This window comes from Arachis ipaensis, chromosome B4 (assembly GCF_059453495.1).
Source record: "Arachis ipaensis isolate K30076 ecotype BB chromosome B4, ASM5945349v1, whole genome shotgun sequence".
In the NCBI taxonomy this organism is placed as follows: domain Eukaryota; kingdom Viridiplantae; phylum Streptophyta; class Magnoliopsida; order Fabales; family Fabaceae; genus Arachis; species Arachis ipaensis.
In genome coordinates this window covers 19,461,943-19,534,031 of record NC_142439.1, presented here as the reverse complement: position 1 = coordinate 19,534,031, position 72,089 = coordinate 19,461,943, and the positions used below count along the sequence as shown (strand labels likewise).

The 72,089-nt window shown below is 38.2% G+C and overlaps 2 protein-coding genes, 1 non-coding gene and 1 pseudogene across 4 annotated transcripts in view; 3 read left to right on the top strand and 1 right to left on the bottom strand.

Moving 5' to 3' along the window:
- The first annotated feature begins 8,856 nt into the window (after window positions 1-8,856).
- On the top strand, window positions 8,857-8,964 carry LOC148566841 (small nucleolar RNA R71). The gene has a single exon (XR_015882066.1). It is a non-coding gene; the product is annotated as a small nucleolar RNA R71 (small nucleolar RNA).
- Window positions 8,965-25,913: 16,949 nt separating this feature from the next.
- LOC148566840 (uncharacterized) lies at window positions 25,914-26,597 on the top strand (annotated as a pseudogene).
- A 15,048-nt stretch (window positions 26,598-41,645) lies between these two features.
- Window positions 41,646-43,355, top strand: LOC148566839 (zinc finger BED domain-containing protein RICESLEEPER 2-like). The gene is made up of 2 exons (XM_088484453.1): window positions 41,646-42,333; window positions 42,508-43,355. Exons 1-2 carry the CDS (start codon window positions 41,646-41,648, stop codon window positions 43,353-43,355), a joined length of 1,536 nt encoding a protein of 511 aa, XP_088340579.1.
- A 28,489-nt stretch (window positions 43,356-71,844) lies between these two features.
- The window catches only part of LOC107639066 (uncharacterized), a 6,635-nt gene continuing 6,390 nt past the window's right edge, over window positions 71,845-72,089 (bottom strand). For both annotated transcript variants that reach the window (XM_088483302.1, XM_088483301.1), the window contains one exon: window positions 71,845-72,089. This exon is cut by the window's right edge. In XM_088483302.1, the coding sequence (XP_088339428.1) occupies window positions 71,845-72,089 (245 nt within the window).

Below are 72,089 nucleotides of genomic sequence, written 5' to 3'. Positions count from 1 at the left end.
GTCCTCCATTAGAAATTTGGAGGCACAAGTGGGCCAGCTGAGTAAAAGAGTCATTGAAACTCCTCCTAGTACTCTCCCAAGCAATATAGAAGAAAATCCAAAAAGAGAGTGCAAGGCCATAACCTTACTTGGTGTGGCCGAACCCAGAGAGGAGGAGGAGGACGTGAATCCTAGTAAGGAAGACCTCCTGGGACGTTCAATGACCAATAAGGAGTTTCCCTTTGAGAAACCAAAGGAATCTGAGGCTCATCTAGAGACCATAGAGATTCCATTGAACCTCCTTTTACCATTTATGAGCTCTGATGACTATTCATCTTCTGAAGAAGATGAAGACATTGATGAAGAGCAAGTTGCTCAATATTTAGGAGCAATCATGAAGCTGAATGCCAAATTATTTGGTAATGAGACTTGGGAGGATGAACCTTCATTGCTCATCAAGGAACTAAATACCTTGGTTAAGCAAACTCTACCTCAAAAGAAACAGGATCCTGGTAAATTCCTAATTCCCTGTAACATAGGCATCATGACCTTTGAGAAGGATCTGTGTGACCTGGGGTCAGGAATAAACTTAATGTCACTCTCTGTAATGGAGAAACTAGGAATCTTTGAGGTATAGGCTGCCAAGTTATCATTAGAGATGGAAGACAAATCCATGAAACAGGCTTATGGACTAGTAGAGGACGTGTTAGTAAAGGTTGAAGGCCTTTACATCCCTGCTGATTTCATAATCCTAGACACTGGGAAGGATGAGGATGAATCCATCATCCTTGGAAGACCCTTCCTAACCACAACAAAAGCTGTGATTGATGTGGACAGAAGAGAGTTGGTCCTTCAACTGAATGAGGACAACCTTGTGTTTAAAACTCAAGGATCTCCTTCTGTAACCATGGAGAGGAAGCATGAAAAGCTTCTCTCACTGCAGAGTCAACCAAAGCCCCCACAGTCAAACTCTAAGTTTGGTGTTGGGAGGCCACAACCAAACTCTAAGTTTGGTGTTGAACCCCCACATCCAAACTCTAAGATTGGTGTTGGGAGGTCCCAACAATGCTCTGAACATCTGTGAGGCTCCATGAGAGCTCACTGTCAAGCTATTGACATTAAAGAAGCACTTGTTGGGAGGCAACCCAATGTTATTTAATTACATCTATTTATTTTCCATTGTTATTTTATTTTTTTTAGGTTGATGATCATGTGGAGTCACAAAAACTACTGAAAAATCAAAAACAGAATGAAAAACAACATTAAAAATAGCACATCCTAGAGGAAGAGCATTCTGGTGTTTAAACGCTAGAAACAAGCACCAAGCTGGCGTTTAACGCCAGAAACAAGCATCAATCTGGCGTTAAACGCCAGAAACAGGCTACATTTGGGCATTTAACGCCAAAAACAGGCAGCAATCTGGCGTTAAACGCCAGGATTGCACACTAAGGGCGTTTTACACGCCTAATTGGAGCAGGGATGTTAAGTCCTTAACCCCTCTGGATCTGTGGACCCCACAGGATCCGCACTTATCCCACCTCTTCTTCTCTCCTCTTCACACCTTTTCATAAACCTCTTCCCCAAATACCCTTCACCAATTACCTCCATACCTCTTCCCCAAATGCCCTTAACAACTAACATCCATCCACTCTTCCCCATAAACCCCACCTACCTCCAAAATTCAAATTCTTTTCCCTCCCAAACCCAACCCTAATGGCCGAAACCTACCACCTACCCCATCCCTATATAAACCCCTCAACACTACTCCATTTTCACACATTATTACAAAGCTTTCTCTCCCTTGGCCGAATACACCTTCTCCCTCCATCTCCTCCATTCTCTTCTTCTTCTACTACTTTCTTTCTTCTTTTGCTCGAGGACGAGAAAACCTTTTAAGTTTGGTGTGGTAAAAGCATTGCTTTTTGTTTTTCCATAACCATCAATGGCACCTAAGGCCAGAGAAATCTCAAGAAAGAGGAAAGGGAAGGCAATTGCTTCCACCTCTGAGTCATGAGAGATGGAGAGATTCATCTCTAAGGTCCATCAAGACCAGTTCTATGAAGTTGTGGCCAAGAAAAAGGTGATCCTTGAGGTCCCTTTTAAGCTCAAAAAGAGCGAATATCCGGAGATCCGACAAGAGATTAGAAGAAGAGGATGGGAAGTTGGTATGCGAAATTGTTACTCAGGTTGTGAATTATTGTTCGAAATTGATTCCCTGGTGATGGCACCAAAAACGGATGCACAGAACCATGGTCTAAACATATCTTCACAACTTCGCATAACTAACCAGCAAGTGCACTGGGTCGTCCAAGTAATAAACCTTACGTGAGTAGGGATCGATCCCATGGAGATTGTTGGTATGAAGCAAGCTATGGTCACCTTGTAAATCTCAGTCAGGCGGATATAAAATAGTTATGGAGTTTTCGAAATTAATACTAAAATAAGGATAGAAATACTTATGTAAATCATTGGTGAAAATTTTAGATAAGCGTATGGAGATGCATTCATTCCTCTGAACCTCTGCTTTCCTGTTGTCTTCATCCAATCTGTCTTACTCCTTTCTATGGCTGGCTTTATGTAAGGATGTCACCGGTGCCAATGGCTACTTTCAATCCTCTCGGGAAAATGGTCCAAATGCTCTGTCACAGCACGACTAATCGTCTAGAGGCATCACCCTTGTCGTTGGTTGCATCCTATTCCTCTCTGTGAAAATGGTCCGATGCGCTGTCATTGCATGGCTAATCATCTTGGAGGTTCTCGATTATATTGGAATAGAATTTACTATCCTTTTGCGTCTGTCACTACGCCCAGCACTCGCGAGTTTGGAGTTCGTCACAGTCATTCAATCCCAGAGTCCTACTCGGAATACCACGAACAAGGTTTAGACTTTTCGGACTCTCATGAATGCTGCCATCAATCTAGCTTATACCACGAAAATTCTGATTAAGAGATCTAAGAGATACTCATTCAATCTAATGTAGAACGGAAGTGGTTGTCAGGCACGCGTTCATAGGGAATGATGATGATTGTCACGTTCATCACATTCAGGTTGAAGTGCGAATGAATATCTTAGAAGCAAAATAAGATGAATTGAATAGAAAACAGTAGTACTTTGCATTAATCCTTGAGGAACAGCAGAGCTCCACACCTTAATCTATGGAGTACAGAAACTCTACCGTTGAAAATACATAATTGATAATGGAGTTCATTGGTCTCGGCCCCAGAGGGGAACCGGAGTAACCAAGACTTGATCACAGGATCAAAATACAATCTAGGATGCTTAATACAATAGTAAAAAGTTCTATTTATACTAAACCAGTCACTAGGGTTTACAGAAGTAAGTAATTGATGCATAAATCCACTTCCGGGGCCCACTTGGTGTGTGCTTGGGCTGAGCTTGAATGTTACACGTGGAGAGGTCTTTCTTGGAGTTGAACGCCAGCTTTTGTGCCATTTTGGGCGTTGAACTCCACTTTGCAACTTATTTCTGGCGCTGGACGCCAGAATTGGGCAGAGAGCTGGCGTTGAACGCCAGTTTGCGTCGTCTAAACTTGGGCAAAGTATGGACTATTATATATTTCTGGAAAGCCCTGGATGTCTACTTTCCAACACAATTGGAAGCGCGCCATTTTGAGTTCTGTAGCTCCAGAAAATTTATTTTGAGTGCAGGGAGGTCAGAATCCAACAGCATCAGCAGTCCTTCTTCAACCTCTGAATCTGATTTTTGCTCAAGTCCCTCAATTTCAGCCAGAAAATACCTGAAATCACAGAAAAACACACAAACTCATAGTAAAGTCCAGAAATGTGAATTTAACATAAAAACTAATGAAAACATCCCTAAAAGTAACTAGATTCTACTAAAAACATACTAAAAACAATGCCAAAAAGCGTATAAATTATCCGCTCATCACAACACCAAACTTAAATTGTTGCTTGTCCCCAAGCAACTGAAAATCAAATAGGATAAAAAGAAGAGAATATACTATAAATTCCAAACTATCAATGAAACATAGCTCCAATCAAATGAGCGGGACTTATAGCTTTTTGCCTCTTGAATAGTTCTGGCATCTCACTTTATCCATTGAGGTTCAGAATGATTGGCATCTATAGGAACTCAGAGTTCAGATAGTGTTATTGATTCTCCTAGTTCAGTATGATGATTCTTGAACACAGCTATTTTATGAGTCTTGGCCGGGGCCCTAAGCACTTTGTTTTCCAGTATTACCACCGGATACATAAATGCCACAGACACATAATTGGGTGAACCTTTTCAGATTGTGACTCAGCTTTGCTAAAGTCCCCAATTAGAGGTGTCCAGGGTTCTTAAGCACACTCTTTTTTTTTGCTTTGGACCTTGACTTTAACCGCTCAGTCTCAAGTTTTCACTTGACACCTATACGCCACAAGCACATGGTCAGGGACAGCTTGGTTTAGCCGCTTAGACCAGGATTTTATTCCTGTAGGCCCTCCTATCCACTGATGCTCAAAGACTTGGGATCCTCTTTATTTACCCTTGCCTTTTGGTTTTAAGGGTTATTGGCTTTTTGCTCTTGCCTCTTGGTTTTAAGAGCTTTTGGCTTTTTCTGCTCGCTTTTTCTTTCTATTTTTTTTTTCGCCATTTTTTTTTCTGCAAGCTTTGTTCTTTGCTGCTTTTTCTTGCTTCAAGAATCATTTTTATGATTTTTCAGATTATCAAATAACATGTCTCCTTGTCATCATTCTTTCAAGAGCCAACATATTTAACATTCTTAAACAACAACTTCAAAAGACATATGCACTGTTCAAGCATTCATTCAGAAAACAAGAAGCATTGTCACTACATCAATATAATTAAACTAAGTTCAAGGATAAATTCAAAACTCATGTACTTCTTGTTCTTTTGAATTAAAACATTTTTCATCTAAGAGAGGTGATGGATTCATAGGACATTCATAACTTTAAGACAAAGTTACTAACTACTAATGATCATGTAATGAAGACACAAACATAGATAAGCACTTAACATAGAGAAAACGAAAAACAGAAGAAATAAGAACAAGGAATGAATCCACCTTAGTGATGGTGGCGTTTCCTTCTTGAGGAACCAATGATGTCCTTGAGCTCTTCTATGTCTCTTCCTTGTCTTTGTTGCTCTTCCCTCATTGCTTTTTGATCTTCTCTTATTTCATGAAGGATGATGGAGTGCTCTTGATGTTCCACCCTTAGTTGTCCCATGTTGGAACTTAATTCTCCTAGGGAGGTGTTGATTTGCTCCCAATAGTTTTGTGGAGGAAAATGCATATGAGGCATCTCCAGGATCTCATGGTGATGAGCTTCCTGCGCCTCTTGAGCTCTATGAATGGGCTCTCTTGCTTGCTCCATCTTTTTCTTAGTGATGGGCTTCTCTTTCTCAATGTGAATGTCTCCTTCTATGGAAGCTCCAGCTGAGTAACATAGATGGCAGATAAGATGAGGAAAAGCTAACATTGCCCCAGGAGAGGGCTTTTCGACTATTTTGTAGAGTTCAAGGGAGATGACTTCATGAGCCTCTACTTCTTCTCCAATCATGATGCTTTGGATCATGATGGCCCGATCCACAGTAACTTCAGATCGGTTGCTAGTGGGGATGATGGAGCGTTGGATGAACTCCAACCATCCTCTATCCACAGGCTTGAGGTCCAGTCTTCTTAGTTGAATCGGCTTGCCTTTGGAGTCAATCTTCCATTGAGCTCCTTCCACACATATGTCCATGAGGACTTGGTCCAACCTTTGATTAAAGTTGACCCTTCTAGTGTAGGGGCGCTCATCTACTTGCATCATAGGCAAGTCAAACGCCAACCTCACATTTTTCGGACTAAAATCCAAGTATTTCCCCCGAACCATTGTAACATGGTTCTTTGGATCCGGGTTCTTACTTTGATCATGGTTATTGGTGATCCATGCATTGGCATAGAACTCTTGAACCATTAGGATGCCGACTTGTTGGATGGGGTTTGTTAGAACTTCCCAACCTCTTCTTTGGATTTCATGTCGGATCTCTGGATACTCATTTTTCTTGAGTTTGAAAGGGACCTCGGGGATCACCTTCTTCTTGGCCACAACATCATAGAAGTGGTCTTGATGAGCTTTGGAGATGAATCTTTCCATCTCCCATGACTCGGAGGTGGAAGCTTTTGTCTTCCCTTTCCCTTTTCTAGAGGATTCTCTGGTCTTAGGTGCCATCAATGGTAATGGAAAAACAAAAAGCTTATGCTTTTACCACACCAAACTTAGAATATTGCTCGCCCTCGAGCAAGAAAATAAAGAATTAGATGAAGAAGAAGAAGAAAAGATGGAGAAGAGGGGGGAGGTGTGTTTCGGCCAAGAAGAGAAGAGAGGGTTGTGTTGTATGAAAATGAGGAAGAATGGAAGGCTTTATATAGGAAAGGAGGGTTAAGGTTCAGCCATATGGGTGGGTTTGGGTGGGAAATTGATTTGAATTTTGAAGGTAGGTGGAGTTTATTGGGTAGGTTTATGGGGAAGAGTGGGTGAATGTGAGTGGTGAAGGGTTAATAGGGAAGAGAGATGGAGGTGATAGGTGAAGGGTTTTGGGGAAGAGTGTTTATTGGGAATAGAGGATGATTGAGAAGAGAGAAGAGAGTGAGTGGAGGTAGGTGGGGATCCTGTGGGGTCCACAGATCCTGAGATGATCCTGTGGGCTCCACAGATCCTGAGGTGTTCAAGGATTTACAACCTTGCACCAAATTAGGCATGTAAAATGCCCTTGCACACAACTCTGGGCGTTCAGCGCCAGGTTGGTGCCCATTTTGGGCGTTCAACGCCCATTTGTTGCCCATTTCTGGTGTTGAACGCCAGAACCATGCTTGTTCTGGGCGTTCAGCGCCAGCTCTTCTCCAGGGTGCAATTCTGGCATTCAGCGCCCAGATGCTTGGGCGTTCAGCGCCCAGATACTGCTTATTTTGGGCGTTCAGCACCAGAACCATGCTCTGTTCTGGAGTTGAACGCCAGACAGGTGCTTCCTCCAGGGTGTGATTTTTCTTCCGCTGTTTTTGATTCTGTTTCTAAATTTTTCGTTTATTTTGTGACTCCACATGATCATGAACCTAAGAAAACATGAAAAACAAAAATAAAATTAGATAAATAAACATTGGGTTGCCTCCCAACAAGCGCTTCTTTAATGTCAATAGCTTGACAGTGGGCTCTCATGGAGCCTCACAGATGTGCAGAGCTTTGTTGAGACCTCCCAACACCAAACTTAGAGTTTGGATGTGGGGGTTTGACACCAAACTTAGAGTTTGGTTGTGGTCTCCCAACACCAAACTTAGATTTTGACTGTGGGGGCTTTAGTTGACTCTGCTTTGAGAGAAGCTTTTTCTGCTTCCTCTCCATGGATGCAGAGAGAGATCCTTGAGTTGTAAACACAAGGTTGTCCTTATTTAATTGAAGGATCGATTCTCCTCTATCTACATCAATCACAGCTCTTGCTGTGGCTAGGAAAGGTCTTCCTAGGATGATGGATTCATCCTCTTCCTTTCCAGTATCCAAGACTATGAAATCAGCAGGGATGTAAAGGCCTTCAACCTTTAGTAACACGTCCTCTACTTGTCCATAAGCCTATTTTCTTGAATTGTCTGCCATCTCTAATGAGATTTTAGCAGCTTGCACCCCATAGATTCCCAGTTTCTCTATTACAGAGAGGGGCATAAGGTTTATTCCTGAACCAAGGTCACACTGAGCCTTAAAGATCATGGTGCCTATGGTACAAGGTATTATGAACTTTCCAGGATCCTGTCTCTTCTGAGGCAATGTCAGTTGATCCAGATCACTTAGTTCATTGGTGAACAAGGGAGGTTCATCTTCCCAAGTTTCAATACCAAATAATTTGGCATTTAGCTTCATGATTTCACCAAGTAACTTGGCAGCTTGCTCTTCAGTAACATCCTTATTCTCTTCAGAAGAGGAATACTCATCAGAGCTCATGAATGGCATAAGGAGGTTCAATGGAATCTCTATGGTCTCTAGATGAGTCTCAGATTCCTTAGGTTCCTCAGAGGAAAGCTCCTTATTGATCACTGGACGTCCCAGGAGGTCTTCCTCCTTGGGATTCACGTCCTTCTCCTCTCTTGTGGGTTCGGCCATGGTAATTAATTTAATGGCCTTGCACTCTCCTTTTGGATTCTCTTCTGTATTGCTTGGGAGAGTACTAGGAGGGATTTCAGTGATCCTTTTACTCAGCTGGCCCACTTGTGCTTCCAAATTTCTAATGGAAGACCTTGTTTCATTCATGAAACTTACAGTGGCCTTAGATAGATCAGAGACTAAATTTGCTAAGCTAGATGGATTCTGCTCAGAATTCTCTGTCTGTTGTTGAGTGGATGATGGAAAAGGCTTGCTATTGCTAAACCTGTTTCTTCCACCATTATTAAAGCCTTGTTGAGGCTTTTGATCCTTCTATGAGAGATTTGGGTGATTTCTCCATGATGGATTGTAGGTGTTTCCATATGGTTCACCCATGTATTTTAACTCTGCTATTGCAGAGTTCTCAGGATCATAAGCTTCTTCCTCAGAAGATGCCTCTTGAGTACTGTTGGATGCAGCTTGCATTCCATTCAGACTCTGAGAAATCATATTGACTTGCTGAGTCAATATTTTATTCTGAGCCAATATGGCATTCAGAGTATCAATTTCAAGAACTCCCTTCTTCATAGGCGTCCCATTACTCACAGGATTCCTCTCAGAAGTGTACATAAACTGGTTATTAGCAACCATGTCAATGAGTTCTTGAGCTTCTGCAGGCATTTTCTTTAGGTGAATGGATCCACCTACAGAAGTATCCAATGACATCTTTGATAGCTCAAATAAACCATCATAGAATATATCCAGGATGGTCCATTCTGAAAGCATGTCAGAAGGACACTTTTTGGTCAGCTGCTTGTATCTTTCCCAAGCTTCATAGAGGGATTCACCTTCTTTCTGTCTGAAGGTTTGAACATCAGCTCTAAGCTTGCTCAGCTTTTGAGGAGGAAAGAACTTGGCTAAGAAAGCCGTGACCAGCTTATCCCAAGAGTTCAGGCTGTCTTTGGGTTGAGAGTCCAACCATATTCTAGCTCTGTCTCTTACAGCAAAAGGGAAAAGCATGAGCCTGTAGACTTCAGGATCTACTCCATTAGTCTTAACAGTATCACAGATCTGCAAGAATTCAGTTAAGAACTGAAAAGGATCTTCAGATGGAAGTCCATGAAACTTGTAGTTCTGCTGCATCAGAGAGACTAGCTGAGGTTTCAGCTCAAAATTGTTTGCTCAAATGGTAGGAATGGAGATGCTTCTTCCATGTAAATTGGAATTAGGTGCGGTAAAGTCACCAAGCATTCTCCTTACATTATTATTATTATTTTCGGCTACCGTCTCCTCTTCCTGTTCGAAAATTTCTGAAAGGTTCTCTCTGGATTGTTGTAATTTAGCTTCTCTTAGTTTCCTCTTCAGAGTCCTTTCAGGTTCTAGATCTGCTTCAACAAGAATATTCTTGTCCTTGCTCTTGCTCATATGACAAAGAAGAGGGCACAGAAATAATAATAATAATAATAATAATAATAGGGGTCCTTTATACCACAGTATAGAAATCCCTGTGTGAGTGGAAGAAGGGAAGGGGATAAAGAATGTAATGTAAGGAAAGAAACACAAGGGTGAGAATATGTTAGTAGATGAATAAATAAATAGAATGAGATGAGAGAGGAAAAATTTTGAAAATAATTTTTGAAAAAGAGTTAGTGATTTTCGAAAATAGTTTTTGAAAAAGGTTAGTAATTTTCGAAAATAGAAAATCAAAAATTAAAATAATTAGTTAATTAAAAAGAAATTTTGAAAAAGAGGGAGGATATTTTTGAAAATTAGAGAGAGAGTTAGTTAGGTAATTTTGAAAAAAATAAGAAACAAACAAAAAGTTAGTTAGTTAGTTGAAACAAATTTTGAAAAGATAAGAAGTTAGGAGGTTAGAAAAGATATTTTGCAATCACTTTTTTGAAAAAGGTAAGATAAGAAGATATTTTTGAAAAGATATGATAGAAATTAGTTTTTGAAAAAGATTTGATTTTTAAAATCTCAATTAATGACTTGATTCACAAGAAATCACAAGATATGATTCTAGAACTTAAAGTTTGAATCTTTCTTAACAAGTAAGTAACAAACTTGAAATTTTTGAATCAAAATATTAATTGATGATGTTATTTTCAAAAATTAGGTGATAAAGATAAGAAAAAGATTTTTGAAAAATATTTTTAAAATTTTCGAAAATAACTAAGAAAAATGAAAAAGATTTGATTTTTGAAAAAGATAAGATTTTTAAATTGAAAATTTGATTTGACTCATAAAAACAACTAGATTTTAAAAATTTTTGAAAAAGTCAAATCTAATTTTCGAAATTTATGAGTGAAAAAGGGAAAGATATTTTTTTTATTTTTGAATTTTTAATGATGAGAGGGAAAAAACATGAAAAAGACTCAATGCATGAAAATTTTGGATCAAAACAATGAATGCATGCAAGAATGCTATGAATGTCAAGATGAACACCAAGAACACTATGAAGAACATGATGAACATCAAGAACATATTTTTGAAAATTTTTTTATGCAAAGAAAACATGCAAGACACCAAACTTAGAAATCTTTCATGTTTAGACACTAAGATTTCAAGAATGCATATGAAAAACAAGAAAAGACACAAAACACTAAAATATCAAGATCAAACAAGAAGACTTACCAAGAACAACATGAAGATCATGAAGAACACTATGAATGCATGAATTTTTCAAAAATTTTATGCAATTTTTAAAACATGCAATTGACACCAAACTTTCAACTTGACTCAAGACTCAAACAAGAAACATGAAATATTTTTTATTTTTATGATTTTATGATTTTTTTTTTTGGATTTTTTTTTTCGAAAATTATTTGAAAAAGAAAAATAAGGATTCCAAAATTTTTAATATGAATTCCAGGAATCTTATGCTCTTTAGTCTAAAGCTCCAATCAAAGGGTCAGGCATGGCTTAATAGCCAGCCAAGCTTTAGTATGTAATTCAGACATGACAAGCCTAACATGCCCTACAGAGGAATTAGACATGGCTTTACAGCCAGCCAGGCTTCAACATGCTTCATGAAACACTAGAATTCATTCTTAAAAATTCTGAAGAAAAATATATCTTTGAAAACATTTTTATTTTAAAATTTTTTTTCGAAAACAAAGGAGAAATTTTTGAAAGATTTTTTTTTTTGAAAAATTTTTTGAAAATAAAACAAAAAAAAAATTACCTAATCTGAGCAACAAGATGAACCGTCAGTTGTCCAAACTCGAACAATCCCCAGCAACGGCGCCAAAAACTTGGTATGCGAAATTGTTACTCAGGTTGTGAATTATTGTTCGAAATTGATTCCCTGGTGATGGCACCAAAAACGGATGCACAGAACCATGGTCTAAACATATCTTCACAACTTCGCATAACTAACCAGCAAGTGCACTGGGTCGTCCAAGTAATAAACCTTACGTGAGTAAAGGTCGATCCCACGGAGATTGTTGGTATGAAGCAAGCTATGGTCACCTTGTAAATCTCAGTCAGGCGGATATAAAATAGTTATGGAGTTTTCGAAATTAATACTAAAATAAGGATAGAAATACTTATGTAAATCATTGGTGAGAATTTCAGATAAGCGTATGGAGATGCATTCATTCCTCTGAACCTCTGCTTTCCTGCTGTCTTCATCCAATCCGTCTTACTCCTTTCTATGGCTGGCTTTATGTAAGGATGTCACCGGTGCCAATGGCTACTTTCAATCCTCTCGGGAAAATGGACCAAATGCTCTGTCACAGCACGGCTAATCGTCTGGAGGCATCACCCTTGTCGTTGGTTGCATCCTATTCCTCTCTGTGAAAATGGTCCGATGCGTTGTCACTGCATGGCTAATCATCTTGGAGGTTCTCGATCATACTGGAATAGAATTTACTATCCTTTTGCGTCTGTCACTACGCCCAGCACTCGCGAGTTTGGAGTTTGTCACAGTCATTCAATCCCAGAGTCCTACTCGGAATACCACGGACAAGGTTTAGACTTTTCGGACTCTCATGAATGCCGCCATCAATCTAGCTTATACCACGAAGATTCTGATTTAGAGATCTAAGAGATACTCATTCAATCTAATGTATAACAGAAGTGGTTGTCAGGCACGCGTTCATAGGGAATGATGATGATTGTCACGTTCATCACATTCAGGTTGAAGTGTGAATGAATATCTTAGAAGCGAAATAAGATGAATTGAATAGAAAACAGTAGTACTTTGCATTAATCCTTGAGGAACAGCAGAGCTCCACACCTTAATCTATGGAGTGCAGAAACTCTACCGTTGAAAATACATAAGTGATAATGGAGTTTATTGGTCTCGGCCCCAGAGGGGAACCGGAGTAACCAAGACTTGGTCACAGGATCAAAATACAATCCAGGATGCTTAATACAATAGTAAAAAGTTCTATTTATACTAAACTAGTCACTAGGGTTTACAGAAGTAAGTAATTGATGCATAAATCCACTTTCGGGGCCCACTTGGTGTGTGCTTGGGCTGAGCTTGAATGTTACACGTGGAGAGGTTATTCTTGGAGTTGAACGCCAGCTTTTGTGCCATTTTGGGCGTTGAACTCCACTTTGCAACTTGTTTCTGGCGCTGGACGCCAGAATTGGGCAGAGAGCTGGCGTTGAACGCCAGTTTGCGTCATCTAAACTTGGGCAAAGTATGGACTATTATATATTTCTGGAAAGCCCTGGATGTCTACTTTCCAACGCAATTGGAAGAGCGCCATTTTGAGTTCTGTAGCCCCAGAAAATTCATTTTGAGTGCAGGGAGGTCAGAATCCAACAGCATCAGCAGTCCTTCTTCAACCTCTGAATCTGATTTTTGCTCAAGTCCCTCAATTTCAGCCAGAAAATACCTGAAATCACAGAAAAACACACAAACTCATAGTAAAGTCCAGAAATGTGAATTTAACATAAAAACTAATGAAAACATCCCTAAAAGTAACTAGATTCTACTAAAAACATACTAAAAACAATGCCAAAAAGCGTATAAATTATCCGCTCATCAGAAGTTATCTCTAATCCTATTTAACAAGTCGGGATCTTAATGGTTCAAGAGTTCTATGCAAACACATGGATCACTAGGAACCATGATCAAAGTATGAACCCGAATCCAAAGAATTGGCTCACCATGGTTCGGGGGAAACACTTAGATTTCAGTCCGGAAAATGTAAGGTTGGTGTTCGACTTGCCAATGATGCAAGAAAACGCACACCCCTAAACTAGAAGGGTCAACTTTGATCAAAGGTTGGACCAAGTCCTCATGGACATATGTGTGGAAGGAGCTCAATGGAAAGTTGACTCAAGAGGCAAGCCGGTTCAATTAAGAAGACCGGACCTTAAGCCTGTAGCTAGAGGATGGTTGGAGTTCATCCAACGCTCAATTATTCCTACTAGCAACCGGTCTGAAGTTACTGTAGACCGGGCGATCATGATCCATAGTATCATGATTGGGGAGGAAGTAGAAGTTCATGAGATTATACCTCAAGAACTCTACAAGGTGGCTGACAAGTCTTCCACTTTGGCAAGGTTAGCCTTTCCTCACCTCATTTGCCACCTCTGCAATTTGGCTAGAATTGACATAGAGGAAGATATCCTCATTGATGAGGACAAGCCCATCACTAAGAAGAGGATGGGGCAAACAAGAGATCATGGACCTCAACAAGAGCATGAGAAAATTCCTCACCATGAAATCCCTGAGATACCTCAAGGGATACACTTTCCTCTACAAAACTATTGGAAGCAAATCAATACCTACCTAAGAGAATTAAGTTCCAACATGGGACAACTAAGGATGGAGCACCAAGAGCACTCCATCATCCTCCAAGAGATTAGAGAAGATCAAAGAGCTATGAGGGAGGAGCAACAAAGACAAGGAAGAGACATAGAGGAGCTCAAGAGCACCATTGGTTCTTCAAGAAGAGGAAGATGCCACCCTCACTAAGGTGGACCCGTTCCTTAATCTCCTTGTTCTTATTTTCCTATTTTTCGTTTACTATGCTTTGTGTTTTATTTATGTTTGTGTCTTTACTATATAATCATCAGTGTTTAAGTGTCTATGTCTTAAGGCTATGGATGTCCTATGAATCCATCACCTCCCTTAAATGAAAAATGCTTTTAATCACAAAAGAACAAGAAGTACATAATTTTGAATTCATCCTTGAAATTAGTTTAATTATTTTGATGTGGTGATAATACTTTTTGTTTTCTGAGTGAATGCTTGAACAGTGCATATATCTTTTGAATTTGTTGTTTATGAATGTTAAATATGTTGGCTCTTGAAAGAATGATGAAAAGGAGAAATGTTATTGATAATCTGAAAAATCATAAAATTGATTCTTGAAGCAAGAAAAAGCAGTGAATACAAAAGCTTATGAAAAAAAAAGAAAAGAAATGGTGAAAAAAAAAGAGAAAGAAAAAGAAAAAGCAAGCAGAAAAAGCCAAAAGCTCTTTAAACCAAAAGGCAAGAGAAAAAAGCCAATAACCCTTAAAACCAAAAGGCAAGGGTAATAGAAAGGATCCAAGGCTTTGAGCATCAGTGGATAGGAGGGCCCAAAGGAATAAAATCCTGGCCTAAGCGGCTAAACCAAGCTATTCCTAACCATGTGCTTGTGGCGTGAAGGTGTCAAGTGAAAACTTGAGACTGAGCGGTTAAAGTCAAGGTCCAAAGCAAAAAAAAGCAGTGTGCTTAAGAACCCTGGACACCTCTAATTAGGGACTTTAGCAAAGCTGAGTCACAATCTGAAAAGGTTCACCCAGTTATGTGTCTGTGGCATGTGTGTATCCGGTGGTAATACTGGAAGACAGAGTGCTTAGGGCCACGGCCAAGACTCATAAAGTAGCTGTGTTCAAGAATCAACATACTGAACTAGGAGAATCAATAACACTATCTAAATTCTAAGTTCCTATAGATGTCAATCATTCTGAACTTCAATGGATAAAGTGAGATGCCAAAACTATTCAAGAGACAAAAAGCTACTAGTCCCGCTCATCTGATTGGAGCTAAGTTTCATTGATATTTTGGAATTTATACGCTTTTTGGCATTGTTTTTACATAGTTTTTAGTATAATTTAATTAGTTTTTAGTATATTTTTATTAGTTTTTAAATAAAAATCATATTTCTAGACTTTACTATGAGTTTGTGTGTTTTTTTGTGATTTCAGGTAATTTCTGGCTGAAATTGAGCGACTTGAGCAAAAATCAGATTCAGAGGCTGAAGAAGGACTGCAGATACTGTTGGATTCTGACCTCCCTGCACTCGAAATGGATTTTCTGGAGCTACAGAAATTCAAATGGCGTGCTCTCAATTGCGTTGGAAAGTAGACATCCAAGGCTTTCCAGAAATATATAATAGTCTATACTTTGCTCGAGTTTAGACGATGAAAACTGGCGTTCAACGCTAGCTTTCTGCCCTATTCTGGCGTTAAACGCCAGAAACAAGTTGCAAAGCAGAGTTAAATGCCAGAAACAAGTTACAAACTGGCGTTCAACTCCAAGGAAGACCTCTACACGTGAAAGTTTCAATGCTCAGCCTAAGAACACACCAAGTGGGCCCGAAAGTGGATTTCTGCATCATTTACTCATTTCTGTAAACCCTAGTAACTAGTTTAGTATAAATAGGACCTTTTACTATTGTATTTACATCTTTAAATATTTGGAATCTTTTGGAATCTTCGGATCATCTCTGGACGTTTGGTTCTTAGATCATGGAGGCTGGCCATTCGGCCATGCCTAGACTATTTTCACTTATGTATTTTCAACGGTAGAGTTTTTACACACCATAGATTAAGGTGTGGAGCTCTGCTGTTCCTCATGAATTAATGCAAAGTACTATTATTTTTCTATTCAACTCAAGCCTATTTCTTCTCTAAGATATTCATTCGCACACAAGAACATGATGAATGTGATGATTATGTGACGCTCATCACCATTCTCACTTATGAACGTATGTCTGACAACCACTTCTGTTCTACACGAAAACAAACTAGAATGCATATCTCTTAGCCTCCTGATTTACGATCAGAGTCTTCGTGGTATAGGCTAGAATTATTGGCGGCCATTCTTGAGATCCGGAAAGTCTAAACTTTGTCTGTGGTATTCCGAGTAAGATCTGGGAAGGGATGGCTGTGACGAGCTTCAAACTCACGAGTGCTGGGCGTAGTGACAGACGCAAAAGGATTACTGAATCCTATTCCAGCAGGATCGAGAACTGACAGATGATTAGCCGTGCGGTGACAGTGCATTTTGGACCATTTTCACTGAGATGACAGGATGTAACTATTGACAACGGTGATGCCCAACATACAGCTTGCCATGGAAAGGAGTATGAAGGATTGGATGAAAGCAATAGGAAAGCAGAGATTCAGAAGGAACTAAGTATCTCTATCTTTATTTTACGTTTTATTCATCTTTTAATTATTAAAACTATGTAACCATTTGAATATGCCTGACTGAGATTTGCAAGATGACCATAGCTTGCTTCATACCGACAATCTCCGTGGGATCGACCCTTACTCGCGTAAGGTTTATTACTTGGACGACCCAGTGCACTTGCTGGTTAGTTGTGCGAAGTTGTGAAGAAGAACTAAGATTATGAACGTGCGTATAAAGTTTTTGGCGCCGTTACCAAGGAATGGACGACCTAGTGCACTTGCTGGTTAGAGAAATGCATGCTACTAAGGAATTAAACAAAGAAAAGGCTCAAGATCAGGCTAGAAGTACATTGTTACACGCCCCATTGGGGGCACAGGAAACCTGGGGTACTACACCCTTAGAAGCTTCAAGAGGAGACCAAGGATGAGCAGTTGACTCAATTTTTGGAAGTCCTTAAAAAGTTGCAGATCAATATTCCTTTTGCTGAGGTGTTGGAGAAGATGCCTCCCTATATGGCCTATATGAAAAGCCTACTCTCTAAAAAGAAGTTCTTGAGGGGAGATGAACCGTGGTCTTGACCAAGAAGTGTAGTGCACTGGTGCAAAAGAAGCTACCCAAGAAGATGCCAGACCCCGGAAGCTTCCTGATTCACTGTACCATTGGGATTATTACATTTGAGAAGGCATTGTGTTATCTGGGTTCAAGCATAAATCTTATGCCTCTTTCTGTGATGAAGAAGCTGGGGATCCAAGAGGCACAACCTACAAGGATAGCTTTGGAGATGGCAGACAAGTCCCAGAAGCAGGCATATGGATTGGTAGAGAATGTTCAAGTAAAGGTTGAAGATCTTTACCTCCCTGCAGACTTTGTGATACTAGATACGGAAAAGAATACAGATGATTCCATCATCCTAGGAAGGCCATTCCTAGCCACAGGCAAAGCCCTGATTGATGTTGAGAGAGGAGAGTTAGTTCTGAGGCTATGGGAAGACTATTTGGTCTTCAAGATTTTCAAACCCCCACCACTCCCTGACAAAGGAGGTATTGGCATGCAGAGTTCAATGCCTAAGCCTTCTCACTTGGTGGAAAGCCATACAGTTCCCCCTGACATCAAACTTAAATTTGGTGTTGGGCATTCACCACCCACCAAAGATGAAGGAGGCCCCAAGAAGAAAGTACCCAAGGGCTAGAGGAATAAGAAGATTCCTACTGAGGACATACCCAGTCATACCTCACATTGTGAACAGGATCTTGTCTCTGAAGCATGTTGAGATAATTCATGAGAGCACATGAAAGAAGTTTACAATGAGGGATGAAGATCTAAGCCCCTATGATCCTCCTCCTTAGACGAACTGCCCATCAAGCTAGTGACGGAAAAGAAGCGCTTGTAGGGAGGCAACCCAACTATAAGTATCCTTTAGTTTTATTCTGTTTTGAATTAAGTTTTCTTTTAGTTTGAGTTTTCTTTTGGCTATTTTTATTTGTCATTGATTTTCATAGTTTTCCTAGATTTTATAATGTCTGTTATTATATACAGTACTTAGAACAGGGTCAGGAGAGCTGCAACAGAAAAATAGAACACCTTGGAGAGGACGTGCTGGGGGCGCTAAACACAAAAGAGGGCATTTAGCGCCAGAGAGGAAGCAAGCTTTGGGTGTTTCACATAGTTCTGGCACCCCCTTGGGGCGCTAAATGCCAGGGAAAGCGTTTAGCGCCGGAGGTGCTTCAATATATATATATATATATATATATATATATATATATATACTCAAACATATACCTGCAGCCACTTCCATGTTTATTTTGCCTAATATTTTAGCTATACAATTAGGGACATAGATAGAACATAACTAACAAAACATGGAAACTATATTATATATAGTTAGACATGAAATATTTGTCTATATAAAAATGAAATTTATTAAAGATTTCACATATTTTTTAGTGCCTGCTGCATTTTTATTTGTCTTATTAGTAGTACAAATATATTATATATCTGCTTTATTGTTAGCGACGATTTTATAAAGTTTAATGTGATTTTGGGAAGCGAGAAAATCAAGGCAAGTGCATTTTAAACTTAAATGTTAGCCGCATTATGCCAACTTTGTTCAAGGCATTAACAATTTAACATATTGTTGTATGCTGTTAATTTCTGATCCTTTTGTTCCATGCAACAGTCTCCACCGCTCCAGTACTTTTTAGGAGATTGGCTATTCATTAAACCTTTCTAATAGCCTGGTATTTTCTTTTCTTTTCCCCTTATAATCTTGTATTGTGATTGTTATCATTAGTCTTGAACCAGTTATAATATGAAGTTGGTTCCTTCATGCAAATGTGTTTAGTTCTCTTTTTGTTTCTTTTTAAACATGTCTTTCATTTCAGGTGTTGACAGTTCTCTCGGCATCTCCTTTAGCTTATTCTACCAACCCAAATTCAAAGTTAGCTACTCCTCCATCACTTAGTGAAATTTCAATGTTATTAGTTTCGGTTGTTCAGGTATCTCAACACTTCTTCCTTATTTTTTTCATCATGTTGTTGCATATATGCATGTGTTTTGTATTGTTTACTGTCCTCATTTTGTATTATTTAAAAATATTTTTTTGGTGGCTAATATTATTTTTTGGGTGGCTAAAATATATATATATATATACCTTTACTATTTTTTATTTTTCATGGCATTTTTTGCTATTGTTTTTTGGTTCTTGATTTGTTTTATTCTTGCATTTCTCTGTTCTTGCTATGGTTTGTTCTGCACTGCTATTTATTTGTTTTTCATGGCTTCTTGCTTTTGTTTTTTGTTCTTGATTTTCTGTTCTTAATTTGTTATTCTTCACTGTTGCTAATTTTTTGTTGATTTTTAATTTGTTGTTCTTCACTGTTGGTTGCTGCTATTGTTATTTTTATTTTAAATTTGTTAATTGTTATTGATTTTAATTTATTGGTTATATTATTTTTGTTCTTGATTTTAATTTTTTTATCTTCATTGCTGTTCTGATGGCTGCTATTTTTTGCGTTTAATTTGTTGTTGACTAAGTAATATATTAATGTTTTGTTTTTGGTTTTTGATTACAGTATAAGTGATAATATTGGTAAAACTGAAGGTGAAACTGGTGGACATGTTCTTTGTACAATTGATATGCCAAGTCTTAGGTGTTTGTTTTTTTCATTTTTTTTAAATTTTCAATGTGCAACGAGGAATGAGATGTGTAATATATAATGAATTTTATAAAAGTAGGATCACATTTTTGCTACCAGATTCAAACATCTCTAAAGAAGTGAGTGAATATTTACTTTTATATGATATTGTAACTTTGTTAGTTTATTAATTTAGTCATGTTTTTTAGAGTTATAGAATAGATAGAATAGCATTTGATTAAACTCAAAGGCTTAGTTATTATTAGGGTATGTTTCAATACCTAATTTCTTTAAACATGGTTTAAACTTTTTTAAACATGTATAATTTTAATGAACTAATTTTATTTGTATGCGTTATAATCTTTAGTTCAATTACTAAAATAAAAAAATACTGTTTACCTTAGTATAACGACATATTCGCTTTTGATGATGGTGACAAATTAAAGATTCTATTGCGACTGAAACATTTATGAGATAACTATCGATTTGTTGCTAGTTTAAAAGGAATTTGCAATGATATTTGTGATAGTATTGCAACTAATTTACTACATATTATTTCCTAGCAAATTAGCGATTACTTCAAAACTCTACTTTCTCATTTAGAATAGCTTTAGTTTAGCGACAAAATTCTTACAAATTTGATTAAGGATTTTCAAAGATTAGCTATAGATTTGTTACAAAATGTGACAAATTTGTGATTATATTAGCGGATAACTTGCGACAAATTAGGTTCGAAAAAATACCTTGCTAATTAGCGTCAACTAAGCATTTTATTTTATCTATGAAATTAGCTTGGATTTAGGGATGATTCTGCTACAGTAGAGTTTGTCGCTAATTAGCGACTACCTTTTGGTCTATTTTTTCTATTGAATTAGCTTTTACTTTAGTGATAGATTTGCGATTATCTATTCGGTAGCTAAAAAACTTTCCGATGAATTAGCGACTATTATGTTTGCCTCACTAATCTGCGACTTGTAATTAGCGAGGAAAGCATTAGTTTCTAGGCGGTAGCTAATCTGTCACAAATTATATTTTGCGTCAGATTAGCGATGATTTTACGACTATTTTTGTGGTAGCTAATTGACCATATTCTTGTAGTGATGTATCGTTAAGCCCAACAATAAAGAGCGAGACAATTCAGTCCTCGCTGAGTCTACATACACGGTTAGTCATCTCTTCAAACTCGGTTTGGTACTCCTCTACCGTGCCGGATTGCTTCAACTTTTCAATAGACATTCAAGGGTCATAATATAAGTTCTTACCAAATCGGAGATATAGAGCGTCAAAAAATATCTTGATGAGTCCTTTGATGATATATTTTGACTCATTTTGGATGGATTCTAGCACATGAACTCTCACTTATACACCAAAATAGAATACTTTTGTGATTTCTTCCTAATTTGATTCTAAATTTGAAAACATGCAATTTTGTGCTTAAATTGAGCAATTTAATTCCACTTTATTGCCATTCAATGTCGTGATATATTTTGTGAGTGATTTCAGGTCATTTAGGCAAGATTGGCTAGGCAAAAGTGGAAGAAAGCATGTAGAAAGGAGAACACATGAAGAAAATAAGGAAAAGCACACACAGCGAAGAGTGCGTGCGCACAAGCACCTGTGCGTACGCACAGGTCCCTGCACGTGGTTTCATTAATGAAACACGTGCTTCGTGATTTTTGAGGCCTCTTGGCCCATTTTGGAAGGCTTGAAGGCTGAATTTTGATGATATATCAAGGAGAATTCAACACATATCAAGGGAGCTCACTTAGATAGTTTTTAGAACATAATTAGGAGTAGGAGTAGAAGTAGTATAGCATTGCTCTCTTAGGGTTTTAATTAGGGTTTATCAATTTTCATTATAGCATTTTATAGCAATCTTTGATTTTGGATTTTGCTTCTTTAATTGTAAGTACCCTCAATTTCCTCTTTAATTAAAGCACTTTTACTTTCATTTCCTTTTGGTTCAAGTTACTTTGTTTATATTCGCAATTTTGAGTTTCTTGAAGTTTTGATTGATGAATTTACTATTTCATGCTTTCTTTATGTTTGATTGCTTGTTTATGTTTGGTTTTGTTGGTAGTTGGTTATAGTTTTCTATTTTTCCTTGCAAGTTCTCATGTTTTGGTTTTATACCCACCAAGTGTTTGTGAAAATTCCACTTGGTGATCTTGAGTAGATTTTCACACCTTGGCTTGTGGGTTGAGTTCCTAGGATACTAGAGTCATAATGTCCGACATTTAGTGGTAATTCTTGAGGAGTTAGTTGACTCTTGTTTCCATTAAAGCTAGCCTTTTATCAACTAGTTTGGGTAAGTTGGTTAGGACTTATGGATTAAGGTCAATTATACTTGTTTGACTTATTCCTTGATGTTTGGGGTTAATTAAGCGAGACTAACTCATGATAATTACCATAGTTGTGGTTATGCCCATGATAGGATTCCTTAGATTCTCATTCCCAAGTCAAGGTTCTTTTATGCAATTATAGTATTTTCACTAGTTTTGATCTTGTCTCCTTTTACTTGCATTAATTACCAATTTTGATTATTTCTTAGTTCTTTTATTTCTCAAATTCTTTTAATCTTTTGTTCTTTGATTTGAAAACCACTTCCCTTTTTCCCACAACTGAAAGCGTAACACTTTCAATTGCAATCCTAGGGAGAACGACCCGAGGTTGAATTACTCTTGATCTCGGTTTTATTGTTTGGTATTGTTGAATATCGAAACTTTGATGTAGGTCGATTGTCGGGTTGGGACTATACTCGCAACGTCAACCTTATTTTGAGATAACAATTTCCTAACCCGCCTTGGGCTGCGCATCAAGTTTTTGGCGCCGTTGCCGAGGATGCAATTGAGTGCTAGTTTGAGGTTGTTGTAAATATGTCCATAGTGTAAATAACACTTTTTGGTTGTTTGTTTGTTTTCATTACTAAGTTTTGTTTATACTTTCTTCATGACTTTTCCACACAATTACCACAAGTTACCCCCATGGAACCTAAATACTTACATTTCTAGTCACCAATTTTATACACCATCACCTCACTACATACCAAACCAAGATCCTTATCCTCATGAGTTCGATTATCAACCTTCATCACCTAAATTTTCATCTTCATGTATGGATCAAGCCACACAAGAAGCATTTTTCGTGCTCATTCAAGAACAACAAGAGTTCCGGAAGAAACAAGAGTAAGTCATATCTACCTTGGCAGAAACTCTTGACCGATTAGCTTCCTTGCGCTCAACCCACACTCAAGAGGCTTTTATGGTTGAATGTGAAGAACCAAGCTCAAGTGCATAGTGTGGAGTGAACGAAGAATTGCAAAATCAAGAAGAAGATACCAAGTTACAACATGAAGTACAAGAAGAGGCACTTGAAGAATTGGTGAAAATTGATCAAGAGGATTCCATCACTCAAGATTTTTTGTCCAACTTGGTTAATCCCTTCAATAACTTTCATGAGCCCCCCTTGCTTAAATTTGAAGGAGACGTTGATGTGGACTTCACACGACCTCCAATCTTTGACTTGAGTTATGATGAAGAAGATTTAAAGGAAGTTGAGGAAGACTCTAGCTACCAAGAAGTGAAGATAATTGTGCAAGAACGAATTGAGTGGGTGAAGATTTCTCCAACGAGATTTCTAGGCCCACATCAATATGCCCTCTTAGAGACGGATTATCAACTTCACACCCTTCTTGGAGTAGTGGATGGCGGAGAGAAGAATGTTGATTGGCAAAAATATAGGAAATTCATCAAGGAAGCCAATTCAACATTTGGAGCTTAATTATGGTGCAAAAGTCAATTTTGTTGATTCTGGGGAGCATACAAGTGTGTCGATGGTGATTCAAGACAAAGTTCATCTAAGTGCAACAATGAAGATAAAAAAGAAGATGAAGAGACTAGAATATGGGATCCGGACATCAATTTCAAAAGTCAACACTCATGGACCCTAGTTGCTAGTTTGAAGTTTCTTAAGAGTTTGATGCAATTCATTTGGGACCCCGGAGGTCAAATCATGAGCAAACTGGGTTGGAGATTCAAGGAAGATTGGAAACACAAGCCACCTTAACAAGGATCTCCTCAAAAGTCCAACTTGAGGACTTTAAACCAAAGTGCTAGTTGGGAGACACCCCACCATGGTAATATCCTTCTAACTTTCTCTCCTTTAGCTTTTTTTTCATGAATAATTGGTTGTTTTGCTTTGTTGGTTAGTTTTATTTTGATGATTGTTAAGTAATCTTAGTGGAATAATGTGTTTTTGGAGTTTTATGGTGTTTTGGGACTTGAAAACCTGTTTTGGATGTCAAGTTTGATGCCTTAGAGGCATAATTTTTGTTTCAGGAACAGAGACCTATGCATACGCACAGCCTTGTGCGCGCGCACAGTTCCCCTGTTTTTCAGTCCCTGTGCGTACGCACAGCAATGTGCGCACGCACACTCCTAAACACTCTCTCTGTTCACAGCACGTGCACAGCTTGTGCGTGTGAACACTTCCTTCTTTTATCCCTGTGCGGCCGCACACATTGCGTGTGTACGCACACTTCAACCTGTTCTGAAAAAAAAAGGGAGAAAGCCACCTGTGCATGCGTATAGCTCTCAGCGCACGCACAGCCTTTGCCAACCCTTTTGGTCGCAGCGCACGCACCACTTGTGCTTGTGAACGCAACCCTTTTTTTCCTCTGTGCGCGCGCACAACCCCTTGTGCGTCCATAGAGGTGGCGATGTCCCTTCTATTTGCAGCGCCCGCACGCTGTTGTGCGCGCACACACCCCTCATTTCTCTCTTCTGTGCGTCCGCACACGACCTTGTGCGTACGCACAGGTCACTTTTCGAACATTAATTCAAAAAGGAGACTGTCACGCTTCACAAAACCCCTTTCACCCTTTTCTCTTCTCTTCTTTCTCTGAACCACCATTACACCCAACAGCCACCGTCACCCAACCACCACCTCCGTCCACCCTAAACATCACCATCGGCGACCACACCACCGTCGCCCCTCTCTCTTCCTTCTTCCCTTTCCTTCTCCCACATTCCTCCATTTCCTGTCTCTGCGCTGCACCCTGCTGTACCAGCCAACCCCAGTCGCGCCTCCAGTCCGGCGACCAACCACTAGCGGTGGCGAGCTTCTGTGCCACCGCGACATCAATCCGCCACCACCCTCGCCTCCCCATTTCTTCTTCTTCCCGTCAACGAAGGTTCCATTTTCCTTCCCTGTAACTAGGATTTTCACATGTTTCCCCCTATTTCTGCTTTGTTTCCTTTATTTTCACTGCTTTTAATTTCTATTTTAGTAATTAGGAGGCATTAGATTAGATGATTTCTGTTTTTTGGATTGAATGTTGATGTCGGCTAATTATTCATGAATTTTCTGAGTTGCTAGAATGCTGCTATGATTGTACTGTGAATGCTGTTTTTTACTGATGCACATAACATGCTTAATGTAATGCCTGAATGGATTTTTTATTCAATTTCTGTGTCTGATCAGCATAGTTTTGAATTTTCTTCCCATTATGCATTGTTATTTATACTTGTGTAGTTTTATGTCAGTTTTGGATGAGGACTGAGCTTGAGTTTGTTTATGCACCTTGTGTTATTTATGCTTAAACATCAATCTGAACTTGAAATACGCAGTTGTGATTATTCTGTTTGGTGTTAACATTAGCTTTGCATTTTCCTTTAGCCTGGTAATTTGCTGAGTTATGTACTTACTGCTCATCTCTTTTTGCTTAAACACCAAACTAGCTTTAAACTTACAAATTTTGAAATCTGTTTGGTGAAATTGGCAGCAATACATATAGTGTTTGTTGAGTGAATTGACTAAATGCTTACTCATGTGTTCTTTAACATCAATGATCATGTACAATAACTTGTTCCTTACAAATCTTTTTGAGAAATGCACTCTGATTTTGATCAAGTGTTGCTTTTGGAACAAGGGTATGGATACATGATCATTTTGCCATTTTTTTTCTCGTGAATAGGCAAGTGCTTCAATTGTCAAATTGATTATTTCCTTTTGTGCCAATTTTTGCTAATCTTTTCAATTCAAATGCAACATTGCAATAATCAATTCCTCTCAATTCAATTCACTTCCACTGTACACCTAAGTCATATATGTCCTTCAATTGTTGTTCATTCTCTTTTATGCTACTTAGGTTGCTTGATTGTAGGAAAATACGGTTCTTTTTTAGCATATTGGCTAATTTATACATGTTTTTTCTCAATTGAGTGTTTGTTTATCTTATTGGCTCTAATTTGCATTATTTGATTATTTCCTCTGTGTTTCTGTGATTTTCATCTGTTTCTCCTGAGTTGTATTCTATTTTTGTCTTTTTCAGGATGCGTCGAAAAGGAAAGGAGAAAGCCAACCCTTTGGCTCCTTCTCCTCCTATGCCTCAGAGTACCCAACCGGATACGATCATCAATGCGGTAGCCCAAGAACAATACAAGAAAGTGGAAGGGAAAGTCTTTCACTACGAGAGGAAGCTGAACTTACCAGAGAAATATGCGGATCAAATTCTTGACAAACTAAATTTTTACCAGTGGAAGTTCGTAGGATTCGACCCGGTGGAAATCAATGAACACCAGGTCAAAGAATTCTATAGAAATCTGCTTAAGAGGGATGCACCAACTATTTTTCTGAGAGGTGTCACACTGGACACCTCTGATCATGCCTTAGAGGCCCTCTTACAGATTCCTTATTCCTCCGGCCCGATGCTTACCCTCAGATAGTGAAGGAATTGACAATGGGCAAGCTGTCATTGGACGTGGTTCTGAAGAAGATTGGCATTCCTGAGGCCAAATGGGAGTACAGTAGAAGAGAGAATGCAGTTCCACAGAGCATCGCGTGCACCGACATAAATTCTGAGGCGAGAATCTGGCAGCAAATCATTGTCGACTACATTCTGCCAAGCATGCATGCCACCCACATTCGCGTCCGTGTGGCCGTTCTCCTATGGGCTATTCTAGAGGGGAAGAGGATCTTTGTTCTTTCCCTTATCAGAGACTCGATGTGGAAGGTGACCCAACAGCAGAAGTACAACATTTCCTTCCCTTCGATGATCACCAGACTAGTTGCTTTGTCTGGAGTGGAGAGACGCCGACAGACCGGACGTCTGTCCTTTAGAGTACCCAGCCATTCCTACCTTACGGCGAGTATGACAGACCGCTGTAGAAGAAGAGGAAGACCTCTGAGCCAACATCAGCATCAGCATCAGCAGAGCCTTCAGCACCTCCTGCACCTCCTGTGCCTACACCCCAACTTCAGACACTATATGAGCTGGGTCGGGAGATCCTTGAGACCCTCCACCATTTCGAGTGCCGCAACGCTCGCCGCTTCCAGTAGATTGTGGCAAAGTTTGAGGGTAGAGACCCCGGGCCACCTCCTTCGAATACACCAGAGCCCGAGCCTGACACTGAGGAGGTGATGGTGCACGAAATTGTGATCTCAGGCAACGGCGCCAAAAACTCTGTACGCACGTCTTAATAAATTGTTTTTCATTCACAACTTCGATACAACTAACCAGCAAGTGCACTGGGTCGTCCAAGTAATAAACCTTACGTGAGTAAGGGTCGATCCCACGGAGATTGTTGGTATGAAGCAAGCTATGGTCACCTTGTAAATCTCAGTCAGGCGGATATAAAATAGTTATGGAGTTTTCGAACATAAATAATAAATAGATAGAAAACAAGGATAGAAACACTTATGTATATCATTGGTGAAAATTTTAGATAAGTGTATAGAGATGCTTTCGTTCCTCTGAACCTCTGCTTTCCTGCTGTCTTCATCCAATCAGTCTTACTCCTTTCCATGGCTGGCTTTATGTAAGGACATCACCGTTGTCAATGGCTACTTTTAATCCTCTCTGGAAAATAGTCCGATGCGCTGTCACTGCATGGCTAATCGTCTGGAGGCATCACCCTTGTCAATGGCTGCATCCCATCCTCTTGTGAAAATGGTCCAAATGCTCTGTCACAGCACGGCTAATCATCTGAGGTTCTCGATCATACTGGAATAGGATTCACCCTCCTTTTGCGTCTGTCACTACGCCCAGCACTCGCGAGTTTGAAGTTCGTCACAGTCATTCAATCCCAGAGTCCTACTCGGAATACCACAGACAAGGTTTAGACTTTCCGGACTCTCATGAATGCCGCCATCAATCTAGCTTATACCACGAAGATTCTGATTAAGAGATCCGAGAGATACTCATTCAATCTAAGGTGGAACGGAAGTGGTTGTCAGGCACGCATTCGTGGGGGAATGATGATGATTGTCACGTTCATCACATTCAGGTTGAAGTTCAAATGAATATCTTAGAAGCGGAATAATTTGAATTGAATAGAAAAACAGTAGTACTTTGCATTAATCATTGAGGAACAGCAGAGCTCCACACCTTAATCTATGGAGTGCAGAAACTCTACCGTATGAAAATACATAAGTAAATAGAGGGTAAGCATGGCCGAGTGGCCAGCCTCCCATGGAGGTCTAGAGATCTAAAAATGATCAAAAGATGATCCAAAGATCATAAGATGTCTAATAAAATATTAAAAAGTCCTATTTATACTAAACTAGCTACTAGGGTTTACAGAAGTAAGTAATTGATGCATAAATCCACTTCCGGGGCCCACTTGGTGTGTGCTTGGGCTGAGCTTGAATGTTACACGTGTAGAGGCTCTTTCTGGAGTTGAACGCCAGGTTGTAACATATTTCTGGCGTTCAACTCTGGTTTGTGACGTGTTTCTGGTGTTTAACTCCAGACAGCAGCGTAGAACTGGAGTTCAATGCCCTTTTACGTCATTTAAACTCGATCAAAGTATGAATTATTATACATTGCTGGAAAGCCCTGGATGTCTACTTTCCAACGCAATTGGAAGCGCGCCATTTTGAGTTCTGTAGCTCCAGAAAATCCACTTTGAGTGCAGGGAGGTCAGAATCCAACAGCATCAACAATCCTTCTTCAACCTCTGAATCTGATTTTTGCTCAAGTCCCTCAATTTCAGCCAGAAAATACTTGAAATCACAGAAAAACACACAAACTCATAGTAAAGTCCAGAAATGTAAATTTAACATAAAAACTAATGAAAACATCCCTAAAAGTAACTAGATTCTACTAAAAACATATTAAAAATAATGCCAAAAAGCGTATAAATTATCCGCTCATCAGGCGGCACTGGAAGAGCCAGTAGCTGAAGCTAGCCAGAGAGTTGAGGAGCCGACAGTTGAGACCACCACAGAGACTTCCCGCGCCATCATTGTGTACCAGCGTCATCACCACTCACCACCGCCAGCCGGTGGAGCTTAGCAGAGTTGATCACTCCCGGTCTGTTTCTGGCACGGAGGACCATGCATCATCTAAGTTTGGGAGAGGATCTACGATTTTTGGGTGTAAACATTCTCTCTTGAACACTTTTTATTTAGTTTATTTCAGTTCTATTATGCTTTTGTAGATATTTATAGTACTTTATCTTTTGCTACATTTTGGTATATATATATATATATATATATATTAGTTGTTTCTAGTTATATTTAATATTGCACTTTCCTTTTGGTATATAGATATATTGCATTTTATTTTGCTTGGTATATAGTATAGATATGGATTGTGATTGGATGATGTGAATACCATATGCTTAGTTTATTTTTATCCTAATTGTTCATGTTAATTTTTGCTTGTTGAAAATTAGAAAAGAACTAGAAAATTTTGAAAAATGTGCATCCATCACAACATACATACATATAGGAAATAATTTTGGTGAAAAACAACAAGAATTTTCCAAGAATTTGGTTATAGCCTTATAGGGCATTCTATTGAATTGATTTGAAAAATTGTTTTCAAACTTGCTTGAATGAATTTTTATGGAACATAGAAGAGGAAAGAACAAATACCTTGTGAGTTTTGAGCTATATTAAGTGGTTACACATTTTAACCACTAACTTTGTTCATTGTGTTATATCTCTTCTATGATTGTAATCTTGGTTTTGCTTAATTCTTTATTTCCAAGGATTGATGTTTTGAATTGCATTGAGCATGATTGAGGCCATCTTTGTTAAAAGCTCACTTTACCCATATAGCCTACCTTTTTCATTTACCATTATTAAACCCATTTGAGCTTTATTTACCCCATCGTTCTTGATATTAGCACATTACAACCTTAAGTGGAAAACCATGATTTACCTTGGATTGTATCCTTGATTAGCTTAGGTTGAGAAGTTTGTTTCATTTAAGTGTGGGGGAATTTTGAAAAACATTGGTAATTAATGAAAGTGTTTGTTTTGGGTATTTCATTGAAGATTTTGGAAAATGGGAGCACTCATGTATGAACTACTAAACCATATGCATTTATTTTACTCTAAAATAATAATAATAATAATAATAATAATAATAATAATAATAATAATAATAATAATAATAATAATAATAATAATAATAATAATAATAATAATAATAATCATCATCTTAAAAAGGGGATGAAAGTTACCCCAAAGAGAAAAGAGATGAATAAAAAAATGCATATGTGATGTAAATGATAAAGCATACATGAGTGTTGGTGAAAAAGAAATGATGGGAAGTTAGGAGTCATATTTTTGTTATTGGATTGATAAAGGTTGAGTTGGATACTTAAACTAATCAAGGATTCAATCATTCTAGTCCACTTAGCCATATCTATCCTACCTTAACCCTAATCCCATTACAACCATATGAAGTCCTCATGATAATTGCATTCATGCATCACTTGTTTGTTGATTGTTAGATGAAGAGCAAATCCTTGAAAGCATGAGTAGGAAGAGATTTGAGTGATTAAACCCTAGACACCGAGTGATTAGAGTGTATACACACATAGTGAGGGTTCAATTACTCAATTCTATGTTTCCACACTTTTTATTATGAATTCTTGCAAGTTGCTTCATTTTGATGCCTTGAATCAATTCTCTAGATTTTGCTTGCATTGGATTATTGCCTTGCTTAGCCCTATTTGTGCATACTTTTACTTGGGAACTTGATTGTTTGTTTTCACCAACTTCATAGGAAACTATATATATATATATATATATATATATATATATATAGTTGCATGCATATAGATAGTTGCATTTAATAAGTTGATTACCCCTTTTGATTATTTTCCTTGTTAGTTTAGCATGAGGACATGCTATTGTTTAAGTGTGGGAGAATTGATGAGTCCATATTTGATGATATATTTTGACTCATTTTAGATGGATTCTAGCACATGAACTCACACTTATACACCAAAATAGCATACTTTTGTGATTTCTCCCTAATTTGATTCTAAATGTGAAAACATACAATTTTGTGCTTAAATTGAACAATTTAATTCTACTTTATTGCCATTCGATGCCGTGATATGTTTTGTGGGTGATTTCAGGTCATTTAGACAAGATTGGCTAGGCAAAAGTAGAAGAAAGCATGTAGAAGGGAGAACACATGAAGAAAACAAGGAAAAGCACACACAGCGAAGTGTGCTTGCGCACAAGCACCTGTGCATACGCACAGGTCCCTGCACGTGGTTTCATTAATGAAACACGTGCTTCGCGATTTCTGAGGCCTCTTGCCCATTTTGGAAGGCTTGAAGGCTGAATTTTGATGCTATATCAAGGGGAATTCAACACATATCAAGGGAGCTCACTTAGATAGTTTTTAGAACATAATTAGGAGTAGGAGTCGGAGTAGTATAGCATTGCTCTCTTAGGGTTTTAATTAGGGTTTATCAATTTCCATTGTAGCATTTTATAGCAAGCTTTGATTTTGGATTTTGCTTCTTTAATTGTATGTACTCTCAATTTTCTCTTTAATTAAAGCACTTTTACTTTCATTTTCTTTTGGTTTAAATTATTTTATTTATATTCGCAATTTTGGGTTTCTTAAAGTTTTGATTGATGAATTTACTATTTCATGCTCTCTTTATGTTCGATTGCTTGTTTATGTTTGGTTTTATTGGTAGTTGGTTATAGTTTCCTATTTTTTCTTGCAAGTTCTCATGTTTTGGTTTTATGCCCACCAAGTGTTTGTGAAAATGCCACTTGATGATCTTGAGTAGATTTTCACACCTTGGCTTGTGGGTTGAGTTCCTAGGATACTAGAGTCATAATGTCCGATATTTAGTGGTAATTCTTGAGGAGTTAGTTGACTCTTGTTTCCATTAACGCTAGCCTTTTATCAACTAGTTTGGGTAAGTTGGTTAGGACTTATGGATTAAGGTCAATTATACTTGTTTGACTTACTCCTCGATGTTTGGTGTTAACTAAGCGAGACTAACTCATGATAATTACCATAGTTGTGGTTATGGCCATGATAGGATTCCTTAGATTCTCATTCCCAAGTCAAGGTTCTTTTATGCATTTATAGTATTTTCACTAGTTTTGATCTTGTCTCCTTTTACTTGCATTAATTACCAATTTTGATTATTCTTTAGTTCTTTTATTTCTCAAGTTTTTTTAATCTTTTGTTCTTTGAATTGGAAACCACTTCCCTTTTTTCCACAACCAAAAGTGTAACACTTTCAATTGCATTCCTAGGGAGAATGACCCGAGGTTGAATTACTCTTGATCTCAATTTTATTGTTTGGTATTGTTGAATATCTAAACTTTGATGTCGGCCGATTGTCGGGTTGGGACTATACCCGCAACGTCAACCTTATTTTGAGATAACAATTTCCTAACCCGCCTTGGGCCGCGCATCAAGTCTCCCAAGTATAATTGATGTGGTTATTGATGTCGCATCTGTACCATGTGTAAGCGGCTCCGACAAGGTGAAACAAGAGCACTCGATCGGATTCGTTGCTCTCGCAGTACATCGAAGGTCTTGAAGTACTGTCGCGTCCTGAAAACCCAGTCCTCCACCCTTTTGCCTTTGAACAAGGGTAGATCAACCATCTTCATCTTCACACCTATGGGCCATTGAGAATCGGGTCTGCCACCGAACGACCCTGCGCCAGAGCCAATGTCATCCACGTTATTAGTGCCATGGCTCGAGTTTCCCATCTTGGCTTTCATCTTCATATTCTCTCGTAACATCTTATGGATCATCTTCAACGATGTATCCATGACGGACAGTTGTAACTGATTGTCAGCAATACGCTTGTTTGCTTCAACCAGTCCCCTTTGGAGCGTAGTCTCCTCATGCTTGTTGGATAGTGTGAGCTCCTACAAGCTGGTCATTCGAGTTCCGTCTGTCATCTCTGTCAGCACCTCTCAATGAAAGTACCAATTGATAGCACACTTGCAGAAAATAGCTAAATGCACAACAGCACAACAACAATTATGCTGAGAGAGTATATCATGAATGAAGAATGTATAGTGTGTATTATTTGTGTAGAAAGTGTGAAGGTAATATATGAATATAAAAGTCCCTATTGGAGTGAGAAAACACTCCTCTCTATCACAATTCTTTCATATGCATTATTCTTCTATTCCACTATCCTTCTATTTAACACTTCCATGCCTAACTAACTACGTAACAAGCTTCTTTCTCATGTGCTCATACAATTTCCTACAACACATCCTATCCCATATGGTACTCTCGAGACCACCCTGGTAGCTTCCTCAATCTCTTGGGCTCTTCTCGCACGTTACTAAACCCTCTTAGTTCTTGAACTTGGGCTCTTAGCTGAGTGTTCGTAATACCCTACGTGCATTATTGTATGTTCTCTAAATCAAAAGTTGATTTTTATCAACTTGGAGACAATAGATATACCATGATCATGATCCATGACTACATTTACACGCAAGTAACTTTATTTTTATTTACTAATTTACACTCTATAATAAACTCTACATATGGAAAAAATACAAGTATCTGTATTTCATGTAGTTGAGTTTAGTAAACAATTAATTTCAATTGATGATTACAAACATTATTTTTACTGGGTTAACTACTCAATTAGTTTTGATCAGTTTTGATTAAGTGATGCAGGCCAAAAATATAAACATAGCAGCAGCCCAAAAATGGAACAAGAAAAAGAATCTACTATTATTGGCAACATTTACAAACAAAAGCCAAAATAAGAAATGCCAAAGAAATTACATGGGCTGAGAGGTAAGTGAACAAAACCCAAGCCCGAATTACTCACCCAAGTTGATCCCTTCAAGTCAGTACACTCCAAAGCTAACGTTCACTTTTTTCTTCGGTCAGACTAAGAGAGAGAGAGAGAGAAAGAGCTTCATTCCCCATTCATTCACTACAGAAGAAAGAAAGAGAAAGCTTAATCCAAAAGGCAAAGGTCTAATCACCAAAATCAAACCATTTCAAGCTAAGTCAGAAGTTAAAGGTGATTTATTTCTATTTGCATGCAATTTACTTTCTTCATCTCTTCTCCAACTCTCTACTACTCCAATTTGGGATAAATGGAGAAAGTAATTTCTGATAATCACTGCTGTGAATCAAAGGCCAAAATTGTTTCTTGGGGACAAAGTTGTAGCTCACGGGTTCAGATCTAGATTTATCATTGAACAACTTTTTCTCTGCTTACCTGAGGCTTTCGGTCAAGCAAAAGGGATCAGATTCAAAATTCCTAATTTAGGGATTAATTAAAAAAAGTGAAATAGTAAGTTGGTGAAACACACAGCTCGAGGAGTTGACTTGGAAGAGAGCAACTCAGCAACATGCAAGGAAATACAAAAGAAAATTTTTCATCCTGCTGAAGGTACAGAGAGAGAACCAGAGTTTTGAGTTTTTGTTCTGAGAAGCTAATCTGGGAAGAGTTCAACATGTTGGACAGTGTTTTCTAGAGAAAGAAGCATTCCTCCAATGTGAAGAACTTAATCAGTGTTAGCACAATCCGGTTCATCTTATGACAACAGAGGATGTTGAAGCAATCAATCTCCTTCATATTTTACAGATTATAATTTTATTTTTCAATGTATATCTTTCTGTAATTTCTTGAGAGGTAAAAGGATGAAAGAGAGAGCTTAAGAAAAAGTCATAGAATGACAAACGACTGAATGATACACTTGAGTGAAAAGCCTAGAGTGATTTCAGATTTCTTTAGGTTCTTTCAAATGTCTTGTGTCTTGTACCAATGAGGTATCCCTTCCTAAGTTGAGTTAGCACTTAGAGTGAAAAGTTAGGTATTAGCATAACCAAGTCAAGTTAGGTTAGAACTTGAGAGGGAAAGGATTGTGTCAATCCTTTGGAATTAGTGTATGTAATACTTTAACTATAGTGAAAATTCCACCACTGTTATGGTGGAGACTGGATGTAGTTTGCATTGTACCAGGCAACTGAACCAAGATATATGCTTGTGTCACTCTTCTTAACTTCTTCTAAGTTCTGTTTTCTGATATTTATGAGACAAAATGAAATTGTTTCATAAAGTTTCCACTGCACTGTTCAAACAAATTCAAAATAAAAGTTTGCAAGTAAAGGCTTAATTCATTAGAGTAAAAGAAGGCCATAGATTCAACTCCCGTTCTCTAAGCCCTCTACAACTTTCAATTGGTATCAAGAGCCAAGGTCTCAAGAATCAAGCTTCATCGCTTAGAGCAAAGGTCCAATGGCAAACAACTTGAGCACAACCACAGTTGCCTATACTCTAACTGAAGGCCAGTCAAATAACAAGCCTCCCTTCTTCAACGGGAAGAACTATGCCTACTAGAAAGAGAGGATGCAGATCTTCATCCAATCCATTGACTACAACATATGGAAGATTATTGTAAGCGGCCCCAAAATTCCAACAAAAATAAGCGCTGATGGAGTGGTGACTCCAAAAAAAGAAATTGAATGGAATGACGACGACAAGAAGAAAGTGGAAATGAATGCTAAAGCCGTCAACCTTCTTCACTGTGCTATTAGTTTTGAAGAGGATCGAAAGGTGTCTAGATGCAAGACAGCCAAAAAAATCTGGGAGAAACTCGAGGTTACACACGAAGGCACTAAACAGGTCAAAAAAAATAAGGATTGATATGCTGTGAAAAGAGTACGAGATGTTTAACATGAAGGATAGAGAAAGTATTGATGAAGTGTTTGAGAGATTCTCAATCATAATCAACAACCTTGATGCTATGGGTACAACCTACTCAGAACAAACCCTAGTGAGAAAAACCCTTATAAGCCTCACAAAGGAATGGAAAACAAAGGCCACTGTCCTAGCTGAAAGCAACAATCTAAGTCCCATAACATATGATGAGTTGAGAGAAAAACTCCTTGCCTATGAAACCACACACAAACTCGGACTCAAAGAAAAAAGGAATATTCCTTAAGTCAAAAATAGAATCAAAAGAGAGTGAGTCTAGTGATAGCTTTTCAGATGATGAACTTGTATTTTTTGCTAGGAGACTTAGAAGGCTAATGAAGAAAAAAGGCAAGTACAAGGGCTCAATCTCGATGGAGTACAAGAAGGACTTGAGAAAAGTGATATGTCACCATTGCAAGGAGGCTGGACATCTCAAATACAGCTGTCCAAAACTCAAAAAGGAGGACAAAGGGAAGAAAGAAAAGAAAAGAGTGCTCATGACATCTTGGGAAGATCTTGAGAATGATTCGGATGAAGAAGAAGACACTGAATGCGAAGCACAAATCTGCTTCATGGCTGGTGATGATCAACTTGATGAGGTAAATTACTATGACTTGTCAATAGATGATTTACATGTTATAATTGATGATCTCACACTAAATTCTGCAAAACTACTGGAAAAATACAAAAAAAAAAGCAAATCTGAAAAAGAGAGGTTGAAAGCTGAAAATGATTTTTTTGAAAGAAAAGGTGAAAGAAATCGAATATGCTTTAGATATTATTGAAGAAAACAGATTTCTGAAATCTGAACCTGAAAAAGTAAAAGGAAAGCACATTGTGGATTTTTTTCAAGAGCTTATTGCTGAAAATAAAATATTAAATGAAATGATTAAAAGATTGAATGGTGATTTAGCAAAATTTGCTCAAAGTTCCAGCAACTTAGACAAATTACTTGCAAATCAAAGACCATTGTTTGAAAAATCTGGATTAGGATATTTGACAAAAGATCATGTAATTTTTTATAACTCCTCAACAAAATTCATGGCTTCTTCTTCAAAAACAAAATCTATTATCGACAAATCTGGTCTAGGACTTATTCCCACCTATGAAGAGGAATTTGAAAACTCTTATTTCGAGGAAACTGAATAATCTTCAAGAACTTATCCAATATCAAACAAGTCGGGTCTGAGCTATATTTCAACCAATGAGGTTACATTCAAAAAATCATCTTTTCAAAACAGAACCTTATCTTCAAAAGGCCCATATGCTTTCAAAAATTCTGGTTCGAATGCATTTGCAAAAAGAAAAAGCAACAACAAAAATTATTTTGTCAAGAGAAATGCTTATCCATAAAAAATAAAAAAAAAAACTCAACCTTTTAATCATTTAATTTCCAGCATCGAAACATAAATCAATTTCAACAACATGCTTCAAAAAATAATTGCATAAATTGTAAGAAATCTGGTCACTCTTACTTACAACGCTTCATTGAAAAAAAAAGTAGGAAACCAAATTTACAATGTTGTTTGTGACTTTAATGCTCTTGGACAACTAAGGTGGATTAACTTCAAAGGATCCAAATTAATTTGGATACCTAAGGTTGCTTGAAATTTTATGCAGATTTGCCTAGCATCCAAGAATAAGAAAGATATGTGGTACTTGGATAGTGGGTGCTCAAGGCACATGACTGGAAGGTCAATTTTCTTCATCAAACTGAACAAGTATGATGGAGGTTTTGTGACCTTTGGAGATGATAGAAAAGGTAAACTTGTTGCTGTTGGAAAAGTAGGTAACAATCATTCTACCTTTATTAATGATGTCTTTTTGGTTAATAGTTTGAGGCATAATCTTTTGAGCATAAGTCAATTGTGTGATTTGGGTTATTTGGTGATTTTTAAAAGATTGGAATGCTGTGTTGTAAGTGAAAAAACTAATGATGTATTGTTTATTGCTAAATGTTGTGATAATATGTGTATGGACTTACTCTTGATGAACTAAGAGATCAAAATGTAGCTTATTTTCATTCTAAAGAATCTGAAAAGTGGCTATAGCACATGAGATTGAGCCATGCTAGCATGTTTCAAATAAACAAGCTTGTCAAGAAAGGATTAGTGAGAGGTCTTCCTTTGATAACATTTGACAAAAATATCACTTGTGATGCTTGTCAAATGGAAAAACAAACAAAGAGTTCATTTAAATCAAAGGAAGACATCTCTACTAAACGACCACTTGAATTGCTACATATTGATTTATTTGGTCCAACAAGAACTCAAAGCTTAGGTGGTAAACATTATGGTTTAGTAATTGTGGATGATTACTCTAGATTTGGTTGGATTTTATTTCTTACACACAAAAATGAAGCCTTTTTGGCTTTTGAAATTTTTAGCAAGAAAGTTTAAAATGAAAAGGATTTAAAGATCACCTCTATAAGAAGTAATCATGGAACCAAATTTGAAAACTAATTATTTGAATCCTTTTGTGAGGAACTTAGAATATCACACAACTTCTCTTGTCCAAGAATACCACAACAAAATGGTGTTGTGGAAAGAAGAAACAGAATTATTCAAGAAATGACAAGAGCTATGCTTTGTGAGAGTAATGTTCCAAAATTCCTTTGGGCTGAGGCGGTTAACACTACTTGCCACATTTTGAATAGAACTATTATAAGAAAATTTTTGAAGAAAACTCCTTATAAACTTTGGAAAGGACACCCACCAAATTTAAATTACTTGCACATATTTGGATGCAAATGTTTTGTTCTGAATAACAAAGATAATTTGGAAAAATTTGATCCAAAGGCATATGAGTGTTTATTTGTAGGATATTCCACAAATACTAAATCATATAGAGTTTATCATCAAGATGCTAGAATAATTGAGGAGTCCATACATGTTACATTTTGTGACACTAACTTGGTTCAAAGTATTTTGGAAGATTATGATGGAGGAAATCAAGTTCAAAAGGAGGATGAAAAAGGCCAAAATCATGAAAATAAAAATTCTGAACAAAATGAATCTGAAACTGCTAGGGGTGTGCAAAAAAACTGGTTTAATTGAACTGAACTGAAACTGAATTGAAACTGTTTTAAATAAACCAGTTTTTTTAAATAAAAAACTGAACTGAAACCATAGTTTTTTATAAAAACCAGTTTATTAAAAACCAGTTTTTATGGTTCAGTTTAGTTTTAAACCAAATCAAAACTGGTTTATTCACATCAGTAACTTCAATTCAATCTTCCAAACTCAAAAATTGAAAATGTGAAAACTGAAAACGCAAAAACCCTAATCGCGTTTCAACATCCTCTCTCGTCTCTCCCCTTCTGCCGCCGCAACCAACCCACCGCTGCCACCGTCAGAGCCGCCGTCGAACTATTCACCGCCGTCGCTCACTGTCGTTCACCGTCGTCTAACACAGTATCGTCTCTCCCTTGCTGGTTGCTGCCATCGCTGCCATTCCTCTCTCGTCTCTCCCTTGCTGCCGCCGCTACCAACCCACCACCGCCATCATCACCGTCGCTACCAACCCCTGCTGCTGCCATCTAACACAGTAGGTAATCTCTTTTCTCTTATGTTTTACTATGATTGGAAGCAGGGGAGACAATACTTTTTTACATAGTCAATTAGTAAGCCATTTTTACAGTTACCCATTTCTCTTTTCTGATTCGGAAGCTTTGAATTGTTGATGTTTACTTGTTTTAGCCTGCTAGATCCAAAACCTGAAATTTGGTTGGTATGATTTATGTACTTTTTGTGATTTGCTGTGCTGAATTGTGTTTTTGTTAGTGTGAGTTGAATGGATTTGGTGTTTTTTACATTAAGGATGTTAGAGAAAGTTTTGGATTGTTGAAGAAATCTCTGGTCAACCCGTTTGATCAGATGTTGATGGGAATGCAATTTGAACTAGCTTGGTTGTGTAAAAGATTTCTCAATCTCTCCTTCCCTCCCTCTCTGTTTCTCTGGTTTTTCATGGTTTACCTTTTTTGAAGTAGAAAGTTTTCCATTATTGATGTGCTTTTTGCTTCAGTTAAAATGCTAAAAATTCACAGTTTTGGAATTTCCTTTCCCTTTACATAAACTTAAATACAATTTCCACTGTGCACATACAAATATTGGAGTTATTATGTGTGTAGTCCGCTTATTAATTATGAGATAGCATGAAATGCATACATTATATCAGGTCCATAAAGTGATATAACTTATGATGGAAATTCTGTTCCTTAATTTGTAAACTAGCCGACTGTAAGATGGCTAGCTGACACATCCAAATGTATTGGCATATGTTTCTATATTAACATGCCTACATTACATGTATTCAACTTCATTAATATAATTTGAGACCGTCTTCAATTTTTAATCATCTATTCTTGTTATTTTCCTTGATGATTTACTTTTGGATTTCATTTGATAAGGATGAAAAAATCCAAGATGTTCTGGGACACTTTCAGAAAGATTTTGAAGGCGGGGTGTCTGCAGAAAATTTGGGTCTGGGTCAGTTTTAACTTGTTATATATATATATATATATATATATATATATATATATATATATATATATATATATATATAGTGTATAGGCCTACATAATGAAGGATTTTTCTCCCAGTTATATATATCTTAAAAACTACACGAAGAATCTACTGCAATTTGTGCCACAAATTTCTCGTAGGTTATTGAATAATATATTGTACCCAAATTAACTAGATACTAGTATTTCTAACTAATGCCCAATTAATGTGTTGGTATGCAATTTGTAGAAAAGCTTTCTGTCAGATCTTATAAACTTTATTTTATAATTTTGGTCTATATAGTTTCATTCCAGTTCACTGTTAGTCTTAACTGTGCTATTTCTTCTGTTTGCTTTCCAGTACTCTTACGTTTGTTTATTGTTGATGTTGTTGTAGACTAAATGAGGTGAAAGCTCAGAGAGCTCTAGAATGCCCTTGCATTGTTGACTTGCAAACTGGTTCCTGCGGCTTTCATTTTTTGGAGGCGTTTCTCAGATTTCTAAAGAGAGCATTGCTGAAGAAAAAGTAAGTTCCAAACTTGGTCTAAGTAACCCTGTTAGTGTTAGCATGTAATGATATATTTATTACTTCATAGTTTGTGTCATTTTATTTATTTATTTTCCTTTTTAAAGTGTTGTTAAGTTGTTTGCATTAGTCACATGTGTCATTTTTGGATGCTGTTTGGTTCCGACGGGGCAACAAAATCTTGCTCTCCTATGAAATATGATGTATATTGATTGAATTGTGATTGAATTTACTGTATATTGATTACACTGAGTTGGTCGTATATATAAGAGATGTCAACTGAGATTAGCTTAAACATACACTAATCACAGCTGGTAAAACTAATTCTAACTAACTCAAGTTAATGCTAACAACTTTGGTACTGCTCCTGCTCACTTTATCTTGTTTGTTACTTTTTCAAGACACTAAATTACTCTCCAAATACACACAATAGCAGTAACAGATTTTCTATCTTCTAAGTCTTCTTCCCAATTAAAATCTGTGAAAGCATACAATCTTAAGTTAGTGCATTTAGTAAATTGAATGTATGAGTTAAACTTTATAAAGAATTTAATTTCATGAGTAAAAAATTAAATAACCTCATTCTTTATTAGAAAGAGTTCATGTTCAAATCAGGTGAATATGGTTTTCTTTGGTTTCTGTTGCTGCCATATCTCCAATAAATGAGGTTTTATTTGTTCTAAATTGAATAACAAAAATAGTTAGACACACAAAAAATTAGTTATTATATATTTATATAATATATATTATTTAACCTATTTTTAGTTTGTATTTTATATTTTAATGTATATTGTACATTGGTAATTAATTTGGTATATAATTTTCGATATCCACTTACATGATTGTTTATAATTTATAAATGTTGTTTGGATCCTCAAATTTACTCAGCTCATAAGCAGAACTTAGTTTATACAATTGAAACACAAAGCCAAACACCTAAAGTGAGATGGGTTTTCTGCATAGATATAATTAAATCTCTTCTCCCCTCATTACATATATATCTCTTTCCTATTATTGGTTATTATATATAGATAACACTTTTAATTTACAATTAGGTTTGTTGCTCATATTAAAAATGTCTGAGAGAGAGGAGCATTCAAATCCTGCTGTTCTTCCTGCTCATCCCTCATTACCTCCTCAACCTAGTGGATCTTCTGGGCGTAAGAATCAATCAGAGATATGGGAACATTTCATTCCAATCGAAGGGATAGAGAAGTATGCGAGATGTAAAAACTGCAACGGTCAAATAAAATATGCGGGGGGAACAAGTGCTATGCGGCAACATTGGAAGCGATGTTTTGACTCGAACAATGAACAGAGCAAGCGACAAAGGATAGAAGGGGAAACAAGTGGACCTATATCCTCACCAAGTGTTACAAAGTTTGACCAAGCAGTATCTCGAAGTATCCTCACTGAGATGTTTGTGACTGAAGAGCTAGCTTTCCGATTTGTAGAAAGAAATGTGTTTCGAAGGCTATTGCATAGCTTGCAACCTAAGTTTAAAATCCCTTCGCGTACTACATTGGCCCGTGACATACTTTCTTTTTATGAAACAGAGAAAATGAAGTTACAAAGTTATCTCTCTCATCATTGTCAAAAAGTGTGCCTTACAACTGACACTTGGACGACATCGAGTCAAAATTTGACTTATATGTCTCTAACGGCACACTTTATTGACAATGATTGGAAGTTGCAAAAGAGGATATTGAATTTTTGCCGGGTTGAGGGTCATTCAGGAGAAGTACTTGGTAGAGCTATTGAAGGTTGTTTGGATGCTTGAAAATTGCATCAAGTTTTTACTGTAACGGTTGATAACGCAACTTCTAATGATGGTGCAATTTTATACTTGAAAAAGAGATTAAATGCATGGAATAGTCTTGTTTTAAAGGGGGACTATCTTCATATGCGTTGTTGTGCTCATATCCTAAATTTGATAGTGAAAGATGGCTTGAAAGAGATTGATGATTCAATTACAAGAATTTGCAATGCAGTAAAATATGTCAAATCATCTCCTATGAGATGTGAAAGCTTCAAAGCGTGCATTGAGCGGGAGAGCATCAATTATAAAGGGCCTGTTTCTTTGGATGTCGAAACTCGGTGGAATTCGACATATTTAATGTTGGAGGCAGCATTGAAGCTTCGAGCAACGTTTGATTTGCTTGAGTTGCAAGATGATAAATATATTAATGAGCTGAGCAAATCTTATGGTGTGCCTACAGATGATGATTGGACTTATGCGGAGTCAATTTTACCATTCTTGAAAATATTCTATGATGCTACATTGCGCATTTCTGGGAGTTTGGATGTCACTAGTAATAAATACATGAAAGAAGTCTTTAGAAAAATCAAGTTGCATTGTGAAAATACTGATTTGAGCATAAGGTTAATGGCGTCCAAGATGCAAAGGAAATATGACAAGTATTGGAGAACTCCAAATGTCATTAACATGTTATTGTTGATTGCAATTGTGCTTGATCCATGTCACAAGTTGAATTTTGTAAATTGGATCTTGGATGAGTCATTTGGTGTTGAAAAAGGAGGAGAACTCAAGTCAAAATTATCTATTTGCTTGAATTCCCTTTATAATCACTACCAAGGCAAAGAAGATGAATCTCAAAGCAATCAAGATGCAATGATCAATGAAGAGGATGAAGATGATATCCTGAATATTTATTTGCAGTCAACTGGACGTGATTCAGATGCTAAATCTGAACTTGACAGATATCTGAAAGAAGATTGTGAGCCTAGAAACAAGTCGGCAGAGTTGGATATTTTGGGTTGGTAGAAGAGAAATTCAACCCGATTTCCTATTCTTGCACGTATGGCTCGAGAAGTTTTAGCCATACCGGTTTCTACAGTTGCTTCTGAGAGTGCGTTTAGTACAGGAGAAAGGATTATTGACCCTTATCGGAGCTCCTTGACACCATATATGGTGGAAGCTCTTGTATGCACTCAAGATTGGGTAATAGATGACCCATTTGGACTAATTGAAAATTTTGAAGAGATTGAAAAAGCTGAACAAGGTAATATATTTTTTTTTCTTATTTCTTGTTTGTTACTAATTGTTAGTTTTCTATAATTAATGAGATATTTTTTTATGTAGGGAGAAATTCTTCAACAAATGTTGGCACGCTTGTTTCTCTTGAAGATGATTAGAATATTGTAATGGGCCAATATTGTGTTAGTCTGTTAGATTTGAATTAGTTTATTTTAACTTCATTTAGGTTAGTATCATATTATATCATATTTTGAATGTTGTCATTGAACAAAAAGTAAGACCATGCTTTAGTTTATTAGTATGTGAATACTTTATGATTCTTTCAACTTTTGATTTAGAGAGAGAGGGGAGAGAGAAAGTAAAAGGGAGAGAGAGAGAGAGAAAGAGAAAGGGAGGAGAGAGAAAGCGGAAGGGAGAGAGAGAAAGGGGAGAGAGAGAGGGGGGAGAGAGAGAGAGAGAGAAAGGAAGGGGGGAGAGAGAGAGAGGAGAAGGTAGAGAGAGTGGGAAAGGGGGGAGATAGAGGGAGAGAGAGAAAGAGAGAGAGAGAGAGAGAGAGAGAGAGAGAGAGGTAGGAGAAAGAGAGGAGAGAGAGAGAGAGAGAGAGGAGAAGGGAGAGAGAATGGAAAAATGGGGAGAGAGAGAAGGGAGAGAGTGGATGGAGAGAGAGAGAGAGGGGGGAAGGGGGAAAGAGAGAAGGGAGGGTAGGAGAGAGAGAGAGAGGGGAAGGGAGAGAAAAGGGGAGAGAAAGAGAGAGAGGAAGGGGGAGAAAAGGGGAGAGAAAGAGAGAGAGGAAGGGGGAGAAAGAGGGGGGAGAGAGAGGAAGGGGGAGAAAGAGGGGGAGAGAGAGAGAGAGAGAGAGAGAGAGAGAGAGAGAGAGAGAGGAGGGTAGGAGAGAGAGAGAGGGGAAGGGAGAGAAAAGGAGAGAGAGAGAGAGAGAGAGAGAGGAAGGAGAGAGAGAAAGAGAGAAAGAGAGAGGAAAGGAAGAGAGGGAGAGAGAGGGTGTGAAAGCTAGTTTTAGGCATAAACCAGTTTAAACTGGTTTTTTTAATTAAAACCAGTTTTATTTTTATGAACTGGTTTAAACTGGTGCACTGTATTATAAAATGGTTTAAAACCAATTTCTTATATGACAAAGCAGTTTGGTTCAGTTTCTAAACCATTTAAAATGGTTTAGTGCAGTTTCAGTTCAGTTTATGGAAAACTGAACCATGCACACCCCTAGAAACTGCAGTTGCTAAAAATCCTGCATGAGACAATTCTATTTTGTCTCATGAATCTGGAGAAAATCCTGAAACCACCAGTTCCTTGAATCCCTTAGTGAACAAATCTGCTTCTAAGTTCACAAGACCTCGTGAATGGAGATTCTTAAAGAACTATCCACAGGAGTTTGTCATTGGGGATGTCTCAGAAGGTGACAAAAATTATTCATCTACTAGAAAAGCAAATGAAGAAACAAACATTACTTTTCTCTCTCAAATGGAGCCACAAAACATCAAGGAAGCTCTTGATGACCCATTTTGGGTAAAGGCAATGGAGAAAGAGTTTCATGAGTTTGAAAAGAACTAAATTTAGACATTAGTTCCAAAGTCAAGTGACAAGAAAATGACAAGCACCAAGTGGATATTCAGGAACAAACTGGGTGAAGATGGAAGCATTGCTAGAAATAAAGCAAGATTGGTGGCACAAGGATATGACCAAGAAGAAGGAATAGATTTTGAAGAATCCTTTGCCCCTGTTGCCCGAATGGAAGCCATAAGACTTCTTATAGCTTATGCTGCTTATTGTGGTTTCAAATTGTATCAAATAGATGTGAAATGTGTATTCTTGAATGGTGTGATAGATAGAGAAGTGTATGTGGCACAGCCACCTGATTTTGAAAATAAGGAATTTTCTAACCATGTTTTTAAACTATCAAAAGTTCTCTATGGTTTAAGAGAAGCTCCTAGAGCTTGGTATAAGAGACTTACTCATTTCTTTTGAAAAATAGTTTTCAAAGAAGCACCACAGACACTACTCTATTTATTAAGAATTCAAATAATTTTTTCGCCACAGACATTATTTTTGGATTAGCCAATGAATCCCTTTGTACTGAATTTGGAAAACTTATGACAAGTGAATTTGACATGAGTATGATGGGTGAACTTAATTTTTTCCTTAGGCTTCAAATTAAGCAAACTGAAAATGGTATTTTTATTCATCAAGAGAAGTATGCCAAGAAACTAGTTAAGAAATTTGGTATGAAAAATGTCAAACCCATGGGAACTCCCATGCACCCTAATTCAAAACTAGAAAAAGGAGAAACTGAGAAAGATGTTGATGAGATTAGGTATAGAGGAATGATTGGATCTCTTAAGTACCTAACTTCCTCTAGACCTGATATTGTACAAAGTGTTGCAATGTGTTCTAGATTCTAATCAAAACCAAAAGAATCACATCTTTCAGCAGTTAAAAGGATCATTAGATATGTTCATGGCACATCCAATTTTAGTTTATGGTATCCTAAGATTGATTATTTTTCTGTAGTTGGTTATTGTGATGCAGATTTTGTTGGAGATAGAGTTGATAGAAGGAGCAAATCAGGCATTTGTTGCTTCCTTGGAAAGTCTCTAAACGTATGGTCAAGTAAGAAGCAGTCCACATTGGCTTTATCCACTGGAGGCTGAGTATATAGCTGCTTCTTCTTGTTGTTCTCAGCTTATGTGGTTAAAAACACAACTCGCTGATTATAAATTAAATGCTGAAAATATTCCTTTGTTGTGTGACAACATGCGTGCCATTAATATTTCTAAAATCTAGTTTTGCACTCTAGAACAAAACATATGAAGTGAGATTTCACTAAATAAGAGAACATATTCAAAAATAGAATATTAGCATTCAATTTATTAAATCAGAGGACCAATTAGCAGATATTTTCACCAAACCACTAGCTGAAGACAGATTTTGCATGCTTAGGACTAGTCTAGGGATTATAAATTATGATTCTTTGTTTACGCATTGCTAATGTGTTTGTTGAAGTTTTTGTCTCACAGGAAGGTATGAGACAATTCTGGGCAAATGAAGAATTATCTCTCTGAACTTAAATCTCTAAACTCTAATACAAGTGCTGAATCATCTGGGCCAATCTTAAATTTCAGATTCTAAGTGGTCCAACATGTTTCCTTAAACACTACCATCTCTGGGCCCAATGAGTGTTACATATGGTGGTCCAATATGTTTCCTTAAAATCTGTGTGATTCTTGCTTTGTCTTTTAGTGAAAAAAGTTTCATTTAAATTTGTTTTTATTCTTTTAAAATATTCAATTTTTAAATCAAATCACTTTTTCATGATGTTAAGTCTTTTCAAGGTCAAATCATAGGTGATGCAGTTGCATGTTTCAAAAAAAAAATTTTGGTGCAGTTACCAATCTTCAATCTTCTCCCTTCAGAACCCCTTCCTCCAACTCTTCGGTTTCTCCCCACTACCATTAGTGCTCCTCTTCATTCGAAACCAAGGTCCAACCAAATGAGGAAGAAAACCGTTCTTCAAAAGCCTCCTCATGAAAAGGTTCTCAAGACCCCATGGCTCGAACGAAGAATCCTTCAAGGTTTCCATCTTCCTCCAAGCCAATCGCAACTCTCAGCACTCCTCCCAGTATTCCTTCTAAGCCCAATACCTCGAAAGGGAAACGCCCTGCTGCAGAGGAACCCGCATCTGAACCTACAAGACCTAAACCTAAGTCTGTTCCTACTCGTCCTCAGAGAGGTAAAACTCGTATCCCTCTTAAGTCTGTTAAAGGGCCTTCCATTGACCCTTTTGCACACAAATCACACTTCATGACCTCCCACTCAAACTAAAACCCACATCGTTTTAGATCTGCCATGAATCATAATTTTTATGAAGGGGTTATTGCTCATCGCACATTGTGTCCCAATTTTCTTGTTGATTTACCTAATCTGAAAAAGAAAGGTTTTTCTTTTGCTGAAAATTTTGAATTTCTAGACTGGAATCATATTTTTAAAATCAAAAAACCAGTTTATCCAGTTTTAGTCAAGGAATTTTATGCTAATATGACATATCATGAGGGCAGTGTTCATTCCTATGTCAAAGGCCGTGACATTATCTTAAATAATGAAAACATCAGTGATTCTTTGAAATACACTGATGTTGGTGCTTGTACTTACACCTCGGGTAAGTGGAATGAAGGAATAGGTCTCTCCTTCAATAATGCCCTGGCCTATGTATGTGAACACATTTCTTTGATTGATGGCATCACTCCTACTCACAAAGTCCTGGGTTACAAACGTGCTCAATTGCATCGCGTAATGAACCATGTCATCCTTCCTCAGAGTGGCTCATATCAAAGGGTGTCTTACAATGATACTCTAATTTTGTATGCTATTCTCACAAAAACAGAAATCTCTTTTGCATATTTAATGGTAAGGTATATGTTTGATTCTGTTAGAAGTGAGAAGGATAAAGCTCTTCCTTATGGCATGTTCTTAACCTATATTTTTTAATATTTTGGTGTTGACTTGTCAAATGAGACATATGAAAATAGACACTCATATCTAAAAGGAGGTAGTTCAGTGAAACAGCAGAAAAAGGGACCCACTCGTTCTGAAAGGGTGGTTCTTGATGATGATGATGATGATGATGAATATGAACCAGAAGAATCCCCTCCTCTATCTGCCTTTGGTACTTTAGCCTCCACTGGACACAAAACTATTCTGTATGAAGTTGTTAAAGATGTGGTGCAAGAGTTTGTCTCTCAGTCAAACCATATGATTGCTATGAGTAAAAAGCAAAGAAAACTAGCCACCAAGAGGATGAAAATGCTGCCACTGATCTTGAAAAGATGCTAGTTCTGATGAGGATGGTTCAGATGCCTGAATTTGTCTCATAGTACTGCCGCCCAGTGTTCACTTTTGTCTCATAAAAACTGTTGTTGTTTATTTTTGAACTACTCTCTGTTTTGTTTCGGATGATTGTAAACCATTTAACAACTGTGGCACTTAATTTCAGTTAATTAGATGTTTGGACTTTGCATTAACCATTTGTTGCAGGTTTTAAGTTGCAGATTTAAATCTGATATTGAGTGCTCTTCCACCCTTGATGACAAAAGGAGGAGTAGTAGCATGTGAATTTGGTGTTGTAAGTTTGCTTTACATGATTTATTGCTCTGGTTTGCCATTGTTAGTCTTGATGCTCTATTTTATTCAGATTTGAGCAGTTTTAGGCTGGATATTTGTTATTATTGCTTATATGTTTTGTTCAGTTTTGGAATGGATATTTCATGAGAGGTTAAATTGTTTGAAAACCTTGCTGAGTGCTTCATCCATGGATAATATATTGTATGCAGTCATTATTGTGTTTCCTATGAGTATATGAAAATAGGAAAGAAGAGAAGAGTATAAATCTATGGGGAGCAACTCTTGAAACGGAAAGGAAGAGCAACACAAAAGCAAGTGACATCACTTAAAGGGAAGTTCCTTAACCTCATTCAAATTCAATTTCTTTGATCAATGTTACAATTATGTTTGTCATCAAGGGACAGCTTGTTGATTTTAGTAAACAATTAATTTCAATTGATGATGACAAACATTATTTTTACTGGGTTAACTACCCAATTAATTTTGATCAGTTTTGATTAAGTAATGCAGGCTAAAAATATAAGCATAGCAGCAGCCCAAAAATGGAACAAGAAAAAGAATCTGCTATTGTGGGTAACATTTACAAACAAAAGCCCAAATAAGAAATGCCAAAGAAATTACATGGGTTGAGAGGTAAGTGAACAAAACCCAAGCCCGAATTGCTCACCCAAGTTGATCCCTCCAAGTTAGTACACTCCAAACTCAACGTTCACTTTTTCCTTCGGTCAGACTCAAAATAAAAAAGAGAGACAGAGCTTCGTTCCCCATTCATTCACCATAGAAGAAAAAAAAGAGAAAGCTTAATCCAAAAGACAAAGGTCTAATCACCCAAATCAAACCATTTCAAGTTAAGTCAGAAGTTAAAGGTGATTTATTTCCATTTGCATGTAATTTACTTTCTTCATCTCTTCTCCAACTCTTTGCTATACCAATTTGGATAAATGGAGAAAGTGATTTCTGATAATCACTGCTGTGAATCAAAGGCCAAAATTGTTTCTTAGGGACAAAGTTGTACCTCAAGAGTTCAGATCTGGGTTTATCATTGAACAACTTTTTCTCTGCTTACCTGAGGCTTTGGGTCAAGCAAAAGGGATCAGATTCAAAATTCCTAACTTAGGGATTAATTGAAAAAGTGAAACGGTAAGTTGGTGAAGCACACAGCTCTCGAGGAGTTGACTTGGAAGAGAGCAACTAAGCAACATGCAAGGAGATACAAAAGAAAATTTTTCATCCTGCTGAAGGTAAGGAGAGAGAACCAGAGTTTTGAGTTTTTGTTCTGAAAAGCTAATCTGGGAAGAGTTCAACATGTTGGACAGTGTTTTCTAGAGAAAGAAGCATTCCTCCAATGTGAAGAACTTAATCAGTGTTAGCATATAGCAACAGAGGCTGTTGAAGCAATTAATCTCCTTCATGTTTTACAGATTGTAATTTTATTTTTCAATGTATATCTTTTTGTAATTTCTTGAGAGGTAAAAGGCTGAGTGATATGCTTGAGTAAAAAGTCTAGAGTGATTTCAGATTTCTTTACGTACTTTCAAATGTCTTGTGTCTTGTACCAGCGAGGTACCCCTTCCTAAGTTGGGTTAGCACTTAGAGTGAAGAGTTAGATATTAGCATAACCAAGTCAAGTTAGGTTAGAACTTGAGAGGAAAAAGATTGTATCAATCCTTTGGAATTGGTGTATGTAATACTTTAACTATAGTGGAAATTCCGTCACTGTTGTGGTGGAGACTGGATGTAGGTTGCATTGCACCAGGCAACTGAACCAGGATATATGCTTGTGTCACTCTTCTTATCTTCTTCTAAGTTCTGTTTTCTGATATTTATGAGACAAAATAAAATTGTCTCATAAAGGTTCTGCTGCACAGTTCAAATAGATTCAAAAGAAAAGTTTGCAAATAAAGACTTAATTCATTAAAGTAAAAGAAGGTCATAGATTCAACCCCTCTTCTCTAAGCCCTCTACAACTTTCACATGTTTCATATTGAAAATAGAAAATAGTATTAATTGATAGAAGAATTTACAATATTTAATGGACTAAATTATAGATATCTATTAGAACCGCTAACTTGATATGATAAAAAATTAATTTTACTAGAAAATGTACGACCAAATTTTCTTCCTTTTTACATTAGAGTTTTGGCATGTCCTGAATTTGGGAGGGGGTGAGAAGGGGGGGGGGAGATTTCACTAAAATTTCCATTTTCCTAGATAATTAATTATTGCGCTAAATAAACATTTAATCTTCTAAAGTTAGTAATTGATAGTTTTGATCTAAACAAAAAAGTTTTTTTTTAGTTTCGGTTCAAATTTTTCAAAAAATAAACAAAATTGATCCTATTATTATTATTTCATATACACATTAATTTGGAAGTGAATACTTATTCTTTAAACCATAAATATAAACTTAAATTATATAATAATTTAATTTACTTCTGCTCTTTTAGCAAATGCCATAAAAGAAATGACAGACCAAATATTTATTTAACGCTCAGTTGTTATAGTTAAACTTTTTATATTTAAAAATATATCATTTTAAATTTTTAAATACTAAAATGGTCATTAAACAAATAAAACTAAATATTCAAAGTTATAGAAATTTAGTTCAATTTGATATTGTTCTTGTATGGATACCTGGAGGGAGAGCTCGGTCTCTGGGAATCGACGCCAAGGTGTTATCTTCGGTGCCGACCTTTAAGCTTTGTGGTAATCCGAGCTTTACTCCAAGGGGATGTCCAATCGCGTAGAGCTTTGAGCAAGAAACAGGGGGGAGTGTACCTGCAAAGGCACTCCGAAGCTTAAGTCAGTATTGAGAATTCAATGTGTCTTGAGGATAGGAGATCATACCTTTTTGTAGGCGAGAATGTATCAGTCCGTTATGCATCTACTTTATTGCCTGTATTAAAGGGCAATAATAAAAGTGAAATGTTAGGTTAGACGTTTTACTTTTATGAAGCAGTCCGTTAAGCTGATTTGTAACGTAAGATAACAGCAATGCCGATTAATAATGCAGAATCGATTAATAACGTAAATTGCCGAGTTATGCTCTCTAATGCCGATTTTGTAACGGTCTTGATCATAGAAATGCTGATCTTGTAACAGTCCCGATCATAGCCCCCAAGTTTAGCCTGAGAGTATGTTTTAATGAAGCAGGTTGAGCTTTAAATGAAGCATAAGTCGGCAATTGTGTATTACGTCGGCAAATGTGTTAGACCTGGAGCCCCCAGCTCAAGATGTTTTATTAAAAAGGGTTAGTAAAAGAAAAGTTATATTAAAAAGTAAACAGTTTTTAAATGAAGAGAGAGAAGTAATGATGGCAATAAGTGTGCTGTCATTTCCAAGACTGCTCTTTGGGTGGTTGATGTGACTGAGTGGGTTATTGTTACTTGAAGGGGTTTTTGTAACTCATTGGTAACTGTTACTAGAATGCCAATAGTGTAGGATCTACATCATTTTTTGAGTTTGTGAGATAAAGTTAGCTGTGGAGTTTTCCAAAAGGGAGAAAATGAGTAAAAGAGGTATGTGAAAGAACTTTGTTTCTATTTCTCTATTGAGTTTCTTTTCTTCTTCCTATGTTTTTGTTTGTTAGTGTTGATGAGGTTTGAGAAGGATAAGAAAGAGAGGATAGACTAGTCTTATGACTGGGTTAATGAGGATGTTAGGAGTCGTGTGTCATTGTTCTTGGATCAGGGAGCTGTAGATGAAGTGGATAAGGGTAAAGTTGTTAATTCTGGTTCTGGAGTTCGACTGGAGCTGCTGCCCTGTTCTGAAAGTGATAGGGTTTTTCATAGGGGTGAGGGTTTTGAACATTTTTTTTATGTATAGTTGTGTGCTTGAAGAGTTGAAGGTTAAACTTTCATTTAGTGATTTTGAATGTTAGATTTTGAAGCAGATGAACTGTGCTCCTTCTCAGCTACATCCGAATGGGTGGAATTTTCTTTGTGCATTTGAGGTATTGATGGAGTTTTTGGAAGAAGTCCCGTCTGTAGAGTTATTTTTCTCACTTTTTCAAGCAAAAGGTATGTGGAAAGGTGGGTGGGTGAACTTGAATAGTTCACCGAGGTTTGCAATATTTAAGCTGTATAAGTCATCATTTAAGGAATTTAAGGAGATGTATTTGAAGGTGAGGAGTGTTGAAGGGGATTTTCCATTTTATGTGGATGAGAATTTAGGGGAGAAATTCCCGATTTGGTGGTGTTCTGAGCCCAATAATATACTCGGCCCGGAGTTTATCAAGCCTAGGGATGAGTGTATTATTGAGTATCTTATCGAAGCTATTGATCAGAAGGAATTGAAAGGAAAGTAAGCAGGCTGTGGTAGATTACTTAGGTGAGTTTGTTCGGGTTTTATTTTGTGTTCAGTATTTGACATACATTGGTGAAAAGTTGTTTTTCTTTGTTTTCAGGTGGAAAATATCCTGGTGTATCTGCGGCAAACTTGAGGGCACGTGTGAAAAGTAAGAATTTGGATAAGAAAGGCTCAACGTCCAAAGTTGAGAAAGTTGTTGGTGCTGGAGAGGTTGATCAACCGAAGCCGGGGAGGAAGAAAGTTATTGCTAAGAAAAGATAGGGTGATGTGGTGGATTTGTCCGATGTTTCTGATGATGAGAAGGATAATGTTTCGATGGAGGAGGTTCAGAGGTTTTATGATAATCAGAAGAAGTTGCATGACTTTGTCGAGCGGAGTGAGGAGTCTTCGCTCTGTGGGAAGGATTATCCATTCATGATTACTGCTGATGAGGTATGCCAGACCCCGTCCGATGTAATTTTGGCGGAAGAGGTGGGGATGTGGCGATTGATCAATATATGCAAGTGATCTTATTTTTGGGGTAAATAGTTTGAATTTGTGTTTTTGTTTTGTAGAAAATTAATGTTATAATGTATGATCCTCAAGTGGTGGGACTACGGCTGGCGAGTTTAGGACGGAGCTGTGAAAAAATTCATCGGAAGTTCGTTGAGAAAAAGGAGGATCCGAGTTTGAAGGAAGAGTTGGCTATAAAGGCTGCTAAGATTTCAGAGCTGGAGGTGAAGTTAGTTGAGGTTGAGAAGTATTTGAAAGAGGTGAAGGAGAGCTATGCCAAAGATGTTGAAGATTTAAAAAAGAAAAAAGCTGACTTATCTGCTCTGAGTACTCGTATTATCGAGGTTACTGCTCAGTTGAAGGAGGTGGAGAAGAACAAGCAAGGATAAATTCTTGATTTTTTCCTTGAAGGATTTGAGAGGGCTGCTCTTCAGGCGAGATTTTTGGCTCCCGGGGTGGATTTCTCGGCGATGGGTCCAGGCAAAATAGTGCAGGATGGCGTTATGGTTGAAGATGTTGGTGCTGCTGAGCAAGGAGATGAAAATATTTAGTTGTGTGTTGTTTTGCTGTTGTTGTATTTTTTGCTTGTTGGTAGACTTATTTTGTTCCTGAGTTGAGCTTAATTTTGTGATATTATTTTTGATGCTGTTTTGTGAAAAACAAACTCTTGGTGTTTCTGGTTACATGCTTTTTATGCATGTTATGTTTATGAGATAATATTATTGCTTGAATGGGTATTTATATGATTTTTGAATGTGGTTTTGAGGCAGACATCTTTATTAGGTAAAATTATGTTAATGGTGAAATGCCATTATTTGATGGAGAAGCATAAAAAGGCTAAGTAGGCTGAGCATAATGAGATAGGCATAGATTTTGTTTGATAATATCTGGACTCTTTTGAATGGTCGGCAGTAATTTGTGTTAAATTTTGAAAAGTTGTTTTCTGAGTATTGCTCTGGCATCTGTTCGAGTGATTTATTTAGAGTGGTAGGATTTGGTATAAGATCGGAAATGTACCGAATGATCGGATTTGGATTGTAATCGGTAATTTGATTAAATGATTGTATCCGAGTGGTCGGATTAAGATCAGTTATTTGAGGGATTAAGTGATGAAATTTGAATGAACGGATTCTGACTTAGATCGGTTATTGGATTGAATCATATTATCCGAATTATTGGATTCCGTTTTAAGGTCGGCAGCCGGAATGACTGATTGTATCCGAATAATCAGATTCTGTTTTAAGGTCGCAGTCGGATTGACTGATTGTATCCGAGTGATCGGATTCCGTTGTAAGGTCGAAAGTCGGAATGACTGATTGTATCCGGATGGTCGGAATGATAGTATAGGTCGGCATTATATGTTTATAGATGAAGCGAAAAATGGAGAAAATAATGAGTTGATAAAATAATACATTTATTGGAGAACCTTTGATTCCAAAGGCCCAGGTAGGCTAGCCTCGTTAAAACCTCTCCAAGCAAAATCCTTGTGGGAAAAATCTTGGTAGTAGGAAAAAGAGTACTGGCCTGTCCCTGGTTTTAACTGTAGTATAACTTTGAGGAAGATAAATTCTAAGTGTTAGGGAGATCTTTACCCTCTAAGGTTTGTAGTCGGTATGCTCCATTGCCGATTACTTCTGTGACTCTGTAAGGGCCCTCCCCATTAGCTGCTAGTTTGCCATGTGCTGATGGTTTCCTAGCTTGTTCTGTTTTTCTGAGCACAAAGTCGTGGACTTGAAAAGACCTTGGTTGAAGTCTTTTATTATATCTTCGAGCGATGAGTTGTTGCATAGCCATTTGTTTTATTGCTGTGGACGTTCTGACTTCTTCTATGAGGTCAAGTTCGGATTGCCGAGTTGTGTCTTTTGTAGTGTGGTCGGCCATTTTAGTGTGCAGTGAGGATTGAGAGATCTCCACTGGTATCATTGCATCTGAACCGTAGACTAACCGAAAGGGTGTCTCCTTTGTTGTTGAGTGGACAGTGGTGTTGTATCCCCATATGATCTCTGGGATAAGGTCGGCCCATAGGCCTTTTGCTTCATCTAGTTTCTTTCTTAGAGCGTGTAGTATTACTTTATTTGCAGCTTCAGCTAACCCATTTGTTTGTGGGTGCTCTATTGATGAAAAGTATTGTTTGATTTTCAAGTTCTGCAAGAAGGATGTGAATTTTTGATCGGCAAACTGGCGACCATTATCTCTGATAATGTGCCGAGGAATGCCGAATCGACAAATAATATATTTCCAAACAAAGGAAAGCATTTGTTGTGATGTAATCTTGGCTAGAGGTTGTGCCTCTATCCATTTGAAAAAATAATCAATTGCTACAACAAGGAATTTTACCTGACCTGCTGCTGTGGGAAAAGGGCCGATGATATCAATGCCCCATTGGTTGAACGGCCAACTGACCTCGGAACAGTGTAGGAGTTCGGCTGGGAGATGTGTGATTGGACTGTGTTTCTGGCAGTTGTTACAGCTTTTAACTTTTGCTTGACAATCCTGTCGTATTGTCGGCCAATATAATCTAGCTCTGAGGATTTTTGAAGACAGACTTCGGGCTCCGAGGTGTGTACCACAAATCCCTTCATGTGCCTCAGCAAGTGCAAGCTCGGCTTCTGATCTGCAAAGACATTTAAGTAATGGACGAGAGAATCCCCGTCTATATAGGCAATTATTATAAATTGTAAAAAAGGAGGCTTGTCGGCAAAAGTGTCGAGCATTTTTGACGTCGCCTGGCAAGATCCCTGTCTGGAGATACTGTATGTATGGAGATCTCCAATCTGCTTCCTGTGTTACACTTAAGATTTGTGTTAGTTCAATGCTTGGCTTGAGCAGTGTTGACTGATAAAGTGATGACCCATTTGGTTGAGTGCTAGCGAGTTTAGACAGAATGTCAGCTCGGCCATTACTCTTCCTTAGTATGTGCTGTATTTCATATTTAGAAAATTTTGAAAGTAAATTTTGTACGACATCCAGGTATCTAGAAAGCAAAGGGTCCTTTACTTGGTATAAGTTGTTTACCTGCTGGACGATAAGTAAGGAGTCGCAATATACCTTAAGTTCGGTGATGTTTAGGTCGGCAGCGAGTCTAAGGCCAGCAATTAGCGCTTCATACTCACTTTGATTGTTGCTTTCTTTAAAGGGAAAATTGAGGGAATATTCGATGATGTTGTCGTGGCTATCATTAAGAATGATACCTGCTCCACACCCTTGTGGGTTCGAGGACCCATCAACGTATAAAGACCATTCGATGTAGTCTTCAGTTGTACTTGGCACCAAGAATTCGGTGATAAAGTCGGCCAAAAACTGGGGTTTGATGAATGCTCGGCCTTCATACTCGATGTCAAATTCTGATAGCTCCACCGACCATTTGACTAGTCGGCCAGACAGCTCAGGTTTTTGAAGGACTTGCCGCAAAGGATGATCTGTCCGAACATGTATTTCATGGCTCTGAAAATATGGTCGGAATCTTCTGGCTGAAAAGACAAGGGCTAGGGAAAGTTTCTCAATGCTCGGATATCGAAGCTCGGCATTCTGTAATGTTTTGCTGGTAAAATAGATCGGAAACTATTTCTTTTCCCTTTCTGCAACAAGAGCGGAGCTTATAGCCTAGTTAGTGACAGATAAATATAAGAATAATGGTTCCCCTTGTAGGGAGGTTTGTAAAATTGGTGGTTTCGAAAGAGTTTCTTTGATAGTTTTAAATGCTTGTTCACATTCATCAGTCCATTCGAAAGGTTTTTTCTTTTTTAAAGTTTGGAAAAAATATAAAGATTTAGAAACTAGGCAAGGTAAGAATCTAGAGAGTGCAGCAAGTCTCCCTGTTAACCGCTGGACTTCCTTGATGGTGTGTGGACTTGTCATGTCTAAAATAGCTCGGTATTTTTCTGGATTTGCCTCAATACCTCGGCTAGTAAGCATGAAGCCGAGGAATTTACCGCTCTGAATCCCAAATGCGCACTTTTCGGGATTTAATCGCATATTGTATTTTCTTAGCTGTCCGAAGATTTCTATGAGGTCATCAAGGTGATTATTGCCAATCTTTGTCTTGGCGACCATATCGTCGACGTAGACCTCAATGTTCCTGCCGATTTGTTTGGCAAAGACTTTCTCCATTAGACGTTGATATGTCGTACCTGCATTCTTAAGGCCAAATGGCATGACTTTATAACAATAGTTTCCATATTCAGTAATAAAGGTTGTCTTATTTTGATCGGATGGATGATTTTGGATCTGGTTATAACCATAATATGCATCCATAAAGCTGAGTTTTTCAAAACTAGAGGCATTATCAACTAAGCAATCAATAGATGGCAAAGGGTAGAAATCTTTGGGGCATGCTTTGTTGAGATCGGTAAAATCAACACACATGCGCTATTTACCGTTATGTTGTTTAACCATGACAATGTTCGCCAGCCATGTTGTGATTCTGATTTCTCAGATGAAGCCCGCGTTGATGAGCTTCTTGGTTTCTTCTAGGGAAGCTTATTTTCGGTCATGGCCGAGATTTCTCTTTTTCTGTGCTACAGGTCGGACAGATGGATCTAATGCCAACTTGTGTGATATGATGGATGGATCGATGCCTGGCATATCAGCTGGGGTCCAAGCAAACAGGTTGGCATTTTGCTGTAAGAATGCTCGGAATGATGATTTTTCTTTTGAGGATAATGTTGAGCCGACGTATGTGAATTTGTCTGTGCTTTTTGTGAAATAGATTTTATGCAGGTCTTCTGTTGGGGTTGGTCTTTCAAGTGTTCCCGCTCTGGGATCAAGGTCGGCCAGGATTGGCAGGTCGTTCATGCTACCGATGTTGTGAACATGGGTTGTTGTGTTTCGGTTAGGTCTTTTGAGACTGTTGTTGTAACATTCCCTGGCTTCTCGGGTGTCACTGTGAATGGTTGCAATTGTGTTATCCTGCAAAGGGAACTTAACACAAAGATGAATTGTAGATACTATAGCGCTAAATTTATTTAAGAAAGGTCGGCCAAGTATTAAATTATAAGGACTAAAACAGTCAACTGACGTGGCGAAAATTGGCAGATTAAGAAATTAATATAAGAAATACGTTGCAAGTACAGTTCTTAACCAACAAAAATCCGCTTATCAATTTAGAAGGGTTGTCACAAAATTAAAATTAAAATACTGGGAGTATGAATCCCAGGTCGTCTCCCAACGAGTTGCAGAAAGGTGTGCTATTTTATTAATAATCAGAGGTTTTCCAAAATGGTTTTGAGTTTGATAAACAGGAAATTAAATCAGAGAATTTATGTAATTTAAATAAAAATCTTGACCGAGAGTATATTAATCGGAAGTTCTATCCTTGTTGGAGTTCTCCCAAGATTAATTGATAATTGAAGGTTGTTCTGCTTAGTTATCCTTTACTAGGTAGAGGAAAGTCAAGCAAGTTAGAAGTCTACTTCTATTCACAAGTTCTAATCCTCTCCCTTAGGAAGGATTAGTGTCAGTGACTAGAGAGCCATCCAACAATAAACCCAATTACAATTTTACTCTTGAGCATTCCAACTCAAGGTTCTCCTTTCAATCAACTCCCAATCAAGTTAGAGAACTACTCGCTCATTATGAATGTAAACTTCACAAAATAAGAAAGGGAAATAAAGGAAGATATGATAAATAATAATCAAAAAGACCAATTAAAAATAAAAATAGTTCTTGTATTAATAAATTTTCAAAATAATCCAATAGTAACTTTGAACAAATTAAGGATATGAAAGAGTAAGTGAAAAGTAGAGAAAAACAAACTAGAATGATAAAGTCTTGGCGGAGGTAATAACTCTTCTCAATATCCCAATCCAAAAAGCAATAAAAACAAAATCCTAAGAACTATGAATGTGTAGAGAGAAAACCTAGAAGAGGAGTAAAGTAGGATCTAAAACTGAAAATTATGCGGAATGAATCTCCCCCCGGTCTATGCATGTTCCCCGGCTCTAATCTGCTTTTCTGGGCCAAAAACTGGGTCAAAACATGGCCCAAAATTGCCCCTAGAGAATTCTGCAAATTCTGCAGATCGCGCACGTCACGCGATCGCGTCATCCAGCGTTTTGCCTTGCCACGCGTGCGCGTCGTCCACGCATTCGCGTCACTTGTGCGGCTTCCAAGCCATGCGTTCGCGTCAGGCACGTAAGCGCGTCACTATGATTTCTCCATTTCGCGCGGTCGCGTGAGTCATGTGTCCGCGTCGCTTCTCGCTGGTCATCTCCTTAATTTCTTGTGTTCCTTCCATTTTTGCAAGCCTCCTCTCCAATTTCTAAGTCATTCATGCCCTATAAAGCCTGAAACACTTAACACAGGGATCACGGCATCAAATGGAATAAAGGAGAATTAAAATACATAATTAAAAGTCTCTAGGAAGCAAGTTTTCAACCATGGAGTAATTTTGGGAAGGAATTGTAAATACATGCTAATCATATGAATATGTGGGTAAAGATTTGATAAAACCGCACAATTAAACACAATATAAACCATAAAATAATGGTTTATCAACCTCTCCACACTTAAACATTAGCATGTCCTCATGCTTAGTCGAAGAAGATAAGATAAATGAGTAGGAACATGTAAAACTCATGCAATGCAATGCAACCTATACATGTGAATGCAACTATATGATTCTTGTCCACTTGGTTAAAAGTAAATAAGCTCTTCAAGACAATCACAAATCAAATTCCACTAATTCAATTCTTATACAGTAAGAACAGATAAAAATGCAAGAAGGTAGCTCATGAAAGCAGGGAACATAGAATTTAAGCATTGAACCCTCACTGATGATGTATGTACACTCTAGTCTCTCAAGTGTATAGGGTACTCACTCTACTCCTCTCTAATCATGCTTTCTAAAATTTGTTCTACACCTAACCAATCAACAACATTTAATGTACCAATGCAAACATCATGAGGTCTTTTCAAGGTTGTAATGGGGCTAAGGTAAGGGTAAGAGTACATATATGGCTAAGTAAGCTTATAGATTGAATCTTTAATTAACCTAAACTTTCACCTAACATATATATATATTCTATATAACTTTAAATTTCATACCTAGCTACCCAAAATTTTCCTTTCACATTCCATACTCATGTATCAACTTTATTTTAATTTTATCATATATGCATTGATCTTTGAATTTTAACTTAGCATTGGGGTAATTTTGTCTCCTTATTTATTTATTGAATATTTTTGGATTTTATTTTTGAACATGAAAATAAACATAGCTTATCAATGCACATGGATTTTTAATTTTTATAGTTTCACATGAGTAGGTACCCAAATTTCCATTATATTATCATGACACATTCCCTTATTATCTTTTGTTCCCACAATCTTCCCATACTCAATTAACACATAATTCTATCTTAAGCTAACCAAAGATTCAATTGGGATATATAATTATTTTTCTGCTTAAGGCTAGTGATGTGGTAAAATACAAAACAAATGGGATTTAAAGGCTCAAAGTGGCTAACAAAGGTAACTTAAGGGGTAGGCTTAATTGGGATAAGTGAGCTAAACAAATAATGGCCTCAATCATATGCAAGCATATAAATATATTAAACATTGGACATATAGGATGAAACAAAATATAGATTACAATCATAGAGAAGTAAACACACAAGAATAAAATATTTATGGTTAAATAATATAACCATGTAACTAAGCTCAAATCTTACGGGTTGTGTGTTCTTAGCTTTTTAAACTATGTTCCAAATACAACTTCAAGCAAATTTAACATAAAAGTTTTGATTAAAATTAGTAAAATTTTGTTCTAAAAAAATAGGGTCTTAGAAGAAACTTATTATCTTTTCAATCAAGTAGAACATGCATGCAACTAACCTATTACTATGCAATTTATCCTATTCTACAAAAGAAAAACTAACTAAATATCCTATTTTATTGGTGTTAAGGAAGAGAAATTACCTCCGGAAGTCAGGTACTGACCGACCTCCCCACACTTAAGGCTTTGCACCATCCTCGGTGCCATCTGTCAGGAACAAAGGTGGGCTGGTAGCAGTATCTCCACAGTCGGGACCGTCATGGCTCCCTGTGCTGGTAAAGGAAGTGGAATCCAAAGTATCTGGGTCTTTGTCAGGTCTGTGGTTGCCTGTGAGTAGCTCCTTGAGGTATTTGAATCGGCGCTGGTTGCGGCGCTCTCGTAGCTTCGCTTTCTGGTCTTGCCGGTCCAACCTCTCCAGTATTTGATGGAGCAGCTGACTTGTTGAAGGTGCTTGTGGTGTGGAAGGGGGAGTGTCTACAGCTTATTCTGCGGACTGGCTGGTAGCGGCTGTTGGTGGCCTAAGATATTTCCCGTTAGGAACGTACTGATCATCCCGTGGAAGCATGGCTTTGGTGTCCCCGCTCTGTAGGAGACTCTGGCTGTTGAGACAAGATCTGAGACTAAGGCGGGAAAGGTAAGTTGCCCGTAATTTGTACGTGTCCCATGGCATTCCGGATGTGTCTTGGTAGGTTTAGAGACTGGTTTGTAAGGATGCACCATAGTAGAACGGCCATGTCTGCAGTGAAGGAGGACTCATGAGTGCTCGAAAAGACGTAATGGGACATAATCTGTGCCCATACGCGAGCCTCCAAGGTAAGTACGGAAGCTGATATTCCCTTAGGTCGGGAACGATGGTATCCATAAATCCATCTGCTGCCAGGTAGTGCGATAACTCTGAGAACAGCGTCCCAGTCAAATTGGTACGTCTGGCACTTGAGTGCGGCCTCTTGAAATGCGTCCAGTTCTACTAGAGCAGGGGGGAGATCCAAAGCTCGTTGAATGGCCTCTTCTATAATGGGATTTGCTTCAGACGGACATGGACAGACTGCAGGGTTGGCAAGTGGAAATTAGAGTAGAACTCGACTACCCATGAGAGATTAACCTGTCGTGGCTGTCATTGTAGGAATCCCCAGTGTCTTTGTTCGATTCGCGGCTCAACAAATTCAGCAATGCGGGTCGGGAGGATAAGCAGGTATTCGTTGTTGTAATTCCTTGCTTCCAGGATGGGGAACATCTACTCACAGTAGCGGTTGGGAAATCGCGCAGTGTCCTTTGCTGGGAAGGCTTTCTCTTTTTCATTGACCTTTATAATCTTCTTAATTCGTTTTGTTGAGGGCTTAACTGCAGTTGAAGATGGCTCTGCTACTAATGCTCTTTTTGTTCCTCTTCTTGCTGGTGGTTTGGGAGTAGCTTTCTCTTTTCCTTTCTTGGTGGCCATCCTGAAAGGGAAAGAGTAAGGATGTTAAAACTTCAAGGGTTAGAGCAAGGAAGAGAACGGGAAAGGTGGTAATCAATGCACATTAAAGATGAATGATGTTAACACATGGTCATGACTACATGTGAAAAATCATCAATGGAAATATAGCAAGTGCATATGATGAAAATTAAATGCAAGGTGTTTATTGGCATGCCGACAAAGGCATGAGTAGCATAGATCAAGCATTCAATGTCCAAGTTAGATTACCAAGTCTGTCAAACTAGCAATGTGTTTGTAATAACAATTATATTAAATTAATAAAATATAAAAAGAGTTATGTGAAAAGCAAAAATTTAGAGTAATAGATTAAAAGAAATCTAAAAATAGTGCACAATGCCATACGGGCGTTTTCACAAACACATAGCATGCATGTTAACTAAGGTATTGAAAGTGTTGGATTGAACATGCAAGAATCCTTAAAAAAATAATATATAATTGTCAAATAATTCCTTAACAATCTACAAGCAAATCATAAGAAACAATGACCCAAATAAATTTCCAACACCAATAAAAAAGGAAAAGAAAGAAAAAGAAAACATGGATAATAAAAGTAAAAAGAAAAAGAAAAGAAGAAGAAAACATAAAAACAAGAAGAAGAATAGAAAAGTAAGGAGGGAAGAAGAAAAGAAAAAAACCTTAATGATGGTGGTGAGAAAGAGAAAGTAGAAAGTGAGAAAGAAGTAGGAAGGAAGAAGGGGGAAAGAAAGAAAGAAGAAGGGAAAAGAAAAAGTAGGATTTGGGGAAGAAAAAGATAAGATATTTTGGCAGCTTTGGGTAAGTTGTCTGGTGCACGCGACGCGGACGCGTGGAGTACGCGTTCGCACGAATGGCGCTTAGATGAACCGAAGCAGACGCATCGGTCACGCGAACGCGTGACATGATCTGTGCTAGTGGCGCGAGAGCAGCCTCGCACTCGCACAACTCTCTGTTCGAAACTCATTCTTGCCAAATTTCAGGGTGACGCATTCGCGTGGTGGACGCGATCGCGTGAATGGCTAAGATTGAAAAACGACGCGGACGCGTGGGTCACGCGTTCGCGTGGTAGGTCTTGTGCGTCTAGCACCATTCCAGCCCCACTCCATCACAACTTGCTGCCATGCACCCTTTCTTAAGTCGATTTTTCAGGGCACGCGTTCGCGTGCTTAACGCGAACGCGTGGGAGGCATTTTTTTCACATGACGCGGACGCGTCAGCGATGCGGTCGCGTGGGTCAAATTGTGCCAAAGGCACGTTTTCGCGTGACTCTCTGTTCGATTTTTTTCTTCCTTACGCACCTGTGACGCGGGCGCGTCAGTGATGATGTCGCGTCACGTGGGTTTTTTTTTTTACAATATGCAAATGAAGATGCAAACTATATGTGCTAAGAATGAGAAGAGTTATTGAAAAAGAAAACTAAGAAAAAAGAAAGGAACGATCATACCATGGTGGGTTGTCTCCCACCCAGCACTTTGCTTTAACGTCCTTAAGTTGGACGCTCCACTAGCTTAGTCTTCTGCTGTTGGTGGATCCTCCAAGAGGAAGATCTCTAGCTCCTTGTTTTTCATCATCTTCTCACCATGATATAGCTTTAAGCGATGTCCATTAACTTTGATGAATTCAAAGCTTGAAGGATGACTCAGGTGGAAAACTCCGTATGGCTCGGCCTTCTCTACTCTATATGGACATTCCCATCTTGATCTCAACTTGCCTGGCATGAGCCTCAGTCTAGAGTTGTAAAGGAGGACTAAGTCCCCAGGTTGGAACTCTCTCCTCTTGATGTGCTTATCATGCACAGCCTTCATCTTTTCCTTGTATAGCCTTGAGTTCTCATAAGCTTCTAGGCGAAGGCTTTCTAATTCTTGCAGTTGCAACTTCCTTTCAGCTACGGCTTTCTCAAATCCCATGTTGCATTCTTTCACTGCCCAGAAGGCTTTGTGCTCTACCTCAACTGGGAGGTGACAGGCTTTTCCATAAACCAAGCGGAAGGGACTCATCCCAATGGGTGTCTTGTATGCCATTCTGTATGCCCAGAGTGCATCTTGTAGTCTGGTGCTCCAATCTCTTCTATGAGGTTTGACTATCTTCTGCAATATACGCTTTATCTCTCTGTTAGACACCTCGGCTTGCCCATTAGTCTGGGGATGGTAGGCTGTTGCCACTTTATGAATTATCCCATGCTTCTTCAGTAATCCTGTTAGTCTCCTGTTACAAAAATGGGTGCCTTGATCGCTCACGATTGCTCGTGGTGATCCAAAGCGACAAATAATATGGTTTCTAACAAAGGAAACAACAGTGTTAGCGTCATCCGTGCGGGTAGGAATTGCTTCCACCCATTTAGAAATGTAATCTACAGCAAACAATATATAAAAATAACCATTAGAATTTGGAAATGGACCCATGAAGTCAATGCCCCAAACATCAAAAATTTCACAAAAAAGCATAATCTGTTAAGGCATCCCATCCCTCTTGGATATATTACCAAACCTTTGGCATGGAGAACAAGATTTAAAAAATTCAGCAGCGTCTTTAAAAAGAGTAGGCCACCAGAATCCACAGTTTAAAATTTTTCTAGCTGTTCTTTGAGGGCCAAAATGTCCTCCACTCTCAAATGAGTGGCAGGCCTCTAAAATGGATTGAAATTCTGATTGAAGCACACATCGTCTAATTACCTGGTCAGCACCACACCTCCATAAATATGGGTCATCCCATATATAATATTTGGACTCGCTTTTCAGCTTGTCTCTTTGATGCTTAGTAAAGTCTAGAGGAAAAGTGCGGCTAACTAGATAATTAGCTACAGGTGCATATCAAGGGACTACTTCAGATACTGCTTGCAGGTTATCAAATGGGAAATTATCATCTATAGGAGTGGAGTCATCCCTAATATGCTCAAGGCGACTCAAGTGGTCTGCCACTAGATTCTGGTTGCCACTCATATCCTTAATTTCTAAATCAAATTCTTGTAGTAGCAGTATCCAATGTATAAGCCTTGGTTTGGATTCTTTTTTAGCTAATAAATACTTTAGAGCTGCGTGGTCTGAGTACACTACTACTTTAGTACCAAGTAAATAGGCTCAGAATTTATCCAGAGCAAAAACAATAGCAAGAAGCTCTTTTTCAGTAGTAGTGTAATTAGACTGAGCGGCGTCTAAAGTCTTAGACGCATAAGCAATTACAAAAGGATCCTTACCTTCACGCTGAGCCAGCGCCGCTCCTATTGCATGGTTGGAGGCGTCGCACATAATCTCAAAAGGCTGGCTCCAGTCTGGTCCTCTCACAATTGGAGCTTGAGTCAGGGCGGTCTTCAGCTTATCAAACGCTTGCGTGCAATCCTCACTGAACTCGAACTCAATATCTTCTGCAGCAATTTGGATAAAGGCAATGCAACCTTACTGAAGTCCTTAATAAATCTCCTGTAAAAACCTGCATGGCCAAGGAACGAACGGACTGCCCTCACGGAGGAGGGGTAAGGTAAACTAGAAATAACGTCCACCTTTGCTGGATCTACAGAAATTCCAATATTAGACACAACATGTCCTAGTACAATCCCTTGTTTTACCATAAAGTGACATTTTTCAAAATTTAATACAAGGTTCGTACTAACACATCTATCTAACACTCTAGATAAACTATCTAAGCAAAGGCTAAATGAATCACCATAAACGCTAAAATCATCCATGAAAACCTCCATACAGTTCTCAATAAGGTCAGAGAAAAGACTCATCATGCACCTTTGGAAAGTAGCTTGTGCATTGCATAAGCCAAAGGGCATTCTCTTATAAGCATAAGTTCCAAAAGGACATGTAAAAGTAGTCTTTTCCTGATCTTCAGGAGCTATATGAATTTGAAAATAGCCTGTATAACCATCTAAAAAGCAGTAATGGGATTTACCTAACAGGCGATCAAGCATCTGATCAATGAATGGCAAGGGGTAATAATCCTTGCGAGTGGCTTGGTTGAGACGCCTATAGGCAATGCAAACCCTCCATGAATTCTACACTCTAGTTGTCAAAAGCTCTCCATGCTCATTTCTTACTGTTGTGATTCCAGACTTCTTGGGCACCACTTGTACTGGACTGACCCATTCGCTATCTGAGATGAGGTAAATGATATCTGCTTCAAGTAGCCTGGTCACTTCTTTCTTGACAACTTCTAAGATGGTGGGATTCAATCTTCTTTGAGGTTGATGGATAGGCTTTGCTCCCTCTTCTAAGAATATTCTGTGCTCACAAACCTGAGGGTTGATGCCTACTATATCCGCCAAGCTCCATCCAATCGCTTTCTTATGTTTTCTCAGTACACTGAGTAGCTGTTCTTCTTATTGGGAAATGAGCTCCCTCGCAATGATAACTGGAAACTTCTGCTTGTCCTCAAGGTAAGCATACTTGAGGTATGGAGGGAGGGGTTTTAATTCTAATTTCTGCTCATGGCCAGGCTCTGGATTATCTGGAGCTAGTGATAATGGTGAAGTGCTCTCATTGTCCTCTGAAAATGTCCCCACACTTGGACCTTGCCCTATGTACTTCTCTTCTAATTCCTCCTGGTGAACTTCAGCCACGGTTTCATCTATGATGTCACACTGGGAGATAGAATGATCTTCCGGAGGGTGCTTCACAGCTTCATTTAAACTGAATTTCACTATTCTGTCATCTATTTCAAAAGAATAAGTTCCTGAAAATGCGTCCAGCTTGAACTTTGAAGTCTTCAGGAATGGTCTTCCAAGCAGAATTGATGATGGCCTTCCTGAGTCATTAGGGGGCATTTCCAGGATATAGAAGTCAATGGGAAATATGAGCCCCTTAATGCTTACTAATACATCTTTAGCAATTCCAACCACTGTAATAATGCTTTTATCTGCTAACACAAAATGAGCTGCCGACCTTTTTAAGGAAGGGAGCCTCAAAATATCATATATAGACAAAGGCATTATACTAACACACGCTCCTAAATCACACATGCAGTCAGAAAATATCACACCTCCAATGGTACAGTTAACCATACATGGACCTGGATCACTACACTTTTCAGGTATACCTCCCATTAAAGCAGATATAGAACTACCTAAAGGAATAGTTTCTAATTCATTAATTTTGTCTTTATGTATACATAAATCTTTTAGAAACTTTGCGTATTTAGGTACTTGCTGAATAACATCAAAAAGGGGAACAGTTACCTCAACCTTTTTGAATATTTCTACCATTTTGGGATCAAGTTCCATTTGCTTTCTGGGCTTCCTTGCAATTTGTGGAAATGGAATAGGAAGGGCGTTTTCTGCAACGTCTGCATCCTTTGGTGCTTCTTTCTGTGGTTGAGCTTCTTCTTCTTCAACCATGTCTTGTACGTCCTCTTCCTCTTCAGCATCTTCTACCTCCACCACCTCTTCAGCTGGGGCGTGTTCTGGTGGGTTTGGCTCCTCCTGATTCCTCTCTTGCAGTGTAGTTCCGGACCTCAGGGTAATGGCATTAATGCCACCCTTTGGATTGGGTAAGGGTTGAGAAGGAATTCCACTGGAGCTTGCATGTTGAGTGTTTGAAGTATTGGATGATCCCATCTGAGAGATGAGAGCTTGTATAGCGGATGTTAGACCGTTAAGTGAACTATCCATGCTCTTTTGTCCTTGCACAAGGGATTGAAGCATCTCGTCATTCGGAGAAGAATTAGAATAAGTGATCTGCGAAACTTGTTGTTGGTTGTGCTGTGGTCTTTGGGATTGCCTCAGGTGAGGTGCTCTGTAAGGCTGGTTCTGGTTCTGCTGCCTATTATTGTTATTATTCCACCTCTGATTTCTCTGATTGTCTCTGACTCTTCTGTTATTGTTGTCCCTCCAGCCCTGGTTGGAATTATCTTGCCAACTCTGGTTATAGTTTCCACTTTGGTTGTAGTTGCCTCCTTGTTGAGTATGTATCTTTGATTCGGGCGGTCATAAAAGTTATGAGTGGCTGCTATATTATTGTCTTCCTGTTGGAGCTGCGGACATTCATCAGTATAATGACTATAATCAGCACAGATTCTGCACACTCTCTGTGGAACCAACTGTTGGCTTTGCTGTGATGGAGAGGGCTGAGCTTGCTGAGCTTGTTGTTGACTCAACTGCATCTGCTTCAGTAAGTTGGTCATTTCACATATGCTCTGAGTTAGAGCAGTAGTCTCTCTGCTAGAGGATACCTCTGCAACAGCTTTTGACCGGCTTTGTTTCTGCCTGTGATTCCGAGTAGATTCAGCTAAGTCGCTGATCAATTACCATGCCTCATCAGTGGTCTTGTACTTTTTCATAGACCCATTGCTAGCACTTTCCAATGTGGTCTTATCTTGACGCTTCATGCCCTGTGTGACGTAGCCGAGCAACACTATCTTGTCAATCATATGGTGGGGACATGCTTCCAGAAGATTGTTGAAGCACTCCCAGTATTCGTAGAGAGTCTCGGATTCGTCCTGAACAATCATGGAAATGTCTTTCCTCAGTTTATCAGTAACTTCAGCTAAACAGTTGCTCTAGGTTAGGCGTAGTACCACTCTCTCGCCTTTCTCTCAAGAGAGAATGGGAAGGCTTTTAACAAAATAGAAGTTTCATCTGCACCATCACGCCTGACAGTAGAACAGGCTGCCTAGAAATTCCTAAGGTGCTTGATAGGCTCTTGAGCAGGTAAGCCATGAAACTTAGGCATCAAGTTGAGTAGTGCAGTCTTTAGTTCAAAATCTGCAGCCACCGCTGGGTGATGCGCTTGATACGGTTGCATTGTAAAATTAAGGGCTCCAGCTTCCTGGATAGTAACTCTCCTAGGTGCTGCCATGTCACCTGCACGTAAATCAACCGAATCAGTAGAAAGGGAGCTTGTTTCTTCCTTAAGTGACGTTTCAGATTCGTCCTCGGAGAGGACTAACCGACGCCGAGCTTGCCTTATACGTGAAATAGTTCTTTCAATCTCAGGATCAAATACTGGCAAGCTTGGATCAGGAAGTGAGCGCGTCATTCAATGAAAGAAACATGCAGCTCATAGTAGCAAAATAAAATAAAATGCAAATAAATAAATTCCAATCAATAACTTAGCACTCTATTGCAACTCCCCGGCAACGGCGCCAAAAATTGACGTTGCGAAAATTGGCGGATTAAGAAATTAATATAAGAGATACGTTGCAAGTATAGTTCTTAACCAACAAAAATCCGCTTATCAATTTAGAAGGGTTGTCACAAAATTAGAATTAAAATACTGGGAGTATGAATCCCAGGTCGTCTCCCAACGAGTTGCAGAAAGGTGTGCTATTTTATTAATCAGAGATTTTCCAAAATGGTTTTGAGTTTGATAAACAGGAAATTAAATCAGAAAATTTATATAATTTAAATAAAAATCTTGACCGCGAGTTGATGAATCGGAAGTTCTATCCTTGTTGGAGTTCTCCCAAGATTAATTGATAATTGAATGTTGTTCTGCTTAGTTATCCTTTACTAGGTAGAGGAAAGTCAAGCAAGTTGGAAGTCTACTTCTATTCACAAATTCTAATCCTCTCCCTTGGGAAGGATTAGTGTCAGTGACTAGAGAGCCATCCAACAATAAACCCAATTACAATTTTACTCTTGAGCATTCCAACTCAAGGTTCTCCTTTCAATCAACTCCCAATCAAGTTAGAGAACTACTCGCTCATTATGAATGTAAACTTCACAAAATAAGAAAGGGAAATAAAGGAAGACATGATAAATAATAATCAAAAAGACCAATTAAAATTAAAAATAGTTCTTGTATTAATAAATTCTCAAAATAATCCAATAGTAACTCTGAACAAATTAAGGATATGAAAGAGTAAGTGAAAAGTAGAGAAAAACAAACTAGAATGATGAAGTCTTGGCGGAGGTAATAACTCTTCTCAATATCCCAATCCAAAAAGCAATAAAAACAAAATCCTAAGAACTATGAATGTGTAGAGAGAAAACCTAGAGGAGGAGTAAAGTCAGATCTAAAACTGAAAATTATGCAGAATGAATCTCCCCCCGGTCTCTGCATGTTCCCTGGCTCTAATCTGCTATTCTGGGCCAAAAACTGGGTCAAAACATGGCCCAAAATCGCCCCCAGCGAATTCTGCAAATTCTGCATATCGCGCACGTCACGCGATCGCGTCATCCACGCGTTCGCGTCATCCAGCGTTTTGCCTTGCCACGCATGCGCGTCGTCCACGCATTCGCGTCACTTGTGCGGCTTCCAAGCCATGCGTTCGCGTCAGGCACGCGAGCGCGTCACTACGATTTCTCCATTTCGCGCGGTCGCGTGAGCCATGCGTCTGCGTCGCTTCTCGCTGGTCATCCCCTTAATTTCTTGTGTTTCTTCCATTTTTGCAAGCCTCCTCTCCAATTTCCAAGTCATTCATGCCCTATAAAGCCTGAAACACTCAACACAGGGATCACGGCATCGAATGGAATAAAGGAGAATTAAAACACATAATTAAAAGTCTCTAGGAAGCAAGTTTTCAATCATGGAGTAATTTTGGGAAGGAATTGTAAATACATGCTAATCATATGAATAAGTGGGTAAAGATTTGATAAAAACACACAATTAAACACAATATAAACCATAAAATAATGGTTTATCATCAACCACCAGGTATTGAATATCTGAAGAGTTTGACGAAGGAAACTCACCAAGTGTGGTTTGTAACCACACGGAGCCCATAACCGGGACTCTCTCACCTGAGAAACCTACCAGGTCTCCAGTAGAAAGTTGGAGGATGTTGCTGCTCAATTTCATCTTCTGGAATGTGGAGTAAAATAGGACATTGGCACTGCTCCCAAGATCCAGCAACAGCTTTTTTACTAGGAGATCTCCGAGTTGTAGAGAGATGACGACTGGGTCATCGAGATTTGCTATACTGTTGTTATGGTCGGCTGGCTGGAACGTTATCTGCGGGGAGTGTGGTAGTGTCTGCTGTTGAGTTCGATCAGCGTTGATGGAAAGCATAGCTCGGTAAGATCTCTTTCTTACCGAGCTTGTGGCTCCTCCACCTGCAAAACCTCCGGAAATACAGTTAATTATACGTGTTGGTTGTTCGGGATGGTTGTTGTTCGGTCGATCTTTATCTCGGCCATGTTGTGTGGCCGAGCTTTGGTCTCCAGAGGGGGGTGCTCGCCGCTATATGTGGTCGCCGATGTATTTGTCCAGATGACCTTGCCGAGCTAGTCGCTCTAGTAGGTCTTTGGCGATAACACAGTCGTCAGTTGTGTGTCCATGCTTCTGGTAGAAAGACCAGTATTTTGATCGGTCCGCGCCTTTTGAATCTGGGTAACTGCCGGCTTTTCTTGGTGGCTTGATTAATTTTGAATTCAAGATCTCCTTGATGATATCGTCGCGCTTAGTGTTGAATTGAGTGTAGGACT

Bases quoted from the DNA above. Each gene is read 5' to 3' on its own strand.
- LOC148566839 (XM_088484453.1), top strand. From the start codon at position 41,646: ATGTCTGAGAGAGAGGAGCATTCAAATCCTGCTGTTCTTCCTGCTCAT. The intron at 42,334-42,507 runs GTTGTTTGGATG...TAAATTTGATAG, and splicing joins ACTTGGTAGAGCTATTGAAG to TGAAAGATGGCTTGAAAGAG.